The sequence below is a fragment of the Nicotiana attenuata genome, unplaced genomic scaffold, assembly GCF_001879085.1.
Source record: "Nicotiana attenuata strain UT unplaced genomic scaffold, NIATTr2, whole genome shotgun sequence".
NCBI classification, from domain to species: Eukaryota; Viridiplantae; Streptophyta; class Magnoliopsida; order Solanales; family Solanaceae; genus Nicotiana; species Nicotiana attenuata.
The window spans coordinates 67,859-139,947 of NW_017671556.1; the positions used below are offsets into that span (position 1 = coordinate 67,859).

A 72,089-nucleotide genomic window follows, 5' to 3' on the forward strand; every position below is an offset into this window, starting at 1 on the left:
CCTAAAGCGATACAATGCAATCAATATAGGCCAAGGAATCAATTCCACACGAAAAACTATCAATCTATATCAAAATCCCGAAATTCACCCAAACCCGGCCCCCGGGCCGGTGTCTCGGAATCCGACAAAAATCACAAAACTAGAAACTCCTTTCACTCAGAGTCTATACATACCAAACTCATCAAAATCTGACATCAAATGGTCCCTCACATCCCCAAATCAAACTCTCCAATTCCAAGCCCTAATCCCCTCAATTTCATCCCTAATTTCTACTAATTTCATGCTTAAACAATTGAAAATCACCAAAATCACGAGTGTTAGACTCAAGAAACATACCTAAATGAAAACCCCCTTGATTCCATCTTCAAAACTCCCCAAAAGCTCCAATCCTGTCTTCAAAAATGGAGGAAATGGGGAAAAATTCGCGAAGGGTTTAATTTATACCTTTTGCCCAGGCATTTCCGCACCTGCGGCCTATTTCACTCGCCTACAGGACCGCACATGCGGCCAAGGTGCCGCATTTGCGGTTTTCACTTAACTCACCAGCTTCCGCACCTGCGCCCAAGGCCTCGCACTTGCGGGCTCGCAGGTGCGGTCAAATCTTCCGCTCCCGCGACAAAATTCTGCATCTGCGCTTGCTTCCCGCGCCTGTGATCATCGCACCTGCGGTCCCCACTCCGCAGATGCAGAAACATCAGAAGCAGCAACTTCAGCTGCAAAATCCCACTTCCAAACTCTTTGTTAACCATCTGAAATTATCCCAAGCCCCTCGGGGCCTCAACCAAATATACTGACACATCACATATCAACATACGAACTTAGTCGAACCTCCGGAACACTCAAAACAACATCAAAACACCAAATCACCCTCGGATTCAAGCCTAAGAACTTCTAAACTTCCAAATTTCGTAAACGATGCCCAAAACGTACCAAACCTCGTCCGAATGACCTGAAATTTTGCACACACGTCACAAATGACACTACGAACCTACTCCAATTTCCGTAATTTCATTCCGACCCGGATATCAAAATTTCCACTGCCTACCGAAAATCGACATATTTCTAATTTCGCCAATTCAAGCCTAATTCTACAACGAACCTCCAAATCACATTCCGGACGCGCTCCCAAATCGCCTAATGAAGCTAACCAACCCATCATAATTCACATCCGAGATCATTTACATATAAGTCAACATCAGGTTGACTTTTTCAACTTAAACTTCTCAATAGGAGACTAAGTGTCTCATTCCACACCGAAACCACTCCGGACCCGAACCAACCAACACGATACGATGAAATACAGCTGAGGAACACATAAAGAAGCAGAAATGGGGGAAACGAGGCTTTAATTCACGAAACGACCGGCTGGGTCGTTACAGCATTCGTGTATGGTCACTCGAATCAAACCAAATCACCCCTGTTGTCCCCTTAATCCGTGAATCCCGCCGGATTCTTTCCGTTTTCATCACCCTAATTCAAACCCCCAAATCCCCGAAACCCTAGACCTAATTGGACAAATAGAATATCATCAACTCCTTCTCCATTCATTCAAATCAAGCATGCATGGCCATCGATCTTCAACCGCATCATCATTATTCATTGTCTTGAGGTCAAACGCAGTGACCTCTGGAAATAGAGCTCTTACCGATGGTCCCTCACTATTCATAGGTTGGCTCTTCCTCTCTTCACGCTAAGGTAAAATCTCCACACTGATTTCCCCTCTTTTCTTCTACTTTCCCCCTTTTAGCTATCATCATCGTGCATTCGTCATCATCCATTACAGTCTTTGAATTCAAGCGGAACCCTAAAAGGCTTGAATTCCACTACAAAATAGAGCATTGAATACACACACGTAACACACTGAAGAATACACTGAAAGTAAAAGAAGAGCATTAAAGTTCAAAACTTTTTGCTAAGTTTGAGTATTCAGTAGCACTTCTTTAATTTCTCTTTTATTCCTTTCATTCTTGTTCGAGTTCAACCACTGAGTTGATCGTTGTGAGTTGGGGTTCTAAAATGGTTGTAAGCATTCTTTACTTGGTTTGCTGCTCCACAGAAGATCAATGTACACTAACCCTCCTCTTTTATTTTCTAAGTTAGTTATGTAGTTCTGTGTTTATAATGTTTACATGATAATCATTTGTAGTTCATGTTAACATGTGGCTTTCACTATGTCTTGATATTCATGTCATTCTATTTCTTCTAAGATTAGTGACATTTCGTGATAGTTATTTTGTCTTTGTGTTGTTATATAATCTATAATAGTTATTGAATTTTACCTTTCATGACTTAGCTAGTTAAGATGTTTCTGCATTGTTGTTATTCTTATGGATAAATCCTGTTAAGCCTCCATGTTTAGCTGAATTAGACCTTGTGTTGGTGATATTATGTGTGACCTATCCTTGTTAGTTAAATAATAGCCATATTTACACTACCATGTTAGCTAAGTCGATTGAATCATGTTCTTGAGCTTCTTCTGATAGCCTGCTAAAATTTCATGCCTTCAACAATGTGTTGCCTTGACCTTTATGCCTATGAAATGGCGCTGCATTGTTTCTGTTCAATAAAATGATTCTCATCACTTTTCATATCCGCATGTTGATCTATTTGACTCTAATTGATAGTTTGTATATGATTTTGTGATAAAACGGTTCATGTGTTATTATGATGACTTGAAATAAAGGGAATCATATGATGAACATTTCTAGTATATTAGTAATAGCCTGTTTGGCCAAGCTTGTCAAGAGGCCAAAAGTGCTTTTTTTTCCCAAAAGCACTTTTTTTCCCTAACTTGAGGTGTTTGGCCAAGCTTTTTTGAGGAAAAAAAGTGCTTTTGGGAAGAAACAGAAGCAGTTTCTGAGAAGCAGAAAAAAGTAGCTTCTTCCCAAAAGCAGAAGCAGTTTTGACTTTTCTTCTTACCAAAAATGCCCTTAACAAAATATAGTATATACCAAATAATCGTTAAACCTAATACGTAGGATATTAATGTATAAATATTTCTTCTTATTTTTAGGATAGCTTTCTAATATATAGTGACTTTAGCGGTGAATGCTTTTATATTTATTGAATGATTTTTAATATATTTAACTTATATTAAAAGAATTAAGTACTTTTTAATTTTATTTTCATATTTTACTTAAATAAAATGAAAAGATTTAATTATTGCATGTAATAACAAAATTTTGAGATTATTTATTTACTTATAATAATAAGTATAAAGTAAATATATTCATGTCCTTATTCGTAATTTGATACTTAAAAGCACTTTCTGAAAAGCTTGGCCAAACACAAATTATTGCTCAAAAGTGCTTTTCGGAGTAATTAGCCAAACACAAACTGCTTCTCTCCAAAAGTACTTTTTTCAAAAGCACTTTTAAAAAAAGCACTTCTCAAAATAAGCTGATTGAATAGCCCATTTGGCCAAGCTGCAAAAATCACCTTATTTTGAGAAGTGCTTTTTTTCAAAAGTGCTTTTCTCAAAAGTACTTTTGGTGAGAAGCAGTTTGTGTTTGGCTAATTAGTTTGAAAAGCACTTCTGAGCGGCAATTAGTGTTTGGCCAAGCTTTAAAAAACTGCTTCTAAGTGTATTTTTCTCAAAAGTGCTTCTCAAAAAAGTGCTTTTGGAGAGAAGCTACTTTTTTCTGCTTCTCCAAAACTGCTTCTGCTTCTCCTCAAAAGCACTTTTTTTTCCTTCCAAAAGCTTGGCCAAACACCTCAATTTTTGGCCAAAAGTGCTTTTGGCCAAAAAAAAGCACTTTTGGCCAAAAATAAGCTTGGCCAAACAGGCTATTCTCCAGCTTGGCCAAACAGGCTATAAGTCTACTTACATATCTGGATGCAACTTGTTGGGGATCAATCATGTAATGAATGTCACTATTTGCCATCTCATAATTATCTGAATTCTGTGATAGTTGCTATATGAAACATGTATTGTTGTGTTGATTGAATGACTCCAATACTTGTGCTTACATCTGTCATGTTGCCCTGCTAGTCAAGTTATGTTCATGAACCTTTATATGACTTTAGTATTTGAAGAAACTTTATGTTTGAACCACTACGTAAACCTGCTAAGATTTTATACCTGCAGCAATGTGCAATCTTGACCTCTCTATGATATTATGTTGCATTGGTTTAACTCGATAAATGGTTCTCATTAAGGGACTTGTTCATGTTTCTCATGTTAATCTGCTCTTGCCTAAATAACACTAGCTGGTAGACTCAATCATGATACTATACAATCTATACATAAAAATCATGTAATTGAACTGTTGGTGCAGCCTGCTAGTGAACTTACTTATATGTCTAAATAAACCTGCTATGATTTGTTGTTCTTGCTTTGGCCAACTGAAAATGAGCATCTTTATCTGTTATCCCATGCATGTTTAACATCACTGATTAGGGGAGAACTTAATCATGAACTGAGTGATGTTTGGATCTGGTAATCTGAAAACGTGATGGACTATATATTGTCACAACTAAATACCATATCCACTAGGTCTAAACAAAGGCTAAAACCAATTTTCCTATTTATGTTGAGGTCTCTACTGATCTGGTTGATTGATACACTCTGTGGGAAGTCTGAGTGAAGTTATTAGCCTAAGTGTTTAATGGTGTAAGGTCCTAGTTATGTGCATACTCACCCGAAATTGTTCTGAAGGTTGTTTAAATGCATGTTGACCTGTTCTAAGTAATCTAAACCTATTTAAAGATCCTGAAGTGTTGAACCTTGATAGAATCAATGAAACCAGTGCACATGTTATTCTTTGTCACTTGTTGATATTCATATTACTTAATGAGTCATCTTGTGTAGTTAGAAACAGAACCTATCTACTGATAACATGCAATTAGTCATCTTTGTTCTGTAACTCTGCTTGAATGTATCTTAGTGTTGATCTTCTTAAGTGTTCTTCACATGTTATGATTAACCTCAAGGTCTTTGATATTATTTGAACCCTAGAAATCTACCTACAGTGATTTATCTTTGTACTTAGTGTTCTGATAAGAGGTCCTAAGGTCAATTGTTGTGTTTGTCCCAAGTTGTTCATGTCTTTGTACTCAAATGAGAGTTGTAGTGTCCTATAAAGCTGTTTGTTCCAAGTTGTTGAACTTCTATGTGACCGAACCTTTGAAAGGTTTATCATGAACCTTTGGTACTTACTTATGGGGGATTTGCATCTATACCCGCTTTTTGGGTCACGTTTTAACTTGTGCCCGCTTTGCAAAAAAAATTGCAAGCGTACCCACTTCTCCGCGTAACTTCAGCATACGGGGCTGAAGTAGCAAAGGCAATCACGCAAAACTTCAGCATTCTAGTAGACAGGCCTGAAGTAGCAGACGGGCCTGAAGTAGCAAAGGAAATACGCTGAAGTTTTTTTGTCCTGGATAAGATGCTGAAGTTATTTAGTTCATTTGTAAAAACTTCAGCACTAAAATAGTTGAAGTTTTTTTGTCCTGGATTCATTAGTTTTGTCATAAAACTTTTTCAAAAACTTCAGCAGAAGATGCTAAAGTTATTTAGTTCATTTGTAAAAACTTCAGATTTGTCCTGGATTCATTAATTTTGTCATAAAACTTTTTCAAAAACTTCAGCAGAAGATGCTGAAGTTATTTAGTTCATTTGTAAAAACTTCAATACTAAATAAGCTGAAGTTTTTTTGTCCTGGATAAGCTTTTTCAAAAACTTCAGCAGAAGTTATTTAGTTCATTTGTAAAAACTTCAGCACTAAATAAGCTGAAGTTTTTTTGTCCTGGATAAGCTTTTTCAAAAACTTCAGCAGAAGATGCTGAAGTTATTTAGTTCAATTGTAAAAACTTCAGCACTATATAAGCTGAAGTTTTTTGAAAAAGTTTTCTAACATACTAGATAAATAATCACCTTATTCTTTCATAGTGTATTACTACTATAAAATAATCAGATTGCCAACAATATCTAAATCATAAATTTTGGAAACAATAAACGTGAAAAGAACAGAATTATGTGAAAATATCTACAAATTATTGTCTACTAACTTACGTAATTATTTATAATTTGTTTTTAAATAATCTGATAAACATACTTATGGAAATCATCTCATGAACTGAAGTTTCATAGCAACACCAATAGAAGAAGAAGAAGAAGAAGAAGAAGAAAACGAATGAGGAGAAAGGGGGTTGAAGTTGTTTAAAAAGTGGGTACAAGTTAAAACTTTTAAAAAAATAGGTATAGGTTAAATGGGGGCCTTACTTATTTCATGCTGGCAATGTGAAACTGCTAAGTTGACTTTTTATTTGTGTCCAAACCTTTGAGGAAGAATAAGAGTTAATGACCAAGGATATTTGGCTGTGGGCTTGGTTTGTGGTGGAGGTACCCCACCTTGGCTGGGAACTAGGCCACCTTCTCTTCACATGTTGAGTCCGCTGCTTGTATGAATCCTAATGGGCCTAGCTACCCCCGCTGGCCCAATATCAAGAGTCCATCTCTCCTCCCTCTCATTTAAAAAATACGATAGGCAAATCTATATATATATTAAAGCAAGAAAGTTACCATATATAATTGGCATTATGGTTAAGCCAAGTGGCAAGCTAATAAATGTCAATAGTATATGGTAACTTTATTCTATATTTGACTATTTTAGTTAAATACAAATATAATATATATATATATATATATATATATATATATTTGAAATAACAAATAATTTGAATTTATATATAAAGTTCTAAAATTTGAATTTAATTTAAAAATAAAATTTATCTTTTTTTTATCATGTTATCATACTTAATTCGGTTAATGATCATATGCATTCATGTTAGGAACTTTTATTATTTTTTTCTAATTATTCAAATACTACTTCTCCTCTAGCAAAAAAAAAATTACTCCATATAACTACCAAGCTCTTTGACATTTAAAATCTTATATGTATAGTGCTTTGAAACATTGTAGCTAGATTTGAAAATGAAATTCTTTTAAAATAAAAGTAATATATAGGGTACACGTCTATGTTTATCTAAATAACAAAAAAGAGTTTAAAAAAACCAAATAAAAGTTTACCTACATATATAATAAAGTAAACATACATGCTGGAGAAAGAAACATCACAAAATAAGTCAATATTAAAAAAAAATATTTTTTCTTCTTGAAGAATATTTGTTTGAAAAGTCAATTTGCATAAATGGACATCAAGCAAATAACAAAACTTTGGTTATGCAATTGCTATCATTAATTTCAATTTAGCACATTCAATGAATTGAAGGATATAAGCTGAAACACCTTCATTTAGCTGTAGTGAAGCCAATATTGCAAGGGTATAATATTTTTTTCGTTGAAGAATATTAGTTTTGAATCATTAGATTATGTGAAAGTTTTTTTTTTCAAACTCAACAAGAGAGATATTGGTTTCTAATTGATAGTTTCTACAGCGACTTTTAAGTGTAACAAAGAGTATATATAAAGAAAAAATTGGTATGACGTGAAATATTTTTTTAAAAATGTAAGCAAATTATTTCAAAAAACTCTTTACTTTTTTTAATTCAAAGATAATAAAAAGATAAGATATTTTTGAACATTAGTAGAGAGTTTTAAAATTATTATAATAGAAGTTATATCATGGATAAACTCAAAAAACCGAAAACTTATGGAATATTTACATAATATCCAGCCATATTTATTGTTTAATTTTCATAGCTAATATAAATATATGATATACCGACAATACACGATTATACACATAATTATATATGAACTATATATAAATTACACATCATTCAATTTTTTAACTTAAGTGGTCGGGTGAGCACCTATTTAGGCTGATTAGATAAAGCCAAAAGAAAAATATGAAATAATTTCAACCAAAGACTAAAAATATAATTAAAGTTCATATGTAGACAATTTTTATTAAAACTCATCNTACATATAATTCAAATAACTAAGATATTTAACATGGTTAATGTCAAATATCAAATTGGAGTAAAAATAATTCACTAGCTAAAGAATTTCTTATATTTTTAGATAGCTAACTAAAATGAGTTTTGAATTACGAATAATATTTTCAGTTACTACATTATTATAAAAATAATTATTAATGAAAAAAATGTTTTAGAAACTGAAATTTTAAGAAAGAAGTATTTTTTAAGAGATATCAACACACCAAATAAGAGTACAAGTAGTAGTAAAAGAGTTAAGTCTTACCCAAAGATTCATTCATTGCTCAACATTTAATTGTTTTGCCATAAATATGAGTTATTATTTTGCTTTCTGACTATTTCTAGGATCCAGACACCGGCAAGAATAGTATTAAAAAAGAAAAATAGAAGAAATGGTTAATTTTTTTCATGTAGTTAATATCCAATGATTATCTATATTTACTGAGAAAGTGTAAATTTTTAAGATTATTTACATACAATCCAAATAACTTAAATATTTGACATGATTAGTGTCCGTGCATCCGCGCGGGTACTAATACTAGTTAAGACTTATAGGTAAAAAGGGTAAATTAGATTATAGGGAGAATGACACCGTTACCCACAAAAACAGAATTATTTACCCTTGTCTACCCATTTGTTTTTCTACCCACAAACTAATTACATTTCCTACCCATAGTAGTTTTTATGGGAAATTTTCTCTTTTTTCTCCAATTCTTTTTTATTTCTATGTTTCTTTTCCTTTTTTCCTTTTTTCTTTCTTTTTTCCTTTTCTTTTTTCTCGTTTTCTTATTTTTTTTCTTTTCTAATTTCATTTAACTTCTATGTTTTTATATTCTTTTCTCTTCATAATCTAATTTCTGTTCACCTTTTTTTTATTAAATATAACTAGTATAATATATCTTTTGTCTTTTTATTCATTTTTTAAATTCAATTATTAAATTAAAATAATATCAGTTGTCACTTGATCTAATTCACTAAATATCACACTGACTGCTGTCGAGCACCATAAATTACATAATCAGATTCTAAAAATCAACATGTGATTGCCATGTAATAAATTACAATATCATATTGTATATTATAATAATATATTATTGTAATAAACTATATACTATTGAATTATATATTATATACCAAAATAGCATACAATATATGAAAATGATATTTTATGTTCTTCATTCAACATTACACTATTACATTAAAATAGTATACTATTATGGTATATAATATACTATTACAGAATACTGTTGCAGTATATTGCACATTATTACAATATACAGTTACAGTATATTGTATACTATAATTGTATGCAGTTGCATTATAGCTATATACTCTTATAATATATTATATACTGTAATGGTATACTGTTAGGTAACTGTGTTCTTCGATTATTATAGTATACTGTTGCAGTATATTGTAAACTATAATAGTATATTGTTGCAATATACCTATATACTTCTACAATATATTCTATATCGTAGCAGTATACTATTAAGTAATTGTGTTCTTCGATTTTCAGCGAAAAGATTCGATCTCAATCATCTCAAATCANACATAGGGATAAGTTCCCCTCAGACCAATGAGTATAAGGAATGGAGCGTCGCGAGAGCGGATGATGAACTCTCCAGTGGGGAACCATTCGAACATCCATTGCACCTTGTCTTCCTTCAAGTTTTCAAACAACTCTACCCATCCTCGAGCATCCCCCGGCTGAACAAACATGTCAGGCATATAGTTCATTCTCTTGGGATGGTGAAAGGCTATATGATCATTCCACGGCCTTCGCGGAAGCTCTTGACAGTATCGACCCTTTTGGAGATGTTCTATAAGCCAGAGTTGGAGTAGTAAGTTGCAACCCTCAAAATGACTGGCTCCTCGCTGACAGTTCTCCAAGCTCGGTAGATCTCAGCAACAATCATGGGCACTATGCTGAAAGGCTGCCCTCCAATCCCTTCCATCAATGTCTTGGTGACCATGGCTAGTCTGATATAGATCCTAGCCTTCTTCATAGGAAACACTATCATTCCCAAGAAGCAGAACATAAAGACGAAAACCCTCCTGTGGATATGCCCCAATGATGTGAGGGCGAATTCATCTGGATAGGTGCGGTAGGATTTTCTATGGCTGTACCTCTCATACAGGTAGTCGAAAGGAATATAGGAATCCTTCAAACAAGTCAAGTCTAAATTTTTCTTCAACCCCATCATTTTGAAGAAACCCTTACCCTTGCGGTTTTCTGGCATGAGCAAACCCGGAGTCTCCCAAGGAATACCGGCTAAACCTCCTATTTCCTCGAGCAGAGGGGTCATTTCAAGGTCTCCAAATCAAAATATTGATCTGTCACTGTCCCAGAATAAGGTCGCAGCCTCTATGATTTTGTTGTCCGGTTGAATTTCCAAAAGAGAGGGTAAGTTTCCCAAATACTTGCGGACGAGAGTCCGGTCACTAGAATGAAGGTCCTCCCACCAACTTAGCAACCTCGGGTGAATATTGTTTACCATGCCGAATCTGGGGATTTCGTGCCTCATTTTCTGCAAAACAAAGTGTTAGTCCCTCACCCCTGCCGAACTCGACTATTTAAATCAATAATTGGCATAAACAGCATTTAGTCCTCCAAATAAATGCACAGAATATGGTGTTGTCCGTTTGGGTCCCAGGGGAACCCAGTGGACTTTGGATAAGGCTATCCTAAAGAGTCATTATGTGGACAACATAACTGACTCGACTAGGTTTGACAGTGATGCATGTACAGTTAAGTAGAATAAGGTTTCTATGGGGTGCTAGACCGGTACCCTTGAGCGGACAACTCAAGAGGGAAAGGCACGGAACCATCGACTGCACCGCTGATCGACTAGTTTTACCGCAAATATGCCTTTGCCAAATTTAGGGGGTACTAATATCGGAAGAGCGCAACAACTCATCAAGCGTTGCTATGGTATTTGTTTGGCACGAGTGGAATATGATATTGAAGAAGCAATTACAAGAATGAAACAAATTGTCATGTATTTTCACGTTCATAATGATTACAATAATTGCTCAGAAATTACAACGGTATTGAAGGAAAGCAGTAAATGAACGCGTTAAAGAAAAAGAAACAAAAAGACAAGTTAGTTTCGAATAAAGGTATTAAACAAAGCAATAAAGAAAACAATAAAGTCACATATAACATGAAGTGGTAAAAGCCTAAAGAATCCCCAGCAGAGTCGCCATGCTGTCGACGCCCCCTTTTTCTAAAGCGAAATCGGGTTTACGACATTTGGGAAGACAACTCTATTCCCGTTTGGGAATTGGGTTTTTGGAATTGAAGAGTCACCACCTAATGATTAAGTGCATTAGGACACTAAGGGTTTTGAATTTGAAAACCAGAGTTCGGGTAAGTGCTAGAAATTATCTCGAGGGGAAGGTGCTAGGCACCCCTCAAGATCCACTAGTGTGGTTCCCGACCATGCTATGTTGTGACTTTAATGTAAACAAGTATACAAATAAATTTACACATAAGGGTTGCAAACAAGCATGTTAGAATCTATAATTTGTTTGAGGGAGAGTCTAAGTGCAAGAATTAGTCAAGACATTGAATAAACAAAGAAGAAAAAGTTAGAAGGAAAAGGAATAATGCAGTGAAAAAATTAAAGGGGAGTTTTGGGTAGTTGAAAAGACAGAATTTATTGATACTAAACAAAGTAACATAAGGAAAGGGGTCCTAGGTTAATAAATCACATGGATCATCCACACAACACCGGTAACCAATCGTACGCATAGTGTTATCGTGTGATCATCATCTCCATGTCAACCCTTCCCACCCCGTTAAGGTATTAGTCGCGGAATGGTATCGCTACCTATAGCGTGCTATTACCCGTCTCACCTATCAGTCCTGGAGGCTTTTAGGACTACTAATCCTAAAGGGAGGAAGCTTGGCTTTTCAGGGGTTTAAAAGGATAAAATTCTAAGGCGACAATCAAAAACACATAATACACTTAATGGGGAGATAAAGCAATTAAAGGCTCAAGTAGGCCTTCTCATTTAGAGAAACAAATTGTTTAGCACGTCTTACACATACTGTTTAGGTCCTTGATTAAAATTAGCGTAGGAAGAATTGATCTACCACTTATTTTCCAGATAGGGAGTCCGAATTAGTCCTGCTTAGATGTAGTTGCAAAAAAACTGACGATTGATTAATTATCTAACTATCTATCTATGTTAAACAGGGTCTATATGCATGATATCTATTAGTTCAAAGACAGGGGAAGAACGAACTGATTGCAAAAAAAAAATAAGTTACAGTATCGTAAGTTCTGCGAGCACTTTAAACGAATTACTACTGATTTTAAAGATGAGTAGGCAATTTTAGATTTTAATCGATTACTCCTATAGGCATGTTTTCTAGGTGTTACGAATTTTGTTATGCAGAGATCTTCTAAGCAGGTCATTGATATGATTGGTTTATTTTAGGCCTTATAAGTGGAATTGCCTAATGACAGATGCACGTGCAAAAATGCAGGAAAAATCCTATAGGCATATTATCTACGTGATGTGCAGAATTTTAGCAGTGATTTATTGACATGGTATATATTGCGAAGTGCAGAAAACCTATGAGCATGGTATCTATGTGAAGAATGCAGCATTTTAAAGTATTAATCCTATAGACGTGTTTTCTATGTGAAAATGCAGAATTGAGAGAATATACACCCTATAGGCATGGTATCTACGTGAAAATGCAGAATTGAGAAAGTATACACCCTATAGGCATGGTATCTACGTGAAAATGCAGAATTGAGAAAATATACACCCTATAGGCATGGTATCTACGTGAAAATGCAGAATTGAGAAAATATACACCCTATAGGCATGGTATCTACGTGAAAAATGCAGAATTGAGACAATATACACCATATAGGCATGCATTCTATCCCATCCCTTTTCACCTACCCCAGTAGTTATTACAAGGTTCATTACAAAGCTTATGACAGACCAAGTGAATCAAAAGAATAAATGAAAATACATCAGTGATTACATCTACATCTAATCAACCTAATCCAGACTCAAAGTCTAATAATATGAGATAAACCAACTTCCAGGATCGGATTTTTCAAAGCCTCTCTCTTATTTAGGATGTGTCAAAGTTCCAAGGAACTTCAAGAGTTCCAGGCAGTGCTTACACCCTAAATATTATTGCAGAACAGATTATAGTGCAGTNATACCAAAATAGCATACAATATATGAAAATGATATTTTATGTTCTTCATTCAACATTACACTATTACATTAAAATAGTATACTATTATGGTATATCGTATACTATTACAGCATATTGTTGCAGTATATTACATATTATTACAAAATACCGTTACAGTATATTATATACTATAATAGTATACAGTTGCATTATAGCTATATACTCCTACAGTATATTGTATATCGTAATGGTATACCGTTAGGTAACTGTGTTCTTCTTCGATTATTATAGTATACTGTTGCAGTATATTGTATACTATAATAGTATATTGTTACAATATAGCTATATACTCCTACAACATATTGTATACCGTAGCAATATACTATTAAGTAATTGTCTTCTTCTTCGATTTTCAGTGAAAAGATTCGATCTTAATCATCTCAAATCAACTTCAAATGTATCAAATTTCAGTATGAACTTCCAGAAGGTACTATAAGCAATATTTAATAACACCCACTTTGAATCAAATAAGAAATTTTCAAAAACAAAAATTGAGCTTCAAGCCAATAATGGTGGATATTCAAACACACATAAAAATTCAGATTTGGGAAGCTACTCGAAGGTACTATAAGCAATATTTTATAGCACCCACATCGAATCAAACAATATATCTTCAAAACAAAATTTCCGTTTTAGAAGCTTCAAGCTCAACAATGGTGGGTCTTCATACACACAAAAATCATAAGGAAAGGAGTTAGAGCAACAGCTTGGGTTGACCATCTTAATGAAGATCGATCTGGCAGAGAAGAAGATCGATCTACCGAAAATTCAGACCTAATAGTTTGAACTCATACACATAAAGTTCCAATTTTTTTCTTCAAATCTAAATTTGGATCCACTACTTTGTAATATTTCTCTATTGAATAATGGATAAGACTCACCGAGAACTTTTTCCTACTTAACTTTCTTGCCAATGATATATGGAAGAGAGAACTTAAGAATAAAAGGAATTGCTTATTGGAAGAATATGAAGAGAAAATGAATTAATGTGGTAAAAGGAAGAAAGAGAAAATTGGGAGAAAAACAGGGGAACATAGAAGACAACTTTAAACTTCAAAATTACAGAGAAAGAGTGATAGGTAGGCCGGGTAATTAATATGGGTGGGGTAGGTGGATATTGTAATTATTTTCAAAATGGGTAAGAGCGGGTAAATATTTTGGTTTTTGTGGGTATAAAGTGTAGTCTCCTCTAGATTTATATGGTTCATTTTCTTCAATCACTTTAACGCTTTGAACATTAATAGTTTGGGACTAACCACTCAATAAACAAACAATTTAATTTATATGTAGTGCTAACGAATTTCAATGATTTCAAGTTTTTGGCAGATTTGAAATAAATACACCCTCGGAAAATCATCAAATGGATCACGCACAATACAAAATTGTTTCAAAAAATAAAAGAAATCATATACGGAAGGACTTACAAGAGAGAAATCCATGAGGGACGCTATCGAAGGGATGAACGGCCAAGACCTTGATGGTCGTAACATCACCGTTAACGAAGCACGGCTTCGGCGGCGGTGGTTTCCGCGGTGGACGTCGTGAGGGAGGCGGTGGATACGGAGGTGGAGGATATGGAGGTGGAAGACGCGAGGGCGGCGGTGGTGGTTACGGCGGCGGCGGCGGCGGCGGCGGTGGTTACGGTGGTGGCCGTGGCCGTGACCGTGGATATGGCGGTGGTGGTGACCGTGGATACGGTGGTGATGGCGGATCACGCTACTCAAGGGGTGGTGGTGACTCTGATGGAAACTGGAGGAATTAGATAATTGAGAAGATGTGGATTTTAATTATTTTGATCGCATTTTAAGTTGGTTATATCTTAATGTTAGTGTGACTGTCTTTTTTGACCGCTATTGGCTCGTTACTAAACTGTGTTTCTCTATTTACCAAGTTCTTATGGAGTGAATTAAATGAAGGTCTACAAATTAAATCAAAAAAAAAAAAAAAAAAAGACAACAAATTGAGTTTGAAACATAAGGCATTTCGCTAGAGCAATTTTCATAAAACAAACAAGGTATATCCATTTCAACCAAAAGCATATTTTTGAAGTAGTCTATTATTCTTCAAGTTACAAAGACTCACAAATAGATATCACCCTTCTAAAAGGAAATACCCAACCTTTTTCGCAAAATAAGCTTTCAAACAAACTTGAAACATTTTTTAAAATCTCACTTATCAAATTCAAATAGAATTTAGTTTTTCCTTTCCCCGAACCTAACCTAAGTTTAAGGAGCTACCTCGGATTGATTTTAAGGGATGCCTAACCCCTTCCCCTTAGAATAACTAGAATGCTTACCCAAATCTCACCGGTTAGCAAACCATTAGGATAATAAATTTCACAGACTTATAGGTACCCTATTATACATTAAATATTAGGTGACGACTCTTTTTATCAACTTCAGAAGAACCATTAGTTATATTTTTTTTACCTGTACAAAATAGGGTGCAACAACATGGCGACTCTGCTGGGAAATACATTTAGGTTCTGACCTTAGCAGGCTTAGGCTAGACATGAACTTGGGGATGTTTGTTTGTATTCTGCTCTAGTTGTGTGTCTAACCTGCAGTATTTGTTTATTCATTTTATCCTACTTTATTACACTCTACATACCTCTATAACCTGTTGATATGTGCTTAGTTATTTATTTTTAATATTATCACTGTTTCACCACAATTACATGCTACTACTTTATACACTGTCATCATATTTTTCCTATCGAGTTTTGATCGTACACAATTACACACAATGTCACGTGAGGGTTGTCTTTTCACCGCTCCGAACCTTCATTCAATACTCTCTTATTTCAGAGAACGACCTTATCAGGCCAACTAACATAACGTCTCGCAATTATTCATTCCAACTCCAAATTTAGGAAAAAACTCTACTTTTAGCAAACATTGGTCATGATATACCTTAGGTGGGTTGATCCTTGGTATCGACTCATAATTAGGAAAGCCACCCTAATGTGAACGGGTCATGCACCCAAGGACACGCGTTATATTGGAACGAAATATCAATCTAGATGAGACACTAAGGATTCGGAGCAAAATACTTACCAAATCTTTCACCCTTTTAGATGGAAATCAACCGCAACATCCCAGAAATTAACATGGTTACGGGAGCACCTCACAAGCTGAAATAGTGGTGGAGGAATATCCGGTGAGAGGACGAAGATGAAATCAGGACACATCTAGGACCACTAAGTGCGCTAATGAACATTTGAGCAGACAAGGTACTCACCGAGTTATTTATAGAGTTATGGGTCCGAGCCAAGGCAGCCTTCAGATTTGTTGTTTGTGAGCTGACGCCAACGCTTGAGGAAGTTACCAGTTTCACCGAGTCATCATTCGCCAGATGGAAGCCTATATTGCTGACTATCATGCTAGACCATAAGTTCCTCTTCGCACTGGGTTTGAAGAGTAACAAGAACCTGAGAAGTGTCGAGGACGGATGGGTGAGTTTGGACCAGTTGTTTGACACATTTGGGCATTAGGAGAGCTACGATTAGCATCTTGAGAAATTTCAGTGTGACCAAGCGACATAGGAGAGCCTTTGTCCCTGACCTTCTCCTTAGCAATGTTGGGACTTCTTGTTTTCCCACAAAGGAAGGGGCAGATCAATATCAACTTACTACCCCTGGTCTTGGCTACATTCCGAGGAAATCTGCGGGTTACTCTTGTTCCTATGATACTGGCAAAAATGTTCATAAATTTTTCGACGTGTTCAAGAGGGTATGATTTCTTCAAAGGTTGTAACGTGTTGCTATAGATATGGGCTATAGAGCATTTCTTCCAAATAGAGCTGACCGTCGACTACTTTGTCGGCACTAGCAACATGATCCGTAGTCACAACGAAAGGATGAGGCATTGGGCTAGACCATATGGCCAAGAAGAGTGGTGGGAGTTTTTAACCTGCCTGACCAAAGAATTCATCAACTAGAAAATTTCTTGGTTGAGTGGCAAAGCAATTATGAGAAGGTCGAGGAAATACTTCATCGAGTTGGTAGGCCTGGAAGGGATTCGGTCGTATGCACCACTGAGGGTTCTGAGGCATTTTGGTTTGATTCAAGAAGTACCTCTTTTGCCAAGGACAACTTTGTACGAGGATGAATACAACGGGAGATTCCAATCCCAAGGATAAGAAGGCTCCAGGAATGACCTAATCACAATGGGTATGGGTGAAACCTCATAGTGCAAGCCTAAGTATTTTGTGTGGATTAATGACGAAGATGAATTGGCCAAGCCCAGTAGGGAGGGATTGGCTGGATTGGAGGACTCAGCAGCAGCCTTACCACGAGATCCTGCCTCACTATCTTGTCACCACTGCCATGAATCAACAGGTGGTCCCGAGATCGGTTGATAACATGTTGCCACCGCCAAATGATAACAACCAGATAGTGGAATACATACAAATTGGGTCCGAGACAGAACCAGAGGAAGATCCGGAAGAGGAGCCAAAGTACAACCATGATGAGGACGAGGAGGAGGTTGAAGAAGATCTCGAAGAAGATCCAGAGGAGGAGAGTTTGGGAGGAGATTTCGGGGATGACTATTGAGTTGTTGGTTGATCTCCTCTTTGAACTTTTCATTCCCTAAGGGCGATTCTATTAGCCCACGCAACCTTTGTAAACCTTGAAAATTACATTTTAGCCCTCAGCAACTATCCCCCATCTTTCTATTAGTAGTGGAGTCCATGTAACCTAATTACTAGCAAATTCCATCAATTAAAACTAAACATGCTTCAGATCCGAATGTGTCAAAATCTGACTGATTGTCAAACGCTTGCGACATAGGCCTACCTCTGGCAAAGAGAGGTCCTTAAATGTTTTAGGAAAATGCATTTGTTTGAATATGTAAACTAACTGCTCTATGTGATTATATTTGTGCAATCCCTGAACTAACTTTTACTCTTCTTTACTTTCTTGCTTTATTGCTTTATTTATCCCCGAAATAGAGGTTGATTTGTGTTGATTTATAAACTGGCCAAGCCACTGTATAATCTAAGGTCCAAAGTTAAGATACAGACAACCCGATCGGAAATGCTTTGGTGGGAGCCGACAACCCAGGGGGATCAGGGGAAAGGGATGAAACTTGGAATGATGAGCATGTTGCCCGATGGAAAAGGGGATGGAGTCGCTAAGGGAGGAGGTACAACAGATCGGGGAGTTAGCACATCTGGCCGTGATGACACTTCCACAACTACCCTGTTTTCCAGCACAAGATTCAATCCCCGGCCACTTCCCTTCATCAAGCCGACAAACAACTAATACCCTAACTACCATCACCACAAACCCCGCCATAACTCAAGTCATACCGCCAGTTACCCTACAAACCCACGAAACCCTCCTATATACACACCTTATGTTCCCAACTATGTTCAAGCTCTACCAAATCCCAGCCACCACTAATTTGATCCAAACTCCTCCTCGTGAAAATGTCAATTTCACCAACAACCGCATGCAGTATATACCCGCAGCACACACCGCTACCCAAGAGTGATATATTCCATTTCACCAACAACCGCATGCAGTATATACCTGCAGCACACACCGCCACCCAAGAGTGATATATTCCACCCGTATATAACACATTTGAACCAACTTTTACCGCACCCATCACATTTAGATCGTCTTATGAGATAGACCAGTATGCTGAAATAGAGAGAGAAGCAAAGTCTAAAGAAGATGAGTCATTGTCTAAACAACTACAAGTACTAAGGAAATAGACGGAGAAGCTGCAAATTGCTCGAGGGAGCGAGAACTTAGATTATGAAGACCTATGCATACTCCCTGATGTTGATATGCCGGTAGGTTACACGCCTTCGAAGTTTGATATCTTTGATGGAACGGGCGATCCCCACGCTCACTTGATGGTGTACTATGACAAGTTGGTAGGTGTGTGAAGAAATCAGAAGTTAAGGATGAAACTGTTCATAAGAAGTCTGACTGGGGAATCGCACACTCGGTACACCAGGCATGACCCTAAAAACAAGAGAGAATGGCAAGACATGGCTGAGAATTTTATGAATCATTTCAGGTTTAACACTAAGATCACCCCGGATATATTTGCTTTGGTGAACCTACAAAAGAAGCCCTCTAAGTCATTTCAAGAATATGCTCGTCATTGGAGGTCAGGGGCATCTAGAGTACAACCCCTGCTTGATGACAATGAGCTGACCAAGTATTTCATCTGTGCTCAAGAAGAAATCTACTTCGAGAATATGATAGGAATGATGGGCCAGAAGTTCCCCGAGCTGGTCAAAATGGGAGACTTCGTGGAAGAAGGCATTAAGTCTAGGAAGATACAATCAATGGCCGAACTACAAGATGCTAGAAAGGCTATATAGTTTGGTTCCATCGGTAATGGAAAGAAGAAGAAAGAAGTGGTGACGACAATTGTCCCATTTTATCAACCAAGTCCTCCTCACCGAGCCAATCCTTACCCCACAAACACTCATCCTCCAAACCAACCCACTTATAACCCAGTATATAATGCCCAAGCATACTATAATACTCAACTTCCACTACAACCCACCTCAAGCCAATATACATCCAAACCTACCACGACCACATGCTCCCATTCAAACCACCACCCACCAAAATAGACCCGCCTATGCTCCTAGACCACGTCCGAACTTTGAAGTAACAACCCCAGAAATTTCACCCCAATTGCTGAGGCTTTAGCCCAATTATTTGAGCAGATGAGAAGAGCCAGATTGATATACCCGATAGAAGGAAGAATCCCTGACTAGCCACCAAGTATTTTGATACAAGAAAGCATTATGCTTATCATTCAAGTGTTCTTGTACATGACACCGAGGATTGTTACGACTTGAAAAATGAAATAGAAATGTTGATTAAGAGTGGAGCTATCCAATGCACCCCAGTCCCACCAAATGTGAACTATGAAACTGTCATAACTCGATACATAAGTTTCCCAAAACCAGCGTGTCACTGAGTACATGAGCATCTATACAATACAAGTCTGAAACACTATCTAGAAACTAAAACTGAATAGGTAAAATTGAAGGATATGGGAGGAGAGTCAAGGTCTACGGATGCCAGAGCAGCTACCTCAATAATCTCCAATGACTGAACTCTGTGAATCAGCAACCGCCGTGCCCGGAAATACCTAGATCTGCACACGAAGTGCAGGGTGTAGCATGAGTACAACCAACACAATAATTACAATCTAACCTTTGAACTGAAAGTATTGATGGGCTCGAACATTTACAGCCCACATACGGAAATTTACGAAAAATATGACAGTAATATCTCAGAAATATATAATCTGCATGTAACGGTACAAGAATTTAGGCATGCTTCCAGGATTAACAAATAAACTCATGACAGATTAAATATGCCAAGTCTAAATGATATGAGTTATATGACATCTCTATATCTACATGCCAATATGCATATCGTATGTGATGCAACACAATAAAAACCTCGCATACTCACACTCTCGGAGTGTTCAACATGATTGTCCCAATTCTCACTTGTCACACTCAATCACTCAGCACTGTACGGGGCAGATCCAGCCCAAATGCAAATAAGTCTAGGGCAAATCCAGCTCAAATGCAAATAAATCTAGGGCAGATCCAGCCCAATGCAAATGAATCAATAGCAATTGCGCTCACTGTGGGTGTGCATACTCCAGAGGGGCAGATCCAGCCTAAGCGCTATAATAAGCCAAATCATGGCATAAATCAATAAAGTCTATTGCGGAGTGCAGATCGATCCCGTAAATGTCACTCACAAACAGGCCCTCGGCCTCACTCAGTCATCAATCTCTCCAGTCTCTCGGCTCACAACACTCATGCTAAGCAGCCCAAATCAATAATACAATATGTGACAATATACGGTAACGGAGACTCAGATATGATATGCAATGATAAATGCAACTGAGTACATGACAGCAATTAAGCAAATAACTCAATAGCAAAGATCGACCAATGTGGGTCCCAATAGTACTAGCATATAGCCTAAACATGTTTTCTAGCATGAATCATAGCTCAAGTGCTCTAACACTTAGAGTACAGTAAAAATGTTCAAATAAGATCGCTACACAGTTCCATGGAATCGACTAAATCATAATTACTATGGTGAGCGCCCACACGCCCGTCACCTAGCAAGCGCGCCACCTCAACACTAATCACATAATACGAAATTTGGGGTTTCATACCCTCAGAACCAAGTTTAGAAGTGTTACTTACCTCAAGCCGTGCAAATCTCTACTCCAACAAGCCCTTGCCTCGCGAATTGGCCTTCAAATGCCCCGAATCTAGCTACAAATAATTCGATACAATCAACACAAGCTAAAGTGATCAATTCCATATAAAAATTCTTAGTTCTTAATCAAAAGTCAAAAAGTCAACTCAAAAGTTAACCCCCGGGCCCATGTCTCAGAATCCGATAAAAGTTACAAAATCCAAAAATCTATTCAACCACGAGTCCAAATATACCAAAATTACTCAAAGCTGATACCAAAATTTCGCTCAAATCCCCAAATTCGGCCTAAGGAGTTTTCTCCATTTTTCCCCAATTTTTCAACCCAAATCACTAATTAAATGATGAAATCAAAGATATAATCATGGAATTTAACCAAAACTAAGTAAGAATCACTTACCCTAATCACTCCCTTGAAAATCTCTCCAAGAATCGCCTCCAACCGAGCTCCCAAAATCAAATTTGTGAAAGAAACTCAAACCCTCGTTTTTGAAATATTTAAGTCTACCCAGATTTCATTAATCGTGATCGCGGTAAATGCTTCGCGTTCGCAAAGCACAACTATGCTGCCCAACAATTTAACCTTACTGGATCGCATAAATACCCACGCGAACGCGATGACTACCCAACACAGAACTATGCGATCGCAAACACTTCGTCGCATTCGCGAATAACAACCACGCGGAGCCTACTTGCTTCACTTCCTCTTCGCCAACGCAACTTAGCCCATGCGTGTTTCCTCCAGGTTATGGAATCGCAGCCCAAAACTTGCGATCGCAGACAACAAATTTCCACTACCCAAGAAAAATAGCCTACATGATTGTGGACCTGTCCACGCGATCGCGTACATAGAAACAAGACAGAGACACCAGAAAACTTCATCCATTACTCTAAATCAAATTCCATTCCGATAACCATACGAAATATACCCGAGGCCCCGGGACCTCAACCAAATATACCAACAAGTCCTAAAACACGATACTAACTTAGTCGAGGCCTAAAATCACATCAAACAACATCAAAAACACAAATCGCGCCCTAATTCAAGCCTCATGAACTTATGAACTTTTAACTTCTACATTCAATGCCGAAACCTATCAAATCACGTCCGATTGACCTCAAATTTTGCACACAAGTCATAAATGACAAAACGGACCTACTCAAAACTCCTGGAACCAAAATCCGAGCCAAGTAACCACAAAGTCAAACTCTCGGTCAAACTTCTCAATTTCCAAAACTTCTAATTTTCCAACTTTCGCCATTTCAAGGCTAAATCAATTACGGACCTCCAAATCACTATCCGGACACACTCCTAAGCCTAAAATCACCTAACGGAGCTATCGAAACCATCAAAACTCCATTCTGGAGCCATTTACACATAAGTCAACATTCGGTCAACCTTTTCAACTCAAGCTCCCAACCTTGAGACTAAGTGCCTCAACTCATTTCGAAACATCCCCAACTCATTTCGAAATATCCCCGAAACTGAACCAACTACCCCGACAAGTCACATAACGATAATTTAGAATAGTATAAGCAGTAAATTTGGTAACGGGGCTACAATACTCAAAACAACCGGTCGGGTCGTTACATCCTCCCCCTCTTAAACAAACGTTCATCCTCGAACGGATCTAGAAACGTACCTGGAGTCTCAAATAGGCGTGGATATCTGCTCTGCAAATCCCATTTAGTCTCCTAATTAGCCTCCTCAACTAGTTGACCTCTCCACTACACCTTCACTAAAGCTATGTTCTTTGATCTCATCCTCCGAACCTGCCGATCCAAAATGGCCACCGCTCCACATCATAAGTCAAATCACCATCCAACTAAACCGTGCTAAAATCTAAAACATGAGACGAATCGCCGTCATACTTTCGGAGCATAGAAACATGAAATACTGGATGAACACTCGATAGACTAGGCGGCAAGGAAAGCTTGTAAGCCACCTCTCCAATCCTCTAAAGCACCTCAAACGGCCCAATATACCGATGGCTCAACTTGCCCTTCTTCTCGAACCTCATAACACCCTTCATGGGCGAAACCTTGAGTAGTACCTTCTCCCCAACCATGTAAGCAACATCAAGAACCTTCCGATTGGCATAACTCTTTTGTCTAGACTGCACCGTGCAAAGCCGATCCTGAATTAATTTAACCTTGTCCAAAGCATCCTGTACCAAGTCAGTACCCAATAGCCTAGCCTAGCCTCACCAGGCTCAAACCAACCCACCGGAGATCGATACCGTCTTCCATACAAAGCCTCATACAGAGCCATTTGAATGCTCGATTGGTAGTTGTTGTTGTAGGCAAACTCTGCGAGCGGCAGAAACTGATCCCAAGAACCCCCGAAATCTATGACCCACGCACGTAGCATATCCTCCAATATCTGAATAGTGCGTTCGCACTACCCGTCCATTTGAGGGTGAAATGTTGTATTCAGCTCCACCTGTGTGCCCAACTCTCGCTGCATGGCTTTCTAAAATTGCGATGTAAACTGCGTGCCCCGATCTTAAATGATAGACACCGGCACAGCGTGAAGGCAAATAATCTCGCTGATATAGATCTCAACTAACCGCTTTGCAAAATAAGTAGTCCTAACTGGAATGAAGTGCGCAGACTTGGTCAACCGATCCACAATCACCCAAATAACATCAAATTTCCTCGAAATCCGTGGAAGCCCAACTACAAAATCCATGGTGATACGCTCCCATTTCCACTATGGAATCTCAAGCCTCTGAAGCAATCCGCTTGGTCTCTAATGCTCATACTTCACCTGCTGACAGTTTAGGAACCGAGCTACAAACCCCAATATATCCTTCTTCATCTTCCTCCACCAATAGTGCTTCCTCAAGTCTTGGTACATCTTAGTGGCACCCGGATGAATGGAATACCACGAATTGTGGGCCTCTTCAAGAATCAACTCACGTAACCCATCTACATTAGGCACACAAATCCGACCCTGCATCCTTAACACCCCATCATCCCTAGTAGTAACATCCTTTGGCATCACTGTACTAAACCGTGTCCTTAAGGGCAATAAAATGGGAATCATCCTATTGGCGCTCTCTAATGCGATCATATAAGGAAGACCGAGAAACCACACAAGCTAGAACCCGGTTGAGCTCCAAAATATCTAATCTCACGAACTGGTTGGCCAAGGCCTGAACATCAACCGCAAACGGTCTCTCACCAACAAGAATAAATGCAAGGCTACCCATACTCACCGCCTTTCTATTCAAGGCATCGTCCACCACATTGGCCTTCCCAAGATGATACAGAATGGTGATATCATAGTCCTTGAGCAGCTCCAACCATCTCCGCTGCATCAAATTTAGATCCTTTTGTTTGAACAAGTGCTGGAGACTACGATGATCTATAAATACCTCACAAGACACACCATAGAGATAGTGCATCCAATTCTTCAATGCATGAACGATGGCTGCCAACTCCAAGTCATGGACAGGGTAGTTCTTCTCATGGGGCTTCAACTAGCGCGAAGCATAAGCAATCACTCTACCCTCCTGCATCAAGAAACACCCAATACCAATCTGAGAAGCATCACAATACACCGTATAAGATCCAAAAGTTGAAGACAAAACTAGAACTGGAGTTGTGGTCAAGAAAGTCTTGAGCTTCTAAAAGCTCTCTTCACACTCATCCGACCACCTGAATGGAGCACCCTTCTGGGTCAATTTGGTCAAAGGCACTGCAATAGACGAGAAACCCTCCACGAAGCAACGATAATAATCGGCCAAGCCGAGAAAGGTCCAAATCTCAGTAGTTAAGGACGGTCTGGGCCAACTCTGAACCGCCTCTATCTTCTTTAGATCCACCTTAATCCCCCTCACTGGACACCACGTGCTCCAAGAACACTACCGAACTTAGCCAAAACTCACACTTGGAGAACTTGGCATAAAGCTTCTCTTCCCTCAGCCGCTGTAGTACAATGGCATGATGCTCCTGGCTACATGAGTACACAAGGATATCATCAATGAATGCTATGACAAACGAGTCGAGATAAGGCTAAAATATACTATTCATCAGATGCATGAATATTGCTGGGGCGTTGGTCAGCCCAAAAGACATCACAAGGAACTCATAGTGTCCATAACTGGTCCTGAATGCCGTTTTTAGAATATTCGAGTCTCGAATCTTCAACTAGTGATACCCAGACCTCAAATCAACCTTAGAGAACACCTTCGCTCCCTGAAGCTGCTCAAATAGAACATCAATACATGGCAAAGATACTTGTTCTTGATTGTAACTTTGTTCAACTGTCTATAGTCAATGCACATACGCATAGTACCATCTTTCTTCTTCACAAAAAGGATCGGTGCACCCCAATATGACACACTAGGCCTAATAAACCCCTTATCAAGAAGTTCCTGAAGTTGCACTTTCAACTCCTTTAACTCATCTGGTGCCATACGATATGGAGGAATAGAAAGGGGCTGAGTTCCTAGCACCAAGTCAATATCCCTGTCAGGCGGCATGCCCGACAGGTCTGCAGGAAACACATTCGAAAAGTCTCGCACCACTGGAACAAAATCAATAGTAGGGGTATCAGCACCAACATCTGTCACAAAGGCCAAATACGACAAACACCCTTTCCTAACCATCCTTTGGGCCTTAAAATATTAAATCACCCTGCTGGGAACATAATCTAGAGAACCTCTCCACTCGATCTTTGGCAATACCAGCATCGCTAACGTCGCGGTCTTAGTGTGACTATCCAAAATAGCATGACATGGAGACAACCAATCAACACCTAAGATTACGTCGAAATCAACCATACTAAGCAATAAGAGATCAACTCTAGTCTCCAATCCCCCAATAGTCACTACACACGACCGATATACACGGCCCAAAACAATAGTATCGCCCACTGGCATAGATACATGAATAGATGAAACTAAGGCTCACGGGGTATATCCAGGTATCGAGCAAAATATGATGATACATACGAATAAGTGGAACAAGGGTCAAATAATATAGAAGCATCCCTGTGTCATACTGAGACAATGCCTGTGATTACTGTGTCTTAAGCCACGACATCTAGCCTGGAAGGAATAGCATAGAATCAAGCCTGACCGCCACCTGATTGGCCTCCCCCTCCAGGGCGACCCCTAGCTGCCTGAGCCCCACCTCGAGCTGGCTGGGCAGGTGGTGAAGTAACTAGTGCTGAAGACGTGGCCTGACTCCTCTGCTGAACTTGATCTCACGTAAGGCGAGGACAAAACTTCTTCACATGACCCAACTCTCCATACTCAAAACATCCCCTCTTGGAAAATGGTGGCAAATTCTGAGGCGGACCCCGAACTAGAATAACTACCAGAAGAACCTGGTGCAGATGAACCTTGAACTGAAGGTGCATGAGATAAACTCTGAGCTGGGAATGCACTAAGATATGACTGACCTAGTCTAGCACTGGTCTCCAGAATACCCGCCGTACGAAGAATTAGTTGGCACATATCGTAGAAGTCCTGGCATCCTCTGACTCAGCCCCAGTGAATGATGGAGGTTGGAGCCTCCCAAATCTCTCTAGTCTCTTCTGCTCATCATCACTCATAACAGGATCCACCTGGCCTGAGCAACTGCAACCGACTATGCTGGTAGTACCACTGGTGTCTGAAGTCCCTGCATCACCTGCTCTAGATTACGGGCGGTAGGAGTCTGAGTACCTCCCCTGGCCTCCTAAAGGCCTGGAATCACAATGGACACAGTTGGTGCCTGAGCTGGCCCCACTGGCTCAACCACATCTGGTACATGCTCCTAAGCTGGAGCAACTAGTGGATCTGCAGGTGCTGCTGTAGCTGCTGTACGAGCTGCACCTCGTCCCCTACCGTGGCCCGACCCCTCGTGGCCCTAGCCAGTGGTACTGGTGGTTGTCCATCCGCTCCGGTAGTACGTGTCCACAACATCTGTGAGAGAATATTATAACAGAAGTTTAGTTCCCGGAATCAACAAATTTGCATGACAAGTATACAAGAATGTGAAGCTTTCCTAAGGGTTCGGAAGCCTCTCGAAGATAAGTACAAACGTCTCCGTACCGATCCTCAAGACTCGACTAAACCTGCTCATGAATCATGAGACCTATGTAACCTAGGCTCTGATACCAACTTGTCACGATCCAAAACTCAACCTGTCGTGATGGCTCCTATCATGTTACTAGGAAAGCCGACAACTCAGACACTTCCAACACTTTCAAATTTAGAATATACATAAAGCAAGTTTTAAATAAGTAAAAGATCTCATAAACCGATAAAACTATCACAACTCGATACATAAGTTTCCCAAAACCAGGGTGTAAGTGAGTACATGAGCATCTATACAATACAGGTCTGAAACTTTATCTAGAAACTAAAATTGAATAAGTAAAACTGAGGGATAGGGGAGGAGAGTCAAGGTCTGAGGACGCTAGAGCAGCTACCTCGATAATCTCCGAATGACTGAACTTTGTGAATTAGCAACCGTCATGACCGGAAACACCTGAATCTGCACAAAGTGCAGGGTGTAGCGTGAGTACAACTAACTCAATAAGTAACAAATCTAACCTTTGGAGTGAAAGTAATGACGGGCTCGAATATTTATAGCCCACATACGGAAATTTACGGAAAATATGACAGTAATATATCAAAAATTCACAATCTGCAAGTAACTGTACAAGAATTTAGGCATGCTTCACGGTTTAACAATTAAACTCGAGACATTGAATATGCCAAGTCTGAATGATATGAGGAATATGAAATCTTTATATCTACATGCCAATATGCATATCGTATGTGATGCAACACAATAAAAGCCTCACACACTCACACTCTCGGAAAACTCAACCTGATTGTCCCAATTCTCACTTGTCACACTCAATCACTCAGCATTGTACAGGGCAGATCCAGCCCAAATGCAAATAAGTCCAGGGTAGATCCATCCCAAATGCAAATAAGTCCAGGGCGGATCCAACCCAATGCAAATAAATCAATAGCAATTGTGCTCACTATGGGTGTGCAGACTCCGGAGGGGCAGATCCATCCCAAGCACAATAATAAGCCAAATCTTGGCATAAATCAATAAAGTCTGCTATGGCGTGCAGACCGATCCCATAAATGTCACTCACAAACAGGCCATCGGCCTTACTCAATCATCAATCTCTCCAGTCTCTCGGCTCACAATACTCATACTAAGTAGCCCAATCAATGATACAAGATGTGACAATATAGGGTAACAGAGATTGAGATACGATATGCAATGATAAATGAGACTGAGTACATAACAACGATTAAGCAAATAACTCAACAACAAAGATTGACCATTGTGGGTCCCAATAATACTAGTACATAGCCTAAACATGTTTTCTATCATGATCATAGCTCAAGTGCTCTAACACTTAGAGTACAGTAAAAATGTTCAGATAAAATAGCTACACAGTTCCAGTGAATCGACTAAATCACAATTACTACGGTGCGCACCCACACGCCCGTCACCTAGCATACGCATCACCTCAACACCAGTCACTCAACACTAAATTTGGGATTTCATACCCTCAGAACCAAGTTTAGAAGTGTTACTTACCTCAAGCCGTGTAAAACTCTATTCCAACAAGCCCTTGCCTCGTGAATCAGCCTCCCAATGCCCCGAGTCTGTCAACAAGAAATTCGTTACAATCAACACGAGCTAAAGGGATCAATTCCATATAAAAGTTCTAAGTCTTAATCAAAAGTAAAAAAGTCAACTCCCGGGCCCACGTCTCAGAATCCGATAATATTTCAGTACCTCGGGTACTTGAGGGGAATAATTTCCTTAAGGACACACTGTGCATTCAGTGGGCTCGATTTATTCCAAATTATTTTTTCAGATATTATTTTGACATTCTGTTGCTGCTAATTTTCTGTTTTTGTTTTCTGTTTCAGAAAGTTTACTGTTTCGTTATTTGTTACAGTAATACAGATTGGCTAACAATCTTAAGGAAATTACTTTTTATTCGTAATCTGTATTCTATTTTTGGAGATTAAAACCTGTGTGGTTTTCACTCCTTCTGAATTTTTCTATTCTGATTTGAAGATATAAAAACTTCATCAGAGTATTAAAATTCAGAAATGAATTGAATAACATAAAAACTTTATCGTTTTCTATGAAACAATATATAAAAACTTTGGTTTTTATTTATTAAACGTACTATTTATCGTTAATTACAGTATTATTTACTGTTCTGTTTTATGTGATTAATTGAACACTTATGTTGTTTGCAGTGAGAAATGGCAATTGTTAATGGAAATCCTTCTGCGACTATTGCGGCAACGACGATAGCCTCGTCAAGCCGAACTGTTGTTCCACCAGCCAAGAAACCGGGGGAATTTTCTGGAGCCAACTTATAAGGATGGCAGCAAAGGGTATTCTTCTGGCTTATCACACTTGGTATGCAGAAATTAACCAGTGAAGAACCTCTAGTGCTTGCCGCAGACATGCCGGACAACAAGAAATTTATGATTGTTGAGGCGTGGAAACAAGCAGATTTTCTTTGCAAAGGCTATATCCTAAGTGCTATTATACAATGTCTACTGTGCTATGAATACTTCGAAAGAATTATGGGACGCACTTGAGAAGAAGTACAAGACTAAAGATGCATGCTCGAAGAAGTTTGTGGTTGCCATGTTTCTAGACTATAAAATGATAGACAGCAAAATCATTGGAACCCAAGTTCAAGAACTTCAAATTATTTATCACGACCTTATTGCTGAAGGTATGGTCGTGAATGAAGCATTTCAAGTGGCTGCAATGATTGAAAAATTGCCTCCTTCGTGGAGACATTTCAAAAACTATCTTAAGCACAAGCGCAAAGAAATGAAGTTGGAAGATCTTGTGATTCTTCTCAAGATTGAGGAAGACAAAAAAACATCCGAGAAGAAGTCTCATGGAAATTCAACGATTATGGGAGCTAATATCGTTGAGACTGCTCCAAAAAGTAAGAAGAGGAAGAGGTCTTCTGGACAGTCTAAGGAATAAAACAAAAAGAAAATTCAAGGGCAACTGCTACAATTGTGGAAAAGCTGGTCACAAAGCCCCTGATTGTCGTCTCCTAAAAAAGGATAAGAAAAAGGGACAGGACAACATAGTGGAGAAGAATGATGACATTGATGATCTGTGTGCAATGCTTTCGGAATGCAACCTAGTTGGAAATTCGAAGGAGTGGTTGATTCACTCTGGAGCCACTCGACATGTTTGTGTTGTCAAAGAAGCATTTGCAACTTACTCTACTGCTGGTCCCGAAAAAGAGCTTTCCATGGGAAATACTACAACAGCCAATATTGAAGGTTACGGGAAGATACTCCTGAAGATGACTTCCGGCAAGGTGTTAACGCTCAACAACGTTCTTCATGTTCCTACTATTAGGAAGAATTTAGTTTATACTTCTTTACTTGTTAAGAATGGATTCAAATGTGTATTTGTATCTGACAAAATTGTTGTAAGCAAGAATGAAATGTATGTTGGAAAGGGCTACCTCACAGAGGGCCTTTTCAAACTCAATCTAATGGTTGTTGACAGTATGAATAAAATTTCAGCTTCTTCTTATTTATTGGAGTCAAATGATTTATGGCATATTCGTTTAGGACATATCAATTACAAAACCTTGCGGAAGTTAATTAATTTAGAAGTATTGCCTAAATTCGAGTGTAATAAATCAAAATGTCAAATATGTATTGAATCTAAGTTTGTAAAACATCCTTATAAGTCTATTGAAAGGAATTTAAATCCCTTAGACTTAATTCATACTGACATTTGTGATATGAAGTCAACACCATCTCGAGGTGGGAACAAGTATTTTATATATTTTATTGACGATTGCACTCGATATTGTTATGATTATTTGCTTAATAGTAAGGATGAGGCAATTGAAGCATTTAATCAATACAAGAATGAATTGGAGAATCAATTGAATAAAAAGATCAAAATTATTAGAAGTGATAGGGGTGGAGAATATGAATCTCTGTTTGCAGAAATATGTCCGGAATATGGAATTATCCATCAAACTACTGCCCCCTACACACCTCAATCCAATGGAATTGCGGAAAGGAAAAATCGAACATTGAAGTAAATGATGAATTCTTTATTAATAAGTTCCGGATTACCGCAGAGTTTGTGGGAGGAAGCTATCCTTACAGCTAACCGAATACTCAACAGAGTAATCCATAGCAAAACGCAATCTATTCCATATGAAAAATGGAACTGAAGAAAATCCAACTTGAAATATTTCAAAGTGTGGGGGGTGTCTAGCGAAGGTACAAGTTCCTTTACACAAAAGGGTTAAAATCGAACCAAAAACTGTAGATTGTGTTTTTATTAGATATGCTACAAACAATAAAGCATGTCGGTTTTTGGTTCATAAATCTGATAATCCCGAAATTTATGTTAATACAGTAATTGAATTAGATAATGCTGAATTTTTTGAAAGCATCTATCCATATAAAACTGAATGCGAGTTGTTACATGAAAGACCTAAACGACCACAGAAAGAACCAAAGGAAAATAATCCACGTGAAGAAGATCCAAGGCGTAGCAAATGTCAAAGAACATCTACTTTCTTTGGACCAGATTTTGTGACATTCTTGCTTGAAAATTAGCCTCAAACTCTTAAAGCAGCTATGTCATCTTCAGATTCAGCGTTTTGGAAAGAGGTAGTCAATAGTGAGATTCTATCAATTTTGGATAACCATACATGGGAATTGGTTAATCTTCCTCCAGGAAATAAGCTTTTAGGTTCGAAATGGATTTTTAAACGGAAAACAAAACTGATGGCACTGTTGACAAATATAAGGCAAGACTTGTTGTCTAAGGTTATAGACAAAAGGAAGGCCTTGATTACATTGACACTTACTCGCCAGTAACGTGGATAACATCTATTAGGGTGTTAGTGGCACTAGCGGTCGTGTATAGTCTTGAAATCCATCAAATGGATATTAAAATAGCTTTCTTAAATGGAGAACTGGAGGAAGAGATTTACATGGAACAACCTGAGGGTTTTGTGGTTCCGGATAAAGAAAAGAAAGTGTGCAAACTTGTTAAGTCGCTTTATGGACTTAAACAAGCACCCAAACAACGGAATGACAAATTTGACCAAACAATGTTGGCAAGTGGGTTTAAAATCAACGAGTGTGACAAATATGTTTACATTAAAAACACTCCAGGTCAAAGTCATTGCTTGTTTATATGTTGATGACATGTTGATAATGAGCAAAAATATGGCAGATATAAATTCTATTAAGCGCATGTTAGCTAGCAAATTCGACATGAAAGACTTAGGAGTTGCTGATGTGATCTTAGGAATCAGAATTCACAAGACTCCACAAGGTTTAGCATTATCACAGTCTCATTACATTGAAAAAGTACTTGACAAGTTCAAATATTTGGATTTCAAGATTGCCAAGACTCCAGTTGACGTGAGTTATCACTTCAAAAGAATGAAGGTGAAAGTGACTCACAACTAGACTATGCAAGAGTATTAGGAAATTTGATGTATATCATGAATTGTACGCGGCCAGATATAGCATGTTCTATTAGCAAACTGAGTCGTTTTACAAGTAATCTCAATCAAATACATTGGATGGCAATGAAACGAGTTTTGGGGTATTTGAAACATACCCAAAATTATGCTTTGCATTATAACAAATATCCCTCCGTGATTGAGGGATATAGTGATGCAAATTGGATCACCGGATCATCTGAAGTTAAATCCACGAGTGGATATGTTTTCACAATTGGGGGTGGAGTAATGTCTTGGAAATCATCCAAACAAACGTGCATCGCCCGTTCTACAATGGAATCCGAATTTATAGCTTTAGATAAGCCCGATGATGAAGCTGAATGGCTCCGGAATTTCTTGGAAGATATTCCATTTTGGCCTAAACCTTTGGCACATATATGTATACATTGTGATAGTCAAGCAGCAATAGCTAGGCAGGGAGCGTTATGTATAACGGAAAATCTCGTCACATACGACGGAGACACAATACCGTTAGACAACTACTCTCTAGTGGCGTTATCACTATTGACTACATAAAGTCAAGAGATAACGTGTCGAATCCACTTACAAAAGGCCTATCTAGAGAGGCAGTTAAAAGATCATCAAAGGGAATGGTGTTAAGGCCTAGGACAAGTCATCATGGCGGTAACTCTACCTAGCAGACTGGAGATCCCAAGACCTAGGTTCAAAGAGATCAAACAAAAGTTGTGAATGACGGTTCAACATTGTCAAATAGCTCAAACCATTCTCGTGATGAAGACAATGTTCAGAAATCGAGGTAAAGCATTAAGGCTTTTTGATGAGTCAATAAAGTTTTTTACTGATTTGCTAATTATGGTAGGATATGGCCAGATAGTGTGTCTATAGGATTACATGTTTAGAAATCACCTATGTGAGTGTGAAGTGTAAGCCGCTTCAAGGGGAATGAAAGTAAAGGCCCATTCTCTAATCACTCATGAAACCAGGCGGAGTTCGTGGTCGAAACGAACACAACCGTGAGAATCATAGATGGTTAAGGGTTGATTGTGTGACTTATCTTGTCTATGTATACAACAAAGCTCGATGGTTCAAAGATATCAAATCTACCGATTGACCGAGTATATCCGATATAAGTTCACTATGGAAAGTTCAAAGGGAAACCTACTTATCCAGATGCAATTAATTATTGCATGTAAATCACACACTCGTCCATGCATTCCTTTGTCTTATAGCCATTCCCCATTCATTTGGGGGATTGTTGGGATTAAATATTGGTGAATGGAAAATGGAGGAAAGAAAGTGGAGGGAGAATGAGCTCCCTTTTGCTTTGGAAAGAGCAAGTGTCCCTCATTGGTGGTGGAAAGAATAGTGAATGTGCTTATATTGAGAAAGCACTTCTTTTGGTGTTAATGGGTTGGAAAGTAAGTAAGCCTCGCGTCGTCGTCGTCGTCGCTCGCTCGCTCGGCTTTGGCTTTGGCTTCAGATTCGGATTCGGTCAAAGATCAATTGATTGATTAATCTTTTTGGACAAAATTTCTTTAATCAGTTAATAAAATATTTATTAAATTAGAAAATATCCAACCCGAACCGGATCCGTGCGCGACCCGATTCACTTTCTTCCCGGATTTTTATTTGATTTTTACTTACGAATTTTCTGAACTTTAAGACTTCTTCTTCTTCTGCACAAATCAATTCCAGTGTGATTTACTACCATTGAGTGATTCGCTGACACCGTGGTTTTTGGTACCAATACACCGGTGAGTTAAATCGTTCTATCCTGGGAAGATAATATTCCAGCACCTCGGGTACTTGAGGGAAATAATTTCTTTAAGGATACACTGTGCATTCAGTGGGCTCGATTTATCCGAAATTATTTTTTCAGATATTATTTTGACATTCTGTTGCTGCTAACTTTCTGTTTCTGTTTTCTATTTCAAAAAGTTTACTGTTTCGTTATTTATTATAGTAATACAGATTGGCTAACACATATTCCTTGCAGCATGTCTTTACTGTACTATGAGTATATGTTGATATCACATTAAATCAAGTATATTTTACCGAGATGTAGTGACCATTACTCTTCTAGATTGAACTTTAAAATTCTCGAACAAGCCACCCTAAGTTGCACATCCGAAGTATCAAGTACCAATTTGGTAGATGGTGCTCATATTTTTATTGCTCTCGTTTAACTATTAATAGCGATTCTAAAGTTAAATGTAGATTATTGTGGACATTGGAACATCAAACTATTAATATATCGGGCATAGTCCGTGCTATGCACGGGCACAACCCATCTAGTACATTGATAATGCACAATTTTTATGGTCTACAAGGATGTTCGCCCTATAGTACACTTGAATAAGATTACTCAAATTAATACTTCCTCATGCTTATAAAAGAAAAAGCAATTTCACATATATTTGAAAGTAAAAATTTCACTCATGACGGGCTCGTGCATTGTGTGAGGCATCCTATTTGATTGCTCCCATTAACTTATACCATTTTTAGAAAAAGAAATTTAACTAGTACTTAAAGTATAGATAACTTTAGGTCTTTTCCTCCTCTTCCTCCTCCCCTTCTTCTTCTTCTTCTTCTTAGTCGCAGTGAAAAACAATGAAAACAAAGGTAACAGTGAATGTACATTGTATTAATGAGCAATTTTTAAGGCGATTTATGACATTCTACAGTAGTGAGCTGATGTGGCTCCGCTTTCTTTGCTACTGCTTAGGTTTCTTCTTCTTCTTCTTAATTGCAAAATGGATTTGTTAGATTTATTGTTGTTTTGACAAATTGATGATTGCAGTTTTTTTTATAATATTTTGAGGTTATGTTTCAAATTTGAGCTCATTTGGAGTAGTTTTAGTTGTTGAATCTTATTTTGGATTGTTGAAATTCAAAGAACAAGTTTCTATTTATGGACAATTTGCACTTCAGACCTATTTGGCCTTAAATGCATGAAAATATTAGTTGCACTTCAAACCTATTTGGCCTTAAATGCATGAAAACATCTGTTGCACTTCAGACCTATTTGTCCTTAAGTGCATGTTAAGTGCAATTTTTTCACTTCGGACCTATTTGGCTTTAAATGCATCTTAAGCCCAATTTTTGCACTATACTTAATTGGCCTTATGTGCACTGCACTTCAGGTTAAAAATATTTCTTCAAATTCAAACCCTATAAATCTGAAGTTGATCCTAAAGTGGGTAAGACTTGCAAATTTTTGGGAAAAGTGGATATAACTTTAATAATGATCCCAAAACTGGGTATAGATGCAAATGCCCCAGCTACCCTTGCTAGTTTATTACTAATATATTAGCTTCCGGATTTTGCAAAAGTCCAGGAGTGAAAGTACTTCGTCGAAAAATTTATAATATGTATATGTTTACTGGCACATTTATGCGAATCCTCTTGAGACGAGCAAGCAGTTGCGCATTATTTGGGATTAACGACCTTAAGAAATTGAATGGAGTCCTCAAAGGTATACATAAACCGTTTCACCAACTGCACTTTATTTCCTCATAAATCACATTTAAGAGATAATGCCAACATCTGAACAGGCATCATTTTGGATTAGACACTGAATAGGCATCATTTGAGATTAGACACGGAAGCATGTATTCAGATTGACCAAAAGAGGAGTATTTATCAACCCTAACTGCTGGAAAAATGCAGGATATCCAGGCACACTTAGACATTCAGTTCTCCAACTTCCGGGCTCAAAGGTTCAAAAAGAGCTTCCACCTCACTAAGGTTAACATCCTCCAAGCAAGACGGATTCCACTTTGGACTCTGAAAAAAAATCATCAAAGGTTTTAGTTTCCTGCACGTTGTAAGTCGTCTCTATCGACAATACAATATGGTGGGTCTAACAGGACAATCAAGCTGCATTATTGGGAAAAGAAGAATAAATAAACCAGGAACTTTATTCAATCTTTAAGAAAACGAAATCGCGCCTCAACTAAGCTCAGTCGAAATTCCTTACCAGAAATGCACTACACTAAAGAAACCACAAACCCAACATTTATGCAGTTACAGTATCATGGGCTTGCAACGCAAGAAACAAACCTGATCCTTTTCCACTAAGACTGCTCGGACACCTTCAGCAAAGTCGCTCCGTAGAGCAGACCTTATAGCAATGCGATATTCAGTTCTCATGACACCATTGAGCTGGGAACGACAGAAAAGGGAGATTATAACGTTCGTGAAAAGGAAAGAATCAATATGAAGAAAAGAAGTAGGAAAACTACACAACTTAGAGAGAAGCTTACACTGGACAAGTCATTCTCATTTTTACCACGTGCAGATGCAACTCTAGAAAAAAGCTTTTGGGTGAGACAGAGAGAGAAAGGGGCCCCCTTTCTGAGCCCTTGCAGAGCATCCTTGGCCCATTCTACCACTGTCAAGAAGATGAACTCACACATGAAAAATGTAAATAAAGCATGGCTCTAAAGTTTACTCATTGATAAGAAAATAAGATACAGGATTCATTTATGGAGAAAAAATAGTATAAAATAGGAGAACATGAATTCATCTATGAGAAAAGTCTTATTTGTAAAACCTTACCCAATGTATCAGCACTTTGCTGATGATTTTCTAGCTCCTCTATTATCTCTCTAATGGACTTGTTACCAGCAAAAGTAGAAATTATTCTGGGTAAAAGTGACTTCAAACGGGGTTCTGAATCAGGGTTGCTACTGTATTTTGCCAACAATTCTTTTATCTCCTCATCTGGATCCTCAGAGCTGTTTTAAGAAGACAGAATAACCTATTTTAAAGTTGCAACATGTAACTGAAATTATTTGTATCAGTAGCACAATACACATTTATCAGAAGGCATAAGAAACAATGATCTGAAGCATCTGAGAAAGCTCTATACCAGATGTGCCTCATGACATGATGATTAGGGTCCAGCAATAGAAGCCCTAAAAAAGCTTCAAACATTGGGCCAAGAAGTTTACTCAATTTGGGGAATCTCTTCCTCCAAGGCAAAACATTAAAGGATTTGAAGAGAAAAGACACAACTCAAGGTATGTCAACATCAAAGGTCTTTACAAGCACTATAAAGTGCAAAAATATCTTTTATTCGAGCAGTATAAATAAGATAAAGGGACTCAAAAGGCCAAGGAGCTGTTCACGTCTCATGGATATGAGTAATTAGTCAAAAATTTGACAATTAGTGCACAAAAGAATAGTGCAAGATTTTGAGACATACAATTTAGTTGCAAGCAAAGCTTCCTTCAACGTACTCAAATTTGCAGAAGGGACATAATGAGTTCCCAGACCAACATAGAGTGCATCAGCAGGTGTTGATATCCTATTTCCAGTCAGTGCAAGATAAGCACCTGCAATTGCTTAATTGACTAAGCAAACACATAGAGAAGGAGTGGGAAGATAGTTCTATGAACCACACATATATCATTTTCATCGCTTTCTCCCTCCAACAAGATACAACAACTATGCCTCAGCCCCCAACAAAGTTGGGGTCGGCCGTCGGCGATATTTATTCTGACTTCGATTCAAATTGCATTTGTCTGTCCAAGTACCAATGAAGAGAAGAGCAAGCCTAAGTGCCAATAAAGGGAAAATGGTCATTCAGCTTCTAGAAGGTGCTTTAGGACTAAACGAAATTAAAAAGATAATAAGTAATTAAATTTTCAATTTTTTGATTCAAAAGAAATAATAACTTCCCAATGCATAAAAGGGATGTGCTTATAAACACCAAGCTGAAATGCATGAAGTGGTATGAGGTGTTTTTTCTTCCTAAAATTCATAAAAGCAGGAAAATCACCTCAGATACCCTCCAGAAATTCTGAAATGTTGGTCATAATTCCTACCTCTAAATTTTGGAAGCCCAATCACTAGCATTCAATATAACATACAGACAGTGATGAGAGCATGCTTCACTTGCTCGCTTTAGCACCTAGATATTCTTCAATACCTTTTGCAATCTTCCATGCTAGATGAGGGAGATCAATTACCAACTCAACTCCTATAGTCTCATCTTGTTAATAAAAACTTAAGCTATTAGATATGAGAGAGATCTATCTGTCTAAACATGCCTCCAGTTATAGGAGTTTCCATCTTTTATTTCTCTCTGAAGTTTCATGCAACCAGTTAGGTCTTTGAAATTTTCTCAGCAAGAAATACTCAACTGAATAGAAGAAAATATACCAACTGTGCCTTCTCCAGGACTATGTGCTGCTATATAAGAAAAACCAACATCTGGAAACAGCCCAATTCCATTTTCTGGCATCGCTAGAACAGTCCTCTGGAACCAAAAAAAAAGTGTAACTAAGATGTACTTGCGAAAACGAGTAATCCTCCATAGACATAGAGAAGTACCTCTGTGATAAGCTTGTAACGACCATGACCAGATAAACCAATTCCAAAGCCCATTGTAACGCCATCCATGAAGCTGATATAAGGCTTTTTGTACTCGAAGATTTTACATATTAGAGGATACTCAGCTGTGAATACCTGTATGCATTTCTACTTTTACATAAAGCCCTTCTTCTAACTCAGCCACAGTATTCAAATCAATATAAGCATAAATAACACATTCAAGCACTACATAGGAGGATCAGATACTTCTGTATAAATTGTGGAAGAACAGACTGGAGCATGTTCTGGTGATGATTTGGAGTTAAAAGGCTCCTAGATACACGTGTGTGCCTGACAAAGAGAGTCTAAATTATCTTTCACATGGAAAGAACTTAAGATGTATGTACCATACACTGCTACCATGTGCATACACATGAAGGGATAAGCGCTATGATTGCATCAGATGATAAAAGATCGTTAAATAAGCACCCAATTGGTTGCATAGGATTAAGTGCACTACCAAACTTAAAGATAAGCATGCTAAAAGAAAGGCCCATAAGTCTTCTAACATGCTTATCTTTGAGTTTGACAGTTCACATAATCTTACACAACCAATGACCACTTATACAAGTCTTAGCTGGTAGTAAAAGAACTTAGTGGGGAGCAAAACCATTTGCGACATTCATAAAATATTGACTTGTGAAAACAGATACTCCCTCCGTTTCATATTAAATGAGGTACTTTCCTTTTTAGTCTGTTCCAAAATAAATGACACATTTCTAAATTTGGAAATAATTCAACTTTAAACTCCTCATTTTACCCATTTTACCCTTAATGAGAAGCTTTTATAACCACACAAAAGTCATGGCCCCACAAAGCTTTACCCCTTAAGCTTTTAAGACCACAAATTTCAAAAGTCTTTCTTTTTTTCCTTAAACTCCGTGCAGAGTCAAACTACCTCATTTAATTTGAAACGGAGGGAGTATTGTTTATATCAGAAGAGTAGAACTTAGAGACAAAACTAAACTATCTTCAGGACGGCACAATTATAATGTGGCTCAATGTTGTTTTCTATAAGTCTAACAAAACTTTCTCTCTACCTTCACAGGGTAGGGGTAAGGTGTGCGTACACTCTACCCTCCCCAGACTGCACTTTGTGGGATTATACTGGGTTTGTTGTTGTTGCTTAGGCCCCACACAATCAATTAATTCCTTCTTTCATCACAGACTAAAAACCCTTCCTGTACTTTTGTGTACAGAACTGATAATTGCAAATAACACCATGGCTCTTTTGATACATATTGGGACCCAAACTAGCAACATGTGCCGGTAGTCTGCAAAGTGTGCAACATTCATAGTTTGTTCTACTGCTAGTGCAGTCTGCTGTGAGTCTGGGATTTCTTTAGCTGAGTAGAGCAAGTCTTGAAGTAATCTTGTTTGAAGGAGACTACAAACCTCAATCATATCTGACTGCTGTTTTTTGGTTGCAATCTGCTTAATATCACCACCTGCAGGTAAAACACTAGGACTTCTGTTATCCATCATCATATTAGCATCAACTAATTAAGACAGTAAGCAAACGAAACTGCAGACAGCAAACTCTGAACTACACTGTAGAAGATACCAGCTTTGACACAACCAAAGGTACAAGATAACATGATACGCCGAACTGACACTTGTAGGGCAAATATAATGATGTGATAAAGAAATGCCTTTTGCACAAAAGTGCACTTTTGTCCTTTCAAACTTCAGCGACAACCCCCTTAATATTCAATCCTTTATTGGCAATGAATGGTTATCCTCAAATCTTAGAAGCATAGGGGATGCTATGTCACTTAATATGTTAGGCTCTAACAAAATGAATAACTATAAAATATCAGAACCACTTTAAGAACTAGGTGGTGCAAAAATACCAAATAGAGGTCCAGCAAGTACAACAACAACAAACCCAGTGTAATCCCACAAAGTGGGGTGGGAGGGTAGTGTGTACGCAGACCTTACCACTACCTTGTGAAGGTAGAGAGGTTGTTTACGATAGACCCTCGGCTTAAGGAGAGTTGAAAAAGAAGCCGAAACAACAAAACAGTAACAACAACAAGAGAAGAATATAAAATACAGTAAAAAAATGTACGGATAAGAAAATACAAGAAAACGAGACTAATACCAAAACTACCCGCACGAAAGAAAGACACGCACTGCTACCTACTAACCTTCTATCCTAATTCTCGACTTCCACGCCCCCCTATCAAGCGTCACGTCCTCAGTAAGCTGAATCTGCTATGTCCTTCCTTATCAGTTATCACCACTACCCAATACTTCTTAAGCCTACCTTTACCTCTCCTCAACTCACCATGGTCAACCTCTCACACCTCCTCCCAGTGCATCTACGCATCTCCTCTTCACATGCCCGTACCATTTCAACCTTACTTCCCGCATTTTATCCTCCAGGGGGCTACTCCCACCTTGTCGCGAATATCTTCATTCCTAATCTTATCTCTCCTGGTATGCCCACACATCCATCTCAACATCTTTCATTTCTGCTATTTTCATCTTCTAGACATAGGAGTGCTTGAGAGGCCAATACTCCGTCCCATACAACATACTCGGTCTAACCACCACCCGGTAGAACTTATCTTTAAGTCTTGGTGGCACATTCTTATCACACCAAACCCCGAAAGCGAGCCTCCATTTCATCCCCTCTGCTCCAATACGATGTGTGACATCCTTGTCAATCTCCCCTATTTTGGATTATTGACCCGAGGTACTTGAAACTCCCTCTCTTGGGAATAACTTGTGTATCAAGCCTCACTTCCTCGTCCACTTCATGAGTCACCTCGCTGAACTTGCACTCCAAATATTCAGTTTTAGTCCTGCTCAACTTGAAACCTTTAGAATCCAGGGTCTGTCTCCAAACCTCCAACCTTGCGTTAACATCGCATCGCATCTCGTCGATCAGTACTATGTCATCCGCAAATAACATGCATCACCCATCACGTAAATAATAGAAAGAAAGTTACCTGCTGAAAAGGCACGGGGGGAGCTACTGTCGACCAAAACACACTTCACCTTTGGGTCTGTTTCCCATTCATCCATGAAACTCTTGTATTTGATATCCATATCTGCATCATATTTGAATGAAATATGAGTGCAACAAAGATCAAATTAAGCAAATGATAATGCTAATAACACTAACATTGATTGATGATATTACAACATAGTACTCTTGGAGGGGATGTTGAGAAAGAAAAGGTGTAGCCAAAGTTCATTTAGGAAGGATTTCAAACCACATCTTATTGTCCAATCAGTTAAATTAAGTAAATATCATTGGGACAAACTAAAGGCCTAAAACTGGTTTCTTGATATGTTCATTTTGATTTTGGAGTGCAAACAGACTTGAGCCTGGTGGCAATAGACTTGAGCCTTGAGGTTTGCTCCCTTTCAAGGTCTCAAGTTCGAAACCCACTGGGTGCAAACAATTTCTGAGGGCCATCGGACTGGGTAAAACCTGAATTAACCGTGGTGCATTTGCGGGAAACTCTTTGCCGAGGGCCTGTGCACCCCCGGGATTAGTCGGGGCTCATAGAGACTCGGACACTCGGTGCAAATAAAAAAAAAAAAATTTTGGAGTGAGTCATCTTGTTCTTGCTCCCTAAGAAATTAAAGTACAATATTTTCTCCTGTTTCCGTAGGTTCAACATTGTTCTAGTATTAAAATCATAATCGATGCAGTTTTAGTACACGAGTCATGATTATAACCGCGTCATCTTTAGAACATATTCTTTGATAGGTTACGACTGCTCATTAGACAGTTTAGTTGAATAAGGCCACAGCTTCTGAAATATGGCTTACATGAACTTGTATCCTGATCATAGCTTGTAATTTATTACTTTAGGTATTTTTTATAAGGAAAAATTAGATAAGCAAATAACCATAGCTTGTGATTCAACATGCCAAATGATTTACTGGACAAGCTTTTTTTTTTCAGGCTATAATTAAAAAAACTAACAAACTCCATTAAGTTGCCGACTCATGCACCTCAAAGTCAAACATTTGGCACCTGATCCTAATGTTTGACTTCTTAGCACTAAAACCAGAAAAAAGACACGAACAATTTGCAAAAATGAACTGACAGGACTAAGAAAAACTGAACAAATATTATCCGGCTAGGATCCACAATTCCACATTACATACAGAGAAGTAGAAGAATCGAAAATTCACCTAAATTCATTGCATTGAGAGCTTTAGGACGATCGAGAGTGATAACAGCGACGCCGTTAGGGTGGACATGTCCTTTGACGAATTCATCGGCGCCGGAGGCCATGATTGCGAAAGTTCGAAGAGTAAGAAACGTCGTCGTCTTTGAGTAATTAGGTAATTGGGTGTGAGAAATACGGTTTTTGAAGAGTGGAGCTGAGAGAAGAGTGGTGGATCGACTTAGCTTTAGAAGGTGAGAAGCAGCAAAAAGACTTCCCATCCTTTTCCCAGAACGTGCGTGCCTGGATTACAGAATTGTTCAGTCTGACTTCTGAGTGTGTCCTGTAAGTTAAGTTACACATTTGGCATTTCAGCCAAAAATTATTTGCGTTCAGTCTGAGTGTGGCGTGCGTGTATACACCATAAATGAGTACCTCAAATTTCAAAAGTACATACTAAATACTTTTGAAATTTGCTGTCTTAAAAGCTTAGGGGTAAAAGTTTTGTTAGTAAAAGTTTTGTGAGGGCATCATATTTCTGTGGTTATTAAAGCTTCTCATTAAGGGTAAAACAAGTAAAATAAAGAGTTTAAAGTTTAATTATTTCCAAACTTAGAAGTGTGTTATTTATTTTGGAACGGACTAAAAAGAAGAATACCTCATCTAATTTGAAACATAGAGGGTAATAAACACTATGTTTACATTATAAAATAAAAATTATATAAAAAGTGTAAGTTTATGAAATTGATTAATGTCGAAACTATCTAGCTAGCTAAATAAAGGAAGAAACTCGCAGACAACCAAGAACCCTAATAAGTTCATGATAATTTTAAAGCAAACTTTAAAATCCAATATAAATTTTTAACTGTATTTTTCTACATTGATAGGAGTATCTTTTAGATGAAGGGAAAATGATCATTGAATTTTTTATGGTAATTGGTAATTCAACTTTGATATTTGGAGCATTGATAGTACAAGGTCTGGATTTCTTTGACATGACTGTAACGATCCGATCGGTCATTTTGAGCATTTGCATTCCGTTCGATGGTTCGAAGGCATGAGTAGCTCTGTATGATGTATTACGATGTAATTCTTCGAGTTAACAAAGAACCAACTGACCAGGATTAAGATGTTGAAACGAAAACGTGGTTTGTGGGTCGATTTCAAGAAACAACGTATCTCAAGTTTTAGGACTTGGAATATAATGATTCAAAAAACAAGGTGAAAGATGACGATCTAAACTATAAGAAAGACTATTTACTTGTTCAGAACAAATAAATATTGATATTGCACCGGCTCAATAAAAGTTATGATTCTATGATATCAAAAGAACGAATTTAGATCAAAAAACGTGTTCTTGAAAGATCAAGAACTAAACAAGTTCCTAAAGTCACCACTTGGAATCAATTAACGTGATAAAAAAATACCACACGCAATTGAAAATAAGATAAAGACTATCACCACCTCGCTTGGAACCAAAAACAAGGATAAAAAAGAGAAAATAGAGAAAAATACTCTATTGTAAAACTAGGGCAATCCTCAAAAACGTGAATTGCATTCTACAAGGCAAGAGAACTCTTTATATAGGCCTAGAGTCTCTTCTTTGATGACTACAATTCCTATTCTAATAAGAAAATAAAATAACTAAAGACAAGGAAAGTAAAATCCCTATTCTACAAGGAAAAGAAACTAGAATCCTACTAAAAAGAAAATCCTTATTCTAAAAGGAATAAAATAAATCCTATTTTAAGAAGGAAAGAATCGTGACTTCTTGAAATCAATCTTGTACTTCTTGGGTTTCTTGCACTTCTTGAAAATAAGTTCATATCTTTGGACTTGAGCTCTAAAACATGATCTTGACCAAAATTAATAAAATTTAACATAGATTCTTCTTTTACATCATTCTCCCCTGGTTGAGAAAGACTAGTCCTCGAGTCTAAAGGCTCCACAAATGGCACAAGATTGACAACTTCCATGATTTGGTCAGACTCATATTCACCAGGCTCTAAGTTGTATTTTTCTAAATTGTCAAAGAGCTTCATTATATCGTAACAAAGTTTAGCATGTTGCCGAATTTCTCAATAGTAACTTTGTACCAATATTTCTGCAGTGAATCCTCTTAAATTCGGTTTTTAAACACTAATCCATAATCATAAGTTATTTTCTTTTGATCTTCAGGAATCTTGAACTTCTCCATGTCAATGTGGTCCTTATGGGATATGTCGAAAAAGTCGATTTAGTACCACAAAATCCTTTAAAAGAATCAAATTGAAGTACCTTTGGATCAAGCTTGGAGATCGAAGTATATTTTCTCGAGAACTCATCAGCAATAATGCTCTCATATTTAACTAGATCATAACGATAGATGGAATTTGTGTTGAGATTTCCTGTTCCTACATATTCTTGTAAATATTCATCCTATTGGGGGCAAGAAAAAAGTTGGAACAAAATATGAACTCAAACTCTTCATTATGGACTCCTTTTTAATCAATCCTTCCTCTCGTATTTGTAAAATTTCATGGACTTCTGGATTAATGCAATATGCTGCCTTGTTTGGAAGGATAGAATCAACAATCAAATCAATATTATGTTGAGCATCTCTATTAGGTAAAAAGTTAAGCTCACATATGGGATGCTCCAACAGATCATCATCAAATTTTGGAGGTAAATCCTCAACTTGTGGATCTAGTGCATGATCCTCGTCCTTGTACCTTCCATAGTAATACCAACATTCAAAGACTTTTCTCTATTGATTGGACCAATTATTTGTAATTTAGTCACAAAAGAATCATCCTTGGGCTTCAAATGTTTAGCAATTTCTTCTAGATTCAATGGTACTAAAATAATCTTACGTTCATCCTTTGTAAAAGAATAGGTATTAAGGTCTTCATCATATTTGGCACACATATCATACACCCATGGTCTTCCAAATAATAAGTGACAAGCATCCATCTTCACTACGTCACACCAAATCTAGTCTTTATAGATCTTACTAATAGAAAAAGATACTAGGCATTGACGAGTTACCTCTAAAATATAATCATCTTCAACTTCGATGTTGTAAGGATATAGATGAAGTTTGGTTGACAAACCAAGTTTAATAACCATCTCTTCATAAATGATATTTATGTGACTCCCACTATAAGGCCCTGGAAAACATCACTATGTAATTCAAGGTTTTGTGGTGTCAAGGTAGGCTAATACATCATATTTTTGGAGTTTTGGGTTGAACAATGCATTGGGGAATATAAATTTTTCGTCATGGCTAGACCAGGCTTTAGCCAAGCTGGACCAGGATTTAAGCTGGTGAGGCCAGGCTAAAGTCAGGCTGGACAAGGCTTTAAGCTGGCGACACCAGGCTAAAGCCAGGCTAAACCAGGCTTTAAGCTGGCAACACCAAGCTAAAGCCAGGATAGGCCAGGCTTTAAGCTGGCGACGCCAGGTCTGTAGCCCGGTCCGGAATCTTGGACTATCCATTCTTCTATGTTTATAACCCGACCCAACTTCATTAAATACACGCAATGGGTCATTTTTGAGCAAAAATCTGATGTTATAGAGTGATAGAGGGAGCCCTAGAGTGAGAAAGTGATCTTCATTAAAGCATCCTTCAATTCTTACACAAATCTTTGAAGATTAACAAGGAAAACACACTAGATTTTCATCCTTGAGGTAAGATTCTACACCCTAACCCTTAATTTCGAATTTTAGCTAAATATGGGTAATTATCAAGAAAGTTTGTGGGTATTGGAGTTGTTATCTTGCTTGCATGTGTTATCAACGGGTGTAGGAACATTGTTGAGCTAAAAAACATTTTAGGATGGGTTGAAGGTTGATGAAATCCTCTATAAAAAGACCTTAAAGACTTAATGCACACCTAGTGTTTGATGGAATGCTCAAACGAGCTAAGACTATGAATATCTTCCTAATTTGTGTTCAATTTTGTTATATCTCGAAATATATTGGGATTGCTAGGATTTCCAGAACGTTGTAGTAACTTAAGGAAAGCTCAACCAGGTATGTTGGCTTAACTTCCTCTCTCGGAATTGAATTCCATAATGTTGCTGTAAGTTTAAGTATGATCAGCCCAAACCCCCTAATTTTTATGTTCCAGGTTATCCCCTATAAACTCATAAAACTTTATTATTCTGAACGAGCCTTATATTGAGCGATAGATGTTTAAAGTATGGGTTAATTATTACAATGGTATGGCTTTGAGTTGTACCTTAACTGAAAACTGATATACCAATTAAGTGAGGAAAACTCGACATGCTTAATACTCCTAATTGCTCGAATGTGTACTAAATGTCTTGATTGAGTGTGTCCAGTTGCTGATAAACTATAAAGATGTTTGAAAACGAATTAAATGAACATGGGAAATAGAGTGTAGATAACGTCTATAATTGTGCCTAGTGAGGCCTATGAAATGAGAAAATATATGAAACAGATTACAAAACGAGCCTCGACTCAACTGTTTTAAGATGACTTCAAAAAGTATAATTTGCCTAAAAGCTCTATTGAGGTATGTGTGGCTAAAACCCCCTCTTCTTAGAAATTGAACCCCCATGGTGTCCATGCAAATGTTGTAAGTTCCGAAGATTGATCGATGTAGTGGTGCTATTTCAAATGAATTTGTGTTGCAAGAATATATATGCAAGGTGTGTCTCAATGCTTTCATTATGCTATTTTGTCAATTGAGAATGTGTGAAGAATGTGGAACATGTGCTAAAATGCCTAGACTTCAAGTCGAGTTTGAATTGAGATTGTCATGCCGAAATATGTGAAATCCTCTTTATGCTTACGACTTATAATTGCTCTCGTATGTGCCTATTATCTTGAAATAAAAGGTTTAATATTGAAAGTGGCAATGGTGTGAAATGTGGGGGAATGGAGCTTGGGTTATGAAATGTGGCCTATAGCCAAGTATGATGTAATAATTGTGGTCCCAAGTGCTGATGAATTGATATATGTGAAATAAATGTGGAATGAGATGATTGATGGAAAATGGAAATGTCTTGAGTAAGACGGCCTAACCAATCGGGCCGTGACCGGACGCCATACCGCTCACATGGTGGTACTGTGCTAATATTGAAACTGGAAAGTGACAATGAAATTATGATTGAGGTACATGTCTCAAATGAGACAACCTAACCGATCGGGTCGTGATCGGACTCCGCGCAAGAAAGCGGTGGTATTGTGGATGATGGTGTAACAGTATTAAAATTTCCCAACCTAAGGTTATGGAAAATCATTTGGAATTGAGATTATACAGAACGTCTCCAGTGAGATGACCTAGCCGATCGAGTCGTGATCGGACTCCGTGCCAAGAGTATGGTGGCATTATGAGTAGTGGCATTGTGAACAGTGGTATTATGGATGGTGGTATCGTGAACTGTGGTATTATCCATACTAAAGATCTCCCAACTAAAAATATGTATTTCTTTCGTATTTTGAAAATTGTTATGTTTCAATTGGGAATTTGGATATTATTGATTGTGACTTGTTGTTTCTATGGCTTTCGTTTTCTTGTATGGTTATTCTATTTTCAAAGATGATTTTTAGATTTACATACTAGTACTATTCGACAGTACTAACGTCCCATTTGCAGGGGACGCTGCATCTTTAATGGATGCAGGTGGTTCCACAGTAGGCGGTAGTGATCAGGGATAGCGGTACGCTCCTTTCAGCTAACTTGGTGATCCCCACTTCATTTCGGGGTCCTATGTCATTTGGTTATCGTGTACTTTGTATTTTAAGGTATAGCCGGAGCCTTGTTTCCGGCATTTCCATATTACTCTTCAATTGTACTTAGAGGCTCCGTAGGCAGGTTATGGGTGGTGTTTGATATTGGAAATTAAATTAGAAATATTAGTATTTGTGTGCACGGTAAAATCGGGGGGTCCAATTTCCCCGTCATTATGATGCCCCGCGAACATACTGCCGAAGGCTCGAGACCGAGGTCGAGGTTCACCTTCGAGGACTGTCGATGCTTGACCTCGGAGCCATGCAGACCAACGGCTATATCGGAAAAAAAGGGAGTTCCCAAGGCACATGGCTAGGACTGACAAAGTCTAGTGGGCTACTCTGAACCCAAACCAGGGCGTCATTCAGCCGTCTCATCCCGATATCTATGTAATTAATGTATTTTGTACTATATGGGGATTTTCCTCCTATATAAAGGGAGTCCTTGACATTTAGAAAAGGATCTGTTGCTTCAGCTGCTCCACAAGAAATATAAGACAACATTCTCTCTACTCTCTTACATATTCTCTTGATATTATTGCTCCCATTTATTATCTTCATTATTGTTCATCATTTATTGCTTATCATTGGCCATAAATAGCCTTCTTTGATTTTATTATAACTGTTAGTCATACTTCGATTACCTTCGATAGCCCACAGTCGAGCCCCGGAATCGACCTCGAGGCCCCTGAATCGACAAACTCGAGGCTCGATTGCTAACCTATTGGTTTGACCATCACCTTATCCTTAGCTCTTATTTCATTTCTAAGTCTCACATACGTAGCATCAACTGCTTAACAACCGGCATAAAAATAGATCACGTATTTTTAGAGTCCCATAATCAAATTTAATTGTTGTTACCATTTTCACGGTGAACAGTTTGGCGCCCATAGTGGGGCTAAAAATAATAGTGATTATTTTGTTGGTTCCATTACACAACGCAAGTTATCTTTTACACCTTTTCTTGTCCAAGTTCTTCAATTTCAGGTTGAAATGCCTAGCTCAGTAAATAGAGTCGAAAACGACAATCTCGAGAACCACGGAGGGAATGGTATGGCTGTTCTTTGTGCCGGTATACCACCACAGGACCCTGTGAACACACCGAAGCCGACCTCCAAGGGTACGACCTCGCGCGATGCCCAATGCATTGACGTCGCTCCTCGCATTCACCAGAAAGTGCGTCAAAAAGTTCCACAGGGAACTCGGCAAAATCCAACTTGGGCCAAAAAAGAGATTCTGCGGCATATCGTTCATATGATTACTGGAGGAACCGACATTCCCCAAGAGCCCATGATCAAACGGACAAAAATATCGACCGCAGAAGAAGGACCGACCTGAGACCGTGTGGCCGAAGATACCCTCGCATTCAACGAAGAGGATCTCGAGACCTTGGCAGAACCACACAACGACGCGCTGGTAATCTCATTTCTTTTAAGCAACATTCGAGTTAAACGTGTGCTCGTGGATCCAGGCAGCTCGGCCAATATAATCAGGTCAGAGGTAGTAGAGCAGCTTGGGCTGCTCGATCGGATCATACCCACCTCCCGGGTCCTCCGCGGCTTCAACATGACCGGTGAGGTAACAAAAGGAGAAATCACCCTCCCGGTCGACACGTCCAGCAGGGTTCAGAACACCGAGTTCCAAGTCATCGGTGGCGACATGAGGTACAATGCATTGCTCGGCAGGCCATGGATACACAACATAAGGGCAGTACCGTCAACTTTGCACCAGATGATAAAATTTCCCACAAAGGATGGCATAACAACCATACATGGAGAACAGCAGGCGGTGAAAGAAATGTTCGCAATTTACCACGAGGCGCTGACCCTAGCGCACCCAACCTCGAATGAGTATAGGAGCATATAGACCTCCGAGGACAACGAAGAAGATTTCTTCGCTCCTCGAACTTTCGTTGCCACCGAAGAGTTGGATGCAACGAAATCTACAATCAAAGATCTGGAGCAGACTGTTTTGATCGAACACCTCCCAGATCGTAAGGTATACCTGAGAACGGGATTAACCCCCGAACTCAGGAAAAAATTCATTAAATTTCTTATTAACAATATCTACTGTTTCGCTTGGTCCCACTTAGATATGACAGGAATTCCGCCGGAAATAACCTCCCACAGACTGAGTGTCGACCCCAGATTTAAGCCGGTGAAGCAGAAAAGAAGACCACAGTCCGAGGTAAAATATGCATTCATCAAGGAGGAGGTAACGAAACTTCTTAAAATAGGGTCCATCAGAGAGGTAAAGTACCCCGAATTGCTGGCCAACGTAGTAGTGGTACCCAAAAAGGGAAATAAGCTAAGAATGTGCGTACATTATAAAGACTTGAATAAGGCGTGTCCCAAGGATTCGTTCCCATTGCCTAACATCGATCGTCTGATCGATGCTATAGCCGGCCACGAGACCCTCACCTTTCTAGATGCCTACTCGGGGTATAATCAAATTCAGATGAACCCCGAGGATAGGGAGAAGACTTCGTTCGTCACGAAATATGGTACCTACTGTTATAACGTAATGCCCTTCGGACAAAAAAACGCCGGGGCTACGTACCAGCGTCTAGTTAATAAAATGTTCGAGCATCAATTAGGCAACTCCAGGGAAGTTTATATTGATGATATGCTAGTTAAGTCCTTGCGCGCAGAGGACCATTTGACTCATTTGCAGGAAACATTCGACATTCTCAGAAGTTACAACATGAAGCTCAACCCCGAGAAATATGCCTTCGGAGTGGGTTCGGGAAAATTCCTGGGCTTCATGGTATCAAACAGGGGGATCGAGATTAACCCCGATAAAATCAAGGCCATCGAGGAAATCACGGTGGTAAATAATGTAAAGGCCATGTAACGGCTGACAGGGCGAATAGCGGCTCTGGGCAGATTCATATCACGGTCATTCGATAGGAGCCATCATTTCTTCTCTCTACTCAAAAGGAAAAACAACTTTGAATGGACTCCAGAATGCCAACACGCCTTAGAGGAGTTGAAACGATATCTGACTAGCCCGTCTCTGCTCCATACGCCGAAGGAGGATGAAACACTGTATCTATACCTGGCCGTATCAGAAATAGAGGTAAGCGACGCGCTGGTTCGAGAAGAGCAAGGTACGCAATTTCCTGTTTGTTATGTAAGCCGGACCCTAGGGGATACCGAAACCAGATATCCGCACCTAGAAAAATTGGCTCTCGCGTTAATAAGCGCCTCGCGAAAATTGAAGCCCTATTTTCAATGACACCGTATTTGCGCTCTAACAACATATCCTCTTTGGAGCATATTGCATAAACCCGAGCTATCGGGCCGATTGGCCAAATAGGCCATCGAACTTGGGGGTATGATATCGAATATCAACCTCGAACGGCCATCAAGTCCTAGATTCTGGCGGACTTCGTGGCCGAGTTTTCGCCCTCCCTCGTGCCCGAGGTAGAAAAGGAACTTTTACTAATATCAGGTACATCTTCCGGGGTATGGACCCTATTCACCGACGGTGCCACAAACGTGAGAGGATCCGAACTCGGTATAGTCCTAAAGCCACCTACGGGCGGCGTATTCAGGCAATCTATAAAAATTACAAAGTTAACTAACAATGAAGCCGAGTACGAGGCTATGATTACAGGGTTAGAACTGGACAAAAGCTTGGGAGCCGAGACCATCGAGGCAAAATGCGATTCACTCCTGGTAGTAAACCAGGTGAATGGGAGCTACGAAGTCCGGGAGGACAGGATGCAGAGGTATTTGTATAAAATCCAAGTCACATTATATCGTTTCAAAGAATGGACCTTAGTCCACGTACCTCGAGAGCAGAATAGCAAGGCCGATGCCCTCACAAACCTGGGATCATCTGTTGAAGAAGATGACCTAATCCCCGGGGGTGTTATTCAGCTATCTAAATCAGTGGTTGTAAGGCCCCGTGAAAATTTCTACTCAAAACCCGAAAGCTCATAGTGCCAAGTTAGGAATATGTGTTAGAAATTTGTAAAATTCTTCGCGGCGAGCTTACCGTTTGACCGATCTATGCATTAAAAGTTAAGGAATAATATTTTCCAGAAAAGTGCATTTATGCGGTCCATTATGCAGTCACATAATAGCTATGCGGACCGCATAGTCGTCGCAGAGTTAGACAGTTTGATGGTAATTTTGAGGTCAACTATGCAGCCAATTATGCAATCGCATAATAAATATGCGGGCCGCATAGTCATCGTATAATCCCCTTGGAATTTTGCGAGGGGCAGTTCTATGGTGCATTATGCGACCGTAGGACAGGTATGCGGACCTCATTCCTATCGCATACTCGGGCAGTTTGCTCAGGTTTTTGAAGCCATTTTTGCGGTCCATTTCACGGGCCGCATGTCAATTATGCGATCGCAGATTGTGTCGGGGCTCCTATTTTCTAACTTTTAAAACCTGACCCCATCCCATTAAAAACACCCCATCCGACCCCTTTTATGTTATTTTACTGCAAATAGAGTGAGAGAGGAAGTTCTAGAGAGAGAGGGAGTGATCTTCATCAAGTCCCCACTCAATTCTAGCCCCAAATCCTTGAAGATTGTCAACTGAAATTGCTAGGTCTTCACCCTAAGAGGTAAGAACTTGTGCCCTAATCTATAATTTCGAAATTTCTATTAAAATAAGTGATTAGCAAGTGGTTTCATGGGTATAAGGGTTGATAGTCTTGCATGCATAAAAGATAATGGGGTATGGGGAGGTTGCGAACTAAAAAGATAGCAATTGGAGTATAAGATTGGAGAAATCTCTCACAAAAGGGTCCTAAAATCACATTGCACACTTAGTGCTTAATAATATGCTCAAATGAGCTAGAATCTTAATCATGTCTCTAATTCTTGGTTCAATTTGTAATTCCTATAAAATATATTGAAGTTGCTAAGAGTCCCGAAACTTTGTAAGAATTTAAGGAAAGCTCGATTGAGGTATGTATGGCTAAAACCCCGTCTTTTTAGAAATTGAGCTCCGTTGGTGTTTGTGTAAATGCGGTAAGATTAAAGTTGGATTGTTGTATTGATTGTTATTTCACATGAATTGGTGTTGCAACTTTATATACGTAAAAGATGTGTCTCAATATGATCAATGTGCTATTCTTGATAACTTGAAAAGGTGCGAAGAATATGAATCATGTATTGAAATGCTTAGACCTTAAATCAAGATTGAAGCTGCATTTGTTGTGCCATCTATGTGAAGTCTTATCTATGCTTACAATTTAAATTGCTCTTGTTTGCACCTATTTTCCTAAATTGCAAAGCTAACATTGAAATTGGGAATGATGTGAAATGTGGCCTAGTGCCAAAAAAATGATGTGATAGTTGTGGCCCCAAGACCTATGAAATGATATATGTGAAACAAAGATTGAAACGAGATGAGTAATGAGAAGGGAACAACGCCTTGGTAAGGCGGCCTAGCCGATCGGGCCGAGATTGGACGCCATGCTGCACACATGGCGGTATTGTGCTGATATTGAATTCCGGAAAAAAGGAAAATGAGATTGTGATTGAAGTATATGTCTCAAATGAGGCAACCTAGCCGGTCGGGTCGAGATCGGACTCCGCTCAAGATAGCGGTGGTATTGTGAACAATGATGAACAGTGTGAAATGCCCCAAACTAAAAGCTATGGAAAAATGATGTGAAGATTGTATGATTCTTTTATTTGATAATGTGGTGATCGTCTAAAGTTTTGAGTTATACTTGTGATTTCCTTATTCTTGTATGAAAGTTCTTTCTAACTAGATGGTGTTTAGTTATACATACTAGTACTATTCCATGGTACTAACATCCCTTTTGCCGGGGGCGCTACATTTTTAAATGAATGTAGGTGGCTCCATAGCGGAAAGTGCCGATCGCGCGTAGCGGAGTGTCCTCCTATCAAAGTCTTGGTGAGCCCCTTTTTCCTACAAGGGGTTATGTTGTACATCTTTTGTTGTAGACTTCCACTTTTGAGGTATAGTCGGGGCCTTGTTGCCGGCGTTGTCATAGTTTGTCTTTTGTATCCATAAAGGCTCCGCAGACGTTTGTGTGGGTTATGTATGGGTGTTGGATGGGTTAATGAACGGTGTTGTAACTCTATACTCTAGTTCTTCTAAACTATAACTGTATGAAATCTTGGAAACTCAGCCATGATTTAAGGTTTGTGATATAAAAATGAAATAACAACGTTGAATGTTCGATTTTGCTATTGTCTAAATAAACGAAAATCGTATTGAGTTGGGTAGAAAGTGTTAATAAGGATTGCTCAATTGGGTTCACTCGATTGAGCGCCGGTCGCGCCTCCCGAGGTTGGGGCGTGACAGTGGTCGAGGAAGGTCATGCGGAGAATAACTCCACCAGCCTAACATGGGACTGGAGAAATAAATATATTGATTATTTAAAAGACGGAAAATTGCCCGCAGATCCAAAAGAATCGAGGGCCCTGCGAAGCAAAGCAGCCCGGTTCTCGCTCGATGAAAACAAGACTCTGTACAGGAGAACTTTCGATGGCCCCCTAGCAATATGTCTGGGGCCAGGGGATACAGACTATGTACTCCGAGAAATTCATGAGGGAACTTGCGGAAACCATTCCGGCGCCGATTCCTTAGTCCGAAAGTTGATCAGGCCAGGCTACTACTAGGACAACATGGAAAAAGACACCAAGGAATTCATCCGAAAATGCGATAAATGCCAGAGATTTTCCCCCATGATTCACCGACCCGGCGAACAACTACATTCGGTCTTATCGCCATGGCCATTCATGAAATGGGGAATGGACATCGTCGGGCCCCTGCCGACAGTGCCAGGTAAATAAATTCATTTTATTTATGATTGACTATTTCTCAAAATGGGTGGAAGCGCAGGCCTTCGAGAAAATAAGAGAAAAAGAAGTCATTAACTTCATCTGGGACCACATTATGTGCCGATTCGGGATTCCCTCCGAGATAACATGCGATAACGGGAGGCAGTTCATCAGAAGCAAGGTGACACAGTTCCTTGAGGATCACAAAATCAAGAGAATCCTGTTGACGCCTTACCATCCGTGTGCAAACGGCCAGGCCAAGTCCACAAATAAAACCATTATCCGAAATTTAAAAAAGAAGTTGGAGAGCGCCAAGGGGAAGTTGAGAGAAATGTTGCCCGAAGTGCTATGGGCAAACCGAACAACTTCAAAGTCGAGCACAGGGGAAACGCCTTTCTCTCTAGTGTACGGCGCCGAGGCTTTGATACCGGTGGAGGTCGGGGAGCCGAGTGCCAGATTCCAACACACCACCGAGAGCTCGAACAACAAGGCCATGACAACGGCCCTCGAATTGCTAGATGAAAAACGGGAAGCCTCGCTGGTCTGAATGGCCGCCCAGAAGCAAAGGATCGAAAGGTATTACAACGGGAGAACAAACCTCCGACATTTCGGAGTGGGGGGCTTGGTCCTAAGGAAAGTCACACTTAACACCCGAAACCCTAATGAAGGAAAGCTAGGTCAAAATTGGGAAGGACCGTACCGTGTCCTCGGAGTAGTCGGTAAAGGGTCTTACAAGCTCGGTAGCATGGAGGGCGAACAACTTCCAAGCAACTGGAACACATCAATGCTAAAACGATATTATTGCTAGGGCATCCGATTGAAAATTACCAAATCACTCTCCAACTCGAAGACCTCAGGTTTCAAAAGCATGCGTTGCACTCTTTTCCTTCGACTGGGTTTTCATCCCAAAAAAGGGTTTTACCGGTAAGGTTTTTAACGAGGCAACACCTATATGCTACCTAAAGAAAACAACAAGTATTCAAGGCTTCTTTTGCAATTAACCTCGAATACTAGGGGGCATCCCCCCGGAAGATCACCTTCTCGGAAAAGCTAAGACATGCTGAACAGGGTCCCGATAGGAAAATAATGTACCGGACCAAACGGTCAAACGAACCGTGTCCGCATAGAACAACCGAGCTCCTAACAGCAAAGGCATGTATACTTGTACCAAGTAATTGAAGAGTACTTTTCATCAAAGCATACCACGCTTCAAGAGAAACTCGATATTTTTTGCAAAAACAGCTCCTTGGTCAAAAACGTCCCGAAACACTCGGGAACTGGCATCGACAACTCAAAACATTGCGACCCCCAGGTCGGAGCTCCAAACTCATATGCCCTTAACGAGGCAACATCAAAATCACGAAATAGCTCCAAAGCCAAAAATGCCCCGAATACTCGGGGACTGGCGTCGAAAACTCAAAGCCACATGAACTCCCGGTCGAAGACTCGGAATCGTAAGCCCTCGAACGAGGCAGTACCAAGTTTGCGAGTAACGGCTCCCGAGCCAAGAAATCCTCAATAAGCTCGGGGACTGCCGTCAAATCGTCATCTCCATCGCAATGGCTCCCGAGCCGAAAGATCCTCGATAACTCGGGGACTGTCGCCAACCACCATCCATTAAAAACCTGAAGCCATAAGACCCCGAGCGCGCAGGCTCGGTCTCGCAAGAGTTACGAAAGGCAACAACAGCATCTGTAGACCTCAAGCAAGGCATGAACCACACTTATACCAAATGGCAATATTTGTAAGACCTCAAGCAAGTCATGAACCATACTTGTACCATCTGGCAATATTTGTAAGACCTCAAGCAAGGCATGAACCATACTTGTACCAAGTATCTAAAAACTGTAAGACCTCAAAGGCATGAAAACTTTGTAAGACCTTACTAAAAGCATAAACCAGATCTCAAAGTTTAGGCTATATATCGAACTTGTAAGACCCCTAAAAGGCATACCCTTGATATAGACGCCCAAACTAATTCACTCGGGATCAAAAATGGCTCCGGCCAAGCCAAATAACTACGGTCATAAGGCTGTACCAACCAAACTAACGCGACTCGGGGACGCCCGACCGTCGCTATAAAATCACAGGCCTTCAATTACTTCGAATCTACTTCGAAAAGAAACGGTTAAACAGGCTACCCTCGACATAGGCAAAAGAGCTTCAACCATGTCAGCTCCAAATCACAGGCTTCGAGATACTCAGCCCCCGAGCCAAACCTCCCGAGGTGCTCTATCATCACCACATAATGATTCGTAATCGAGGTTCTTCTCGAACCGTTGAAGAGTCAGGCAAAAACTATTTCAAAAGTCCTTAACGAGGGAAAGCCAAAGCCTATAAAAGGTCTCTTCGACCCAAGGCGTAAGAGTCATTATCGCCAGCCCACATAAAAGGTCGCATCGACTTGAGGCGTAAGAGCCATTGTCGCCAGCCCACATAGATCAAAACCTTGAGGGTCGAATGAGCTCGAGTCGAAGCCCGACTCGAAGACTGAACCCAAAATAGTTGACTACACATGCCTAAGGGCAAGGCATAAGAGCCATTGTCGCCAGCCCGCATAAAAGGCCGCATCGGCCCAAGGCGTAAGAGCCATTGTTGCCAGCCAACACCAATCCAAAACTTGAGGGTCGAATGAGCTCGAGTCGAAACCCGACTCGGAGACTGAGCCCAAAAAAGTTAACTACATATGCCTAAGGGCAAGCTGTAAGAGCCATTGTCGCCAGCCCGCATAAAAGGCCGCATCGGCCCAAGGCGTAATAGTCATTATCGCCAGCCAACACAAATCAAAAACTTGGGGGACTAATGAGCTTGAGTGGAAATCCGACTCGGAGACTGAACCCGGAACAGTTAACTAAGAATTCCTAAGAACGAAAAGCATCAGAGGTCAAATGACAACTTACGCCAAGAGGGCGTACCGACCCAATACGTACGAGTCGCTGTCACCAGCGCTAAGATCAAAGGTCATGCCGGCCGGATGCATGAAAAAACCAGGACCGAGGGTCTAACCCGAGACTTGGGACCTCGGGTCGAAAGTCAAAATACATCACATAGTATTTCCGAAAAACAAAATGGAAAGAAGGGGTAGGAAACAAAAAGCCTTCTTATGGCCCACAAGGGGGGATGTTTACAAATATTGGAAAACCCTTTCAAGGAGAGAAGCAAGCAAAATCCTAATCTATCATCGAGCCTGCATCTTCGATGGCTTCACCGAGGGTCGCACCCCAACAATACGGGTCCTTTAGTGGCCCCTTCTCGATGGCCTCTTCCCCTCCGAGGGCTCCGCCTTCATTTTTATTACCTCTTGAGCCACTACCCGGCACGCCTCCGAAAGCAAGCAAGTCAGCATCTTTCCTCTCTGGGGTCTTCACCCTCCCGAGCTCGGCAGGCAGAATGATTTCTCCCGTATGTACGTCCCCAAAAGAATGCCTCTGAAATCCCAATCGAGCACGCTCCACAGCTCATGTCAACTTCGGATCGGCCCCCTCAGGCGCCCTCCCGATTTGAGCCCTCGTCGCAATGGCATCCTCTCTATGCAAAGATATAAGCGCCTCGGCTTCAGTTTTGATCCTGGATAAAGCAGCTACTAGCTCATAATGGAGACCTCTGTACTTGTCACTATCCTCCCTCGCGTCACTAAGCTGATGCCCGACTAAGGTCACCTTCTCCTGGAGGGCATCCCTCTCGAAAGTTATCTCCCTCACATGCCATTTGAGTTCGGAGACTTCAGTCTCTGGCCCGAAGCTCCTCCCTCAGCAGGGCACTTTCCTTCTCAAACTCCAGGAATCAGATCCAAGATGTTAAAACATTGGGATCTGGCAAAACATTCAGATAACGGAAAAACAGGCACTAAATAACCTGTTCAGTAAGGTGAGTCTTCTTGCGCCATGATGGGTCACCTCATCCCGATACCGGGTGAAAGTCTGACTATAAAGTGCCTTGGCCTGAAGCCACGAAAAAAGACAAGTTAGAAAGGCAAAGGTCAGAACAACCGAGGCCAGAGCGGCAGACAGGATTCGCACAAATTACCTGCTCGCAAAGCTTGCCCATCTCACCAAAGACGAGTGAAGCATCAATCTCAGGGGTTTCCTCGGGAACGGTTGGAAGCCTTTCGAGCGCATATTCGCCTTTGATAGGTCTCCCCGCATCGGAAGGTTCTTCGCTCGGGGCATCTTGCACTCCCTTAGGAGGTAGGGTCGTTTCCTGAAGGGAATCAATCATGACCACGGCACTAGCAGGGTCAATCAGGACCATCCCTTGTCCATTCAGGGCTCCAGAACTAGGCCCCTCCGAACCACCTACCGAAGGCACCCCTGCCCGAGGGGAACCCTGGACATCGGCCAACTCGGGGGCAACACCCGATACTCCCTCATTTGTCCCTCCGCTATAAAGCTGGATCGCAACGACATCAGACTCCGACTCGGAAGCCACTATCTCTACGGCCCAAGGATCGGCCAGGTTTATCACTCCCTCGGGCGCTGTCGAAAAGCTATTTTCCCCCTCACCTTCAACTCGAGGGTTTCTCGCCGATTCTGGAGTTAGAGTTGCCAGGTCGGACTTAACTTCTTCCGCCTTAATCTTCTTGGATTCCGAAGGTCCGTCCGATGACTCCCTTCGCCTTTTTTTCCCTTCCTCGGGTACCAAAGCACCCTCCCCGCCAGGCAATGCTCCCTTCATCAAAGGGACTTTCCCCAGACCTACACAAATGCAAGAAGTAAGCGCAGGGAGCGAGAACGCTGCTAATAGCGATTTAGATCGAAAAATGTGACAACAGGGGTAGAGTCTCACCATGATCCTTAGTTTTCCACCGAGCTTGGGATAGATCACGCCACACCTACTTAGCATAAGGGCATATCAAGTCCAGACGGCCGACCCAATTTGGGAGGTCCGAAATCGCGCCAGGGTAAATTGCTGCGGCTGCATTGGCAAGAAAAATTAAGTACCTGGAAGAACGTTGTCAAAGAGAAGCGAGGGAATGCAAGATAATGTGTCCACTTACGTTCCACATTCCACCTCTCGGGGAATGGCATCATTTTCGCCAGGATTAGGTGAGAAGTCCTTACTCGGACAAATCGGCTTATCCATCCCCCATTCCCGAACTCCTCGGTACAGGCGAAGAGGGCCCTCGGGGCTCGGCAGCGGAGCTTGATTAGACCCCCGCGGAAGAGACGGGGGCTGTACATCCTAATCAGATGATCGAGGGTGAAGGGCGTCTCCTTGATCATGTTTACATAGTGCCTGATCATATAAACAACACGCCAGAATGAAAGATGAATTTGGCCAGGGGTCACTTGATACCGTTGGCAGAAGTCGAGAATCACGGGATCGATCGGGGGCGAAGATGGCCCCATCGACCCTAGGGTAAATGGGTAAGTATACACACTGAGAAAATCAGCTTTATGTGTCGTAATATCTTCCTCTTAAGCAGGGATCTCCACAAGCACAACGTCCCCCAGCGACAATCAGCTCTCACTCTTCCGATGTCTGTTATCGAGCTAATATACTAAGTCACAGGCTCACGACGCCCCGACTTCGAGGAAGGCCTCTCGACCTTGAAATCAGAAGCCATCGCAAAAAATGCTGGGACATATTCCTCAGCACATGGAGGTATGCCCGCTTCACCTTGAGATAAAAGCGGAGAGGATGAGGCCACATTCTCCTGAGAAGTAGAGGCGGAAGTTTTCGCCATTTCTAGAAAATTCCGGAAGAAAAAGGGGAGCTGCGTTCCTAAGAAAGAACGAAAGTAAAGGCAGAAGGAATCTTTTCTAGGGGATGGGAATATAGTGAGTTATAAAGAACGAGAAGGAGAGTAATTATAGAAACCCCGCGTGCACGTTGAAGGAGGCCAAGAGACAGCTAACTGCCATAATCAATGCAAAGACCTTTAGGGCTGCGTGTGCGTCTTCTTTTGGAACCTTATGACTGCCATCGCTACAAAAGTATCAGAGGGGGCAGAAATTCAAGGTCGTTTCTTATCACTTTCACTCTAAGAAACGCGGAGACTATCTGTGCATGGTAAAATCAGGGGGTCCAATTTCCCCGTCATTATGATGCCCCACGAACATACTTCCCAAGGCTCGAGACCGGGGTCGACGTTCACCTTCGAGGACTATCGATGCTCGACCTCAGAGCCATGCAGACCAATGGCTATATCGGAAAAAAGGGGAGTTCCTAAGGCACATGGCTAGGACTGACAAATTCTAGTGGGCTACTTTAAACCCAAATTAGGGCGTCATTCAGCCGTCTCATCCCCATATCTATGTAATTAATGTATTTTGTACTATGTGGGGATTTCCTCCTATATAAAGGGAGTCCTTGCCATTTAGAAAAGGATCTGTTGCTTCAGCTGCTCCACAAGAAATATAAGACAACATTCTCTCTGCTCTCTTACATATTCTCTTGATATTATTGCTCCCATTTATTATCTTCATTATTGTTCATCATTTATTGCTTATCATTGGCCATAAAGAGCCTTCTTTGATTTTATTATAACTGTTAGTCATACTTCGATTACCTTCGATAGCCCACAGTCGAGCCCCAGAATCGACCTCGAGGACCCCGAATCGACAAGCTCGAGGCCCAATTGCTAACCTATCGGTTTGACCATCACCTTATCCTTAGCTCTTATTTCGTTTCTAAGTCTCACATACGTAGCATCAACTACTTAGTAACCGGAATAAAAATAGATCACGTATTTTTAGAGTCCCACAATCAAATTTAATTGTTGTTACCATTTTCATGGTAAATAATTTGGCAAATATGTTTTTCTTCATATCTATAAAAACTGTCAGATTTTTGATATTACGGTTGAAACGGCTAATGGAAACAAAATGGAAGTTGTTAATGAAATATTTACAAAGTATGATTAATGGAGTTCGTCTCCTCTTTTTTCATGAATTAGTTTGGGTAGAATGAAACCTTACTGGCTCTCAGTCGGGTTTACTCGGTTGAGCGCCGGTCGCGCTCCTCGATTTTTGGGGCGTGACACCCACGATCAATAATCAACGAACAAACTTTTCCATGGGAGGTACATCTAGTGTGGAAAAGAGATTCATGTTGTCTTGTTTCTTCATCTTCTTGAACCAAGGATCTTCCTCTTGGTTGAATATTGGCCATGATAAATTCGTCAACCTAGGCCTTGTAGATTATAGCTCTATTACCAAATTGATGTGAATCTTCAAGTTAACAAAGAACCAACCGACCAGGATCAAGATCTTGAAACGAAAACGTGGTTCGTGCGTCGATTTCAAGAAACAACGTGTCTCAAGTTTTAGGACTCAGAATCTGATGATTCAAAAACAAAGTGGAAGATGACGATCTGAACTATAAGAAAGAATATTTACTCGTTCAAAATAAGTAAATATTGATACTGCACCAGTTGAATGAAAGTTATGATTCTATGATATCAAAAGAACGAATTTAGATCATGAAATGTGTTCTTAAAAGATCAAGAACTAAACAAGTTCCTAAAGTCACCACTTGGAATCAATTAACGTGATAAAGAAATACCACACGCAATTGAAAACAAGATAAATACTATCACCACCTTGCTTGGAACCAAAAACAAGGATAAAGAAGACAAAATAGAGAAAAATACTCTATTGTAAAACTAAGGCAAGCCTCTAAAACGTGAATTGCATTCTACAAGGCAAGAGAACCCTTTATATAGGCCTATAGTCTCTTCTTTGATGACTATAATTCCTATTCTAATAAGGAAATAAAATAACTAAAGACAAGGAAAGTAAAATCCCTTCTACAAGGAAAAGAAACTAGAATCTTACTAAAAGGAAAATCCTTATTCTAAAAAGAATAAAATAAATTCTTTTCAAAGAAGGAAAGAATCTTGGCTTCTTGATATCAATCTTGAGCTTCTTGGACTTCTTGCACTTTTTAAAAATAAGTCCGTATGTTTGGACTTGAGCTCTAAAACATGATCTTGGCCAAAATTAATAAAATTTAACATAGATTCTTCTTTTAAATTATATTAGGACTTGTGTGTATTGTCGGTTCCAGTTTTCATGTGATGCGAGATTGATTTGGAAGAATGATTCTAAAATATGAAGTTTTAAGTTGGAAGAGTTGACCAAGTTTGACTTTTGTGTATTTGACCACGGATCATAGTTTTGATTGTTCCATTAGGTTCGGATGGTAATTTTGGACTTAGGCGTGTGCCCGGATTTGCATTTGGATGTTCCTAGAAGGTTTAAGCACTATTTGACGAAACTTGGCAATTTGAAGCTTTGGGAAAGTTCATAAGTTTGACCTGGAGTTGGATTTGATGATATCGGGTTCAGATTCTAGTTCCGGGAGTTGAAATAGGTTCGTTATGTCGTTTTGAACTTGTCTACAAAATTTGATATCATTCCGAGTTGATTTGATATGATTCGGCACGAGTTTTGAAGTTGTAAGTTCAAAAGTTCATCAAGTTTGATTTGAGGTGCGATTCGTGGTTTTTATGTTGTGGCCGCGAGTAGGTCCGTGTTATGTTTTGGAAGTTGTTGGAATGTTCGAACGGGGTCCCGAGGGGCTTGGGTGAGTTTCGGACCATTTTCCCTTCATGTGTGGTTGGTGGTTGCTGTTGGTACTCATGTTGCGCACTTGTGGTTGGTTTTACGCAGGTGCGGTGGTCGTAGAAGGAAGGTCATGGACACACCTGCGAAGAAGAGAAGGGTTGTGTCTGTAGATGCGGTGTAGGGGACGCATCTGCGAGGGCGTAGATGCGGTTGTTTGATGCAGAAGCGAAAGGCTAGGCTGGGGAGAACATCGCAGATGCGGAATGTGAAGCGCATCTGCGGGAGTGCAGAAACGGAAAATGTTGCACAGGAGCTGAATGGCAGCTTGGTTGGGTTTTCCGCAGAAGCGAGAAAGCGTCTCACCTACAATGTCGCAGAAGCAGAACTTGGTCCGCAGGTACGAGTGGTCGTGCATTAAGTGATTTTTCTATAGAAGCGGCTACTGGTTCGCAGTAGTGCCTTGGGCAGGTTCCATATATTTGGAGGGTTTGTTCATTTATTCACATTTTGAGTAGGGGAGCTCATTTTTGGGCGATTTTTGAGAGGATTTTTACCACATAGATTGGGGAGTCGTCAATAGTCCTATGCAGATAATCGACGACGAGACTTGGAGTTTCAGGTAGACGATTGGTCATTCTTAAAGGTATCACTGATGAAAGGCGTTATAAGATTCGGTAAGAAAAGAAAGCTTAGCCCTCGATACATTGGACCTTAGAAGATTATACGCAGAGTAGGCCAGGTAGCATATGAGTTAGACCTGCCTTCCAACTTGGAGTCTGTACATCCAGTCTTTCATATGTCTATGATCCATAAGTTTATTGGAGATCCTTCTAGAGTCGTTCCAGTTGAAGATGTTCAGGTCACAAAGCAGCTATCATATGAGTAAGATCCCATCGCTATACTAGATAGACAAGTTAGGAGAATGAGAACTAAGGACATAGCTTCTGTCAAAGTACTTTGGAGAAACAAGAATGTGGAGGATATGACTTGGGAAGCTGAAGAAGACATGAAGTCTAGGTATCCTTACTTGTTTCTGCTTCCGGAGGAGGATTGGGCTGAGACATCACAGCCTTTGGGTACGTATATGGTACTGGATTCTTATGTTAAATTATTGTCATTGGTCGTGTGAGGCCATTGGTGTTATTGGTGATTGTGGCCTCATGTTACTTTGTATTGTTGGGTTTGCTGCATGACAAGTTGGTAGTAGTACCGTTACAGAAGAAACTTTGCAAAAATTTCTATAGATATCTGGGAGTTAAACATTCAAGGATGAATGTTTCTAGGGGGGGGGGGGGGGGAGATTGTTGCACCATGTGCGTCCCGAGGTGATGTATAATGAATATGATACTTGTTAATCATGATTTAAATGATTCTAAAGTCATAATATGACTATATGATGTTTGGATATAAAATATAAAGCTTGGGAAAAAATTGGATTTAAGTTGCGGAAAAACCGACTATGGATTTGCCTTTTTTGAGCAATACATTTCGTGTGTTATATGTGGTCTTTTTGGGACATATTATATATTAAGTTGAATGTCTTGGAATCTAGTTTCCAACACTCTTAACTGTTTATTCATACGACATCCGGATAAAAAGATATAAGTGACTGAAGATGGGCCAATGCTAGGGTGCCAAGCTAGTAACTCTTTGACTTTTTAAAAGTTTATATATATAGGTCTTAAGTCATCTTTCTCTTCGTTTTTTCATAGAAAACGACCAGAGAACACCCTAAACCTATCCTTAAGCTCTCTATGAGGGTTTCAATAAAGATTAACATCCCGGGTATGAAATCGAGGAGCGATAACACTAGAACGATCCCTACGACGTAAGCATCATTATACCGCCTCTCTTTTTTTTGTTGTTTCAGCTTTGGAAGGTACTCCATGGTTAAGAAAACACCTACTTTCTGTATTTAAACTTTTTAAATATCAAGGAAGGTTGATAAATTCGTTTCCTAATAGTTAGAACTCACGGGACGGTGATCGAAAGCCGTGAGTTCGATTAATTCCACTTTTAGTGGACTGTGTTGTAGTCCACTCCTGTGGGCCTATTGTGCTGCTGATTTATGGAGTTTGTAAGGATAAAAGGCGTGGAGAAATGCCACGTGTGGTAGGGCCGTCATTGAAGCTTCAAGCTACTTGATAACTTGTTGATTGGGTTTGTTACCTTCACACATTTTGAGTACATACATCTTTCAACACAACACTTATTTTAAAATAATAAAAATTGCTAGGAAGGACTCGGAACATGAAAAAGAGGAACTTGAGCCAATCATAATTGCAACTTATGGGAATATCATGGAATTCGATTCTACGAGAGAAGTTTAGCCAACATACCTCACTTGAGCTTTCCTTAATTTACTACTACGTTCCAGAAATCCTAGCGACTTCAATCTATTATAGAGACGACAAAATCGAACCATAATTAGGAAGAAGTTCAAGGGTTCAACTCATTTAAGCATTTCATCAAACACTATGTGTGCAAATTTGACTACAAGGTTCTTCTACAAGGTCTCCTTCACTCCACAACCAATCCAACACCAAGAGCTTACCCATATTAGTTAGATTACCTCCCCACCATCCATATTGGTACATGCATGCACAAGAACAACTCCCATTCCCAAGAATCACACTACCCATTACCCATCTTCTATCCCAAATTCGAATAGAAAGTTAGGGCTAGAACCTTACCTCTTTAATAGACAATTTGGCAAGTTTTCCTTGTGAATTCTCAAAGGATCGAGCAAGGATTGATGAACAAAGTGCTTGGGTATTCCTCCTCTCTTTCTAGAGAACTCCCCTCTCTCTAAAACATCAGCTAGAACCTTAGCCCCCAAGGTCATTTAATAAAAATGGGGTCGGGTAAGATTTCCCAAATTTAAGCCTACAAAATCGAGTCTACGATCACAGGCCGGACTGCAAAACAAATATGCAGTCCACAAAGGGGACCGCAAAAATGGTCCTAAAACTAGGCAGGCCTGGTCAAGTCTACGACCGTTCTATGGCCTACAGAACATTTATGCGGTCTCACAATGCACCGTAAAATCTCCCTCCAGAATATTCTCATGTTAGTTCTGCGACGGATGTGCGACCCGCAAAATGATTATGCGGTCGCATAGTTGACCGTAAAACGACCTCCAAAAATGGACCATTTTTCTGCTCCACTCTGCGGTGGATCTGTGGTCCGCGGAGTAGTTCTGCGATCGCGTAACGGACCGCAGAAACATCATTTTCTGCAACAATTTTTCCTCCAATTCCCCAACGCATTGCACAACCCAAAAAGTCTGTATTGCGGAAATACATTAGCCTACCTCAGCACCACGAAATCCCAGGATCTAGGTAAAATTTTACGGGGCCTTACAGTAATGTTCATAAAAGGAGTAATGATTCCTTAAATACTCTGAGCCACATACACAAGAGAGAGAGAGAGAGAGAGAGAGAGAGAGAGAGAGAGAGAGAGAGTCGGTTAAGACAGGTCTCAACACAAGGTTGCTTTACATTTGACTTTATGTCATGTAGGTTAATGCTAGAAGGGTACGTGCACAAGACAAAAGATGTTATTCATTTAAAATAGAGAATCCCATAAGAAACTTGTCAAGAAATGACCTTTGTTGAGAATTGGGAGAAGCAAGTTAAAAGTATTAACCTAGGGTTATAACTCGATTCAACGAAATCATTATAGATAAGAGAATTGTGGTAAAGAGGCTCCATGAATAATGCGTCTCGTTCAAAAAGTAGGTGCATGTGATGTTTGGTGAGTCAATGTCGTGTCAAGATCATGTTTATGTTGGCTCTTCAATATAAAAGCGCATATACGACTAGGAAAATTATGTGGTGTTCATAATGATGAACTAATGAGTGACTTACTTGGTGACCTTAGGTTGCTAGGGCAGTGCCTTAACTGATGCCCCTCGACTCCACACCCATAACATGCATTGGTACGATAGCGGCATAACCCCCGAATGACACCTCCTACACTTCTCGCAAGAAGGATAAAATCTTCTAGTCTTATTATCTCACTGGTGAGATCTTTGGTACCATCTATTTTGCTTACACTACGAGCATCCACCCTACCCTTCCTTTTGGCCTTCATCACGGGAGGTTTAACAATTTTTTTACCGTCTTGCTGTGTGGGCCTTTGCAATGGCCCAAGCCTGCTGCCTCTAAAACGCTCCTGAGCATACTTGCAACATGGTGCCAAATGTTCCTTTCCGCACACCCGGCAGACCTGGCTGGGGGTACCCAGCCTGGGGCATTTGTCCTCCTTTTAACCCCTCCTTCCATAACTATAACATATTTCAAGAGTCATCCAGCATATCCCCAGGTGGTGCTTCTTATAAATCAGACATTCCGGCTTATTGGTACAAACAACCCTCTTCTATTTCATAGGTGCTCGCACCACATGATCCGGTGGCGTGGTGACATTAAGGGGAACAAGGGCATTTCCCCTAACAACTAGTGCTTCCAGTCCCTCCATGGATCGACCCATTCTCCCAATGAACTCTCGTGCAATCTCCCCTAGATTCAATAACAGGGTCACTCCCTCCTCACTGCTTCTAACTCGAGGACTACTCATATGGAAAAGGAGACATGATAGGAAATTAGCTTCCTATCTTGAGCTCTATCGCACGATCTAGAATATCAAAGAAGGGTGGCATTCCCTAATGTCCAAGTAGCCTCCTAATTATATATGTGGTCGATAAAACACGGATAAGAAGGATTCTACTAGACACGGCTCTGAGACATCCGAGGATACTTTAAACCTTAGACGATGATACCAAGCTTATCACGTCTCGACCTTGGGGAGCCCGACCGGTGCTCAACCAAGATACCCCAGTCAAGCAAGCCTGCTTTATGCTTTCTACCTGACCTTACCCATGAGCAATTTAAGAATCAGTAACAAAAATTAGACATATGAAGAGTAAAGTGTACCACATCCTTTTCCCTTACTTATAGAAGCCTCATTTACAAATTTCGAAATATTACAAGTTCATAGTTACGAGAGGAAACATGTTTGAAAACTACAACATTTCTAGTTCATTACCCCAAATCAAACACCACCCTCATCATGTCTACGGAGCCTCTAAGTGAAACATAAGAGTAGTATGAAAGTGCCGGTGACTAGGCCCCGGCTATACCTCAAAACACAATGTACAATATCAAGTGACATAAGGCCCCCGAGTAGAATAGGGCTCACTAAACCAGCTGAGAAGAGGGTAAGATACTAACGGGGACCAAAGCCGCCTGCTGAGGAACCACGTGCATCCATTAAAGATGCAACGCTCCCAACAAAAGGGACGTTAGTACATATGGAATAGTACTAGTATGTAAAACTAAATACCCTCTCGTGGAGTAGGGTACTAACATAAAAGGAGAGAAACATGGAATCAATAAGAAACTCAAGTAATACCAAATGCCAAGTTAAAACACAACCAATTCCAATTAATTATTAACAATTTTGGTTGAGAGATCATCAGCACCGATACACCACCGTGCTTATAGCATGGAGTCTGATCTAGACCGATCGGCTAAGCCGTCTCACCACAATATCGTGTGGGTCGACATCGTCTTCTGCTAGCAATCATCTCATCAAAATTAAGGGGAATAATCTCAACAAATCAATCTCATCCCAATTAAGAGAAATAATCTCAACACATCAGCACGGGTATTTACCCCTCAATCAACTTCTACACCATCACATGTAGTTTCGTGTGTGGGCCTTAACAATCCAACCTTCCTCGTTTCGCTAATAATACTCCCAAAAATATTTATTTATTTATTTAGGATAATGGAAATAGAAATATAAATTTATCGCTTCATTAGCACTTTTAACCAATCATAACATCTTCATTTTGTTGGCACTCTTGGCCATACGTAATGTTCTTCATTCATGGCACGATGGCCGCACTTCATATTTCACACTTCCATTTCTTTACATCCAATGATCATTATCGTAAACACCAATATATAGATATTCCGAAAATCATAGCTTTAATTCATTAGTAGTGTGTGACTTAATCATGTTGAATTTCTTTCAAAGAGTTGAGCATAATGATTGGCAATTGAAACACAAGTTAGAATCTTAAGCGATTAATACATCATTATTCTTGGAATACTGTTCCCCAAAGGGGAGCATGATGTCTTTAGCTTTAACTTGTGAGTATGTATGAACTCAAACATGTTGGAAACACTTACAAAGGAGAGCATGGTGATTTACAATGGAAACATGGATTCAAATCCTATGCATTAGTTACAACAACCGTATTTGGACATTTTCCTACGGAGGGGGGTATAACATGATAGGGGCAATTTGGAAATGACTTGAGCACATAAAAATTTAAGCATATCAATCATTGAAGCAATTTGGAACAGTAGGAATAGAATTTTAAACAACCACATTTGGAACTTACGAGGAACTCATGGATTCCAATTCTAGAAAGGGGGTTTGGCCAACATACCTCCTCAATTAAGCTTTCCCTTAGAGTTACTACAATGTCCCACACTCCTAGCAACCTCAATCTATAGAAAAAAAACTAAATTTAACCATAACTAGGAAGGTGTTCTTAGATTTAGACCTTTCTGACATTTCATCAAACACCTAATATGCGAAATTGACTACAAGATCCCATAACTGAAATTCCTCTACCCCCCCCCCCCCCATGAATTTTAAAGCATCCAACCAATATACAATATCCTTACATCACCCATCAACCATCATTGGTCACATGCATGCCCAACCATTTGCTTCAAACCCACCAAAACCATATTTCCTAGTCTTCACATACTCCAAAATTCGAGATTGAGGGCTTATGTCTTCCAATCACCATCCCACAAGCCCCACCATGATAAAACCCTACTTAAAGCCATTAAAAATTTCATAAAATCTAGGGATGAAGTCTTACCTTGTAAGTAGAAGGTCATGTGAGTTTTTCTCGGAAATTCCCAAGATTTGAGCAAGAATTGGAGAGTTGAATTGTTAGAGCTTCTCCCTCCCTCTCTCTCTCTCTCTCTCTCTCTCTCTCTCTAAATTGATATCCTTACTCTTAAACATCAAGCTATGACTTATAAAATGATCCCCTAAGGCCTTATATCAAAATAGAGTCGGATTAGAAATTTTTTAAAAATAACTCCCCGATGTCAATTATGTGATACAATTTCGTGGTAGCAGAACAGATCTGTGGCCAGCAGAATGGACACAAAATGGTATGTCAATTATGTGATGCAATTCCGCGGTAGAAGAACTGCGGCCGACAGAATGGCTACAAAATGGTCTTCAAATTCTGGGTTCGGCCTGGTCAGATTCGCGATGCAATTTTGCGGTAACAAAATGGATCTGCGGGTAGCAAAATGGCCACAAAATGGTCTTCATATTTTGAGTTGCTTCTGAATCATTCCGTGGTGATTCCCGGGTCAGCGCAACAAACCCGCTATAGCATAATCGACCACAGAATTGTCATTTTCTACAAATTCTTGTACCAACTCCATGATGCATTGCATAATCCAAAAATCCGTATTGTGGCACATTAGCTTACCTTGTCACCATAAAAACTTAAATTCTTGGCAAACTTTTACGGGGCCTTACATTGCTTGTCTAAGTGTTGGTTATGAAGATGTTATTACAAGCTAGAAGAAGGAATGGTTATATAGGACCAAAAAGTTGTTCTTGTTGTTGTTGTTGTTAACTCTTACT

The 72,089-nt window shown here is 39.7% G+C and overlaps 2 protein-coding genes across 3 annotated transcripts; one reads left to right on the forward strand and one right to left on the reverse strand.

The window, feature by feature from the left end:
* Window positions 1–14,612: 14,612 nt before the first annotated feature.
* On the forward strand, window positions 14,613–14,897 carry LOC109208969 (glycine-rich RNA-binding protein 1-like). The gene has a single exon (XM_019372130.1). It carries the CDS (start codon window positions 14,613–14,615, stop codon window positions 14,895–14,897), a length of 285 nt encoding a protein of 94 aa, XP_019227675.1.
* Window positions 14,898–36,261: 21,364 nt separating this feature from the next.
* LOC109208966 (3-hydroxyisobutyryl-CoA hydrolase-like protein 3, mitochondrial) lies at window positions 36,262–43,787 on the reverse strand. 2 transcript variants are annotated; one of them, XM_019372125.1, is made up of 10 exons: window positions 43,393–43,761; window positions 42,192–42,293; window positions 40,630–40,682; window positions 39,196–39,342; window positions 39,025–39,121; window positions 38,066–38,195; window positions 37,417–37,595; window positions 37,122–37,249; window positions 36,919–37,020; window positions 36,262–36,642 (listed from the first exon to the last, which is right to left on the reverse strand). In XM_019372125.1, exons 1-10 carry the CDS (start codon window positions 43,646–43,648, stop codon window positions 36,541–36,543), a joined length of 1,296 nt encoding a protein of 431 aa, XP_019227670.1. In that variant the 5' UTR covers window positions 43,649–43,761; the 3' UTR covers window positions 36,262–36,540. The 2 variants fall into 2 exon arrangements, with proteins under 2 accessions (XP_019227670.1, XP_019227671.1); XM_019372126.1 differs by having other exon boundaries at window positions 36,541–36,642; window positions 39,196–39,330; window positions 43,393–43,787.
* Window positions 43,788–72,089: the final 28,302 nt, after the last annotated feature.

What these genes read in the sequence shown, in the direction of transcription:
- LOC109208969 (XM_019372130.1), top strand. Translation starts at nt 14,613, where the DNA reads ATGGTCGTAACATCACCGTTAACGAAGCACGGCTTCGGCGGCGGTGGT.
- LOC109208966 (XM_019372125.1), bottom strand. Translation starts at nt 43,648, where the DNA reads ATGGGAAGTCTTTTTGCTGCTTCTCACCTTCTAAAGCTAAGTCGATCC. An exon ending in GCTTTGCTTGCAACTAAATT is followed by an intron (nt 37,596 to 38,065) that starts GTATGTCTCAAA and finishes TTCTTAAAACAG; the next exon opens with CTCTGAGGATCCAGATGAGG. An exon ending in GCAAAGTGCTGATACATTGG is followed by an intron (nt 37,250 to 37,416) that starts GTAAGGTTTTAC and finishes TCTTCTTGACAG; the next exon opens with TGGTAGAATGGGCCAAGGAT.